The sequence below is a fragment of the Ambystoma mexicanum genome, chromosome 9 (assembly GCF_040938575.1).
Source record: "Ambystoma mexicanum isolate Mex_15411 chromosome 9, UKY_AmexF1_1, whole genome shotgun sequence".
NCBI classification, from domain to species: domain Eukaryota; kingdom Metazoa; phylum Chordata; class Amphibia; order Caudata; family Ambystomatidae; genus Ambystoma; species Ambystoma mexicanum.
In genome coordinates, this window is record NC_090931.1 from 1,317,589,677 (window position 1) to 1,317,661,765 (window position 72,089).

At 46.8% G+C, this 72,089-nt stretch overlaps 1 pseudogene; it reads left to right on the forward strand.

Annotated features, from left to right (window-relative positions):
* Window positions 1-3,038: 3,038 nt before the first annotated feature.
* LOC138487459 (zinc finger protein 84-like) lies at window positions 3,039-57,453 on the forward strand (annotated as a pseudogene).
* The last annotated feature ends 14,636 nt before the right edge of the window (window positions 57,454-72,089 follow it).

The window sequence follows — 72,089 nt, forward strand, 5'->3', positions numbered from 1 at the left end:
CATTTCGGAAATTTGGTCACCTCAGGGAGGTTCTATTGTTCCACTAGAACCCCCTAAAACTCCCATTTTGGAGTATGCTGTGAATTTGGCTGGATCTAGGAGAATTGTTACTATCATCTATCGAATTACCCAAGAGACCGCCCTAGTGGAAGCTTCTTCAAGTAAATTGAAATGGGAAAGGGATCTAGGTATGTAATTGGATGATCAGCTGTGGGCTTCTCTATGCCGTTATACGTGGATGGTCACCTTGAATACCACATTCAAGTTAATACAATACAAGATTCTCCACTAGGCCTACATTCCCCAGCTCGTCAAGTTAAGTTTGATGATACTGTTGTTGAAAAAAGATTCTGAAATGTCAGGGCAAGCAGCAGACTTTATTGATATGATTTGGTCATGCCCTGCTGTAGCACAATTGTGGGTCCATGTTGTTGCTATGGTATCTCAAATACTTACTCTGGATATGCCTAGAGATCTGATATGCTGCTTATTTGGTAGACTGCAAGATCTCTCCGATGATAATCGGAAATTGTTGTCAATGTGTATCATGATTGTTAAACCTTGTATACTGTTGCGATGGATGAATATTGTCCCTCCTACATCTCACCAGTGGCTGAAGGAGCTGATGCGGAGCTGTGATGTGGAACAGAATTACTCACTGATGGTGCAGCCCTGCCTCTGCCCTGGAATATCTGGGACCCATTTCAGCGCTTCCTAGCAGACCATGCCGGAAGGATTGATTATGGAGATTTGTGTTCCGAACCTAGCTGATAGCCCCCCCAAACGCTGAATGGGAAGTTCGGATCTCTGATCCTAGGATGCTAGTGCATCATCAGTAGTGTGCTATACATGGGGTTGCTAGGTTTGGCTCGTTTTCTTGTCATCTTTCCTCTATTGTTTTTTTTACACAGGACAAGGAGGGGCATTGTACTGTTTATTGCTGGCTAATACTATCTATAATATTGTGTTGTAATGGAATGTGAACCAAACTTTAAGTACAAGTTTTAACACATTTACAATACAACCATACATTAGCCATAACAGATATAATCTGTGAACTTTGTATTGCATCTAAGATGGGCCCTCAGGATCCCCATCGACATATTTGCTGCTATTGTCCAACCTGGTTCTTCAGAGACAACCTTTTGATACACATCTCCACCGCCAATTCCACATGCGTCCATGCCATCAGTAAGATTTCAAGACCCCTCCCTGGGAACAAGGTTCTGAGCATCAAAACCACTGTCACTCACATGCTTATTGTCCACTCGACAGTCGCCCATTAACTGTCGTCTTTAGCAGACATTTCCCATTTCCCTTAACAGCTCTCTCTATACTTTGCCACTTAACCTAATTGCACTGCGACTCACTTCCATCACAAACCTTGATTTGCAATTTTGTGGTGCACCCTTATTGACCTTCAATGGTTTGCTTTTGTCCTCCTGATCTCACACCTGAACTTCTTCATTGTTGACCTGTTTTCAATAATCATGGAATACTTGTTTCTTCACTGTGACTGCAGGACTTTGGAACGTATGTTCTTAACGTTCTGTCCAGCACATTGAACCCCGCCAACGGGCCTATCCACCAATGTAGATATTGCCATCCTTCATCTTTAAAACAAACAATTGAAAAGAGATCACTCCTGTTTTGGGATGAGGTCTAGTCCAATAAGACCACAGGATATCTTTGACTGTACTTCGTACCACTCCCCGATAAGTTAGCGCCGGTTGATTGCAATCCATAACTGTTGGCTATATCCACTAACCCATTAGCTTGAAGATGGTAAAGGGCTATCCTTCAGCTCCAAATTTCAATTAAAAAACAATTGCATTTCTCCCAATGTAAACTGGACACCACTGTCCATAGCAAGTTTTTCTGGAACACCCTCATGGAGTGGGACTAGATATGATTTCTCGTCCAACCACCTACAATTGATAGTCAATAACCACCAACGCATAAAACTCTGAGGAGAAAAAAGCATAGACGCTAAAAAATCTATATCGTTTTGTGGCAACACACACTCTGGCCAGTTGATGATCTGCAATGATACATGGCTTGCTGTAAGCCTTTGCCAGATGTGCTAGACTGAGTTGTTACCGCGTGGCAGTCACTACTCACCTCATCTGTGTATTGGAATTGGTCTGCAGTGTAGAGGAAGATTAGGCAGAGAGGACTTTCCCACTGTGATTTAGCAACGTGCCTTAAGAGCCGGCGCGAGGAAAAAACAATCACCGGGGGAACATCTCTTTCCTCAGAAGAAAACAAAGCGCGATGCTGCTGCAGCCGACATTCGACAGGAACCCGAACACGATGACTCTAACAAGGAATTGGTGTGCAGTGTAGAGGAAGATTAGGCAGAGAGGACCTTCCCACTGTGACTTAGCAACGTGCCTTAAGAGGTTACTGAGGCAGGCCAGAAAAGTCAAGGTGATACACGCTAAAATTAACACTCTGAGAAGCCTTCTATGTCTGAAGGGGGAGATGCTTCAGAGCCCTGACAAGACTATGAAAAGCCAGATGTGTTAAGTAAGGAATTAGGAGAGCCAAGAACACTACTGGTTAAAAACGTGATGTCTTCAATCCCGTATAATTTCAATTGTACGTCAGGGCGCACTCAAAGTTCAGCAATTAGACATATGTGCGTCTGGATAATTAGGGGACTGAAAGGTTTCCTAAATGTAAGCAAAGTGCTCTGGTAAACTGCACCTCATGCAAGTACTGATCTTAAGAAGAAACTCAATCTAAGAGGACAGCTCCTTGCCTGCATGAACTGAAACGGTATATGGACTACATGCATGTAAAGTACATAACAGAAATCTGTTCAAATTAAATTTGATGTCCTATGGCAATAGACACATTGGGGGAGAAACGCTGTGGCTTGCTGTCGTCAGAAAAGCTTCTCAGAAAAACCAGACTCACAAAGGGAAAGGACACAAGGGAGGATAATATGACAATTTCAGTGTACTGAATATCATAAAGCATTTATTTAAAAAAGGTGATTTATTACTTATAAGAGAAGACACATGAGTAGAAAAATGTATCAGTGCACTGAATGCCACAAACGATTCAGTCAGAAATTGACTCTTACTATCAATGAGAGAGCACACACAGGAGAAACCCCATATCAGTGCAGTGAATGTCAGAAAAGATTAAGTCACAAAAGTAATCTTACTATCCATGAGAAAAAACACACTGGTGAAAAGCCATATCAGTGCACTGAATGCCAGAAACGCTTCAGTCGTAAACGTAGTCTTACTGTGCATGAGAGAACACACACTTGAGAAAAACCATATCAGTGCAGGGAATGTCAGAAAAGCTTCAGTCAGAAACATGGTCTTACTGTGCATGAGAGAACACACACTGGAGTAAAGCCATATCGGTGCATTGAATGCCAGAAACGTTTCAGTTGTAAACGTAGTCTTACTGTGCATGAGAGAACACACATTGGAGAAAAACCATATCAGTGCAGGGAATGTCAGAAAAGCTTCAGTCAGAAACATAGTCTTACTGTGCATGAGAGAACACACACTGGAGAAAAGCCATATCAGTGCAGTGAATGCCATAAACGATTTAGTAGGAAAGGTCATCTTACTGTGCATCAGCAAACACACACTGGTGAAAAAACCATATCAGTGCAGTGAATAGCCAGAAACAATTTAGTGGGAAAGGTCCTTGTACTCTGCATCAGAGAACACATACTGGAGAAAAGCCATATCAGTGCAGTGAATTCCAGAAAAGCTTCAGTCAGAAACGTGGTCTTACTGTGCATGAGAGAACACACACTGGAGTAAAGCCATATCGGTGCATTGAATGCCAGAAACGCTTCAGTCGTAAACGTAGTCTTACTGTGCATGAGAGAACACACACTGGAGAAAAACCATATCAGCGCAGGGAATGTCAGAAAAGCTTCAGTCAGAAACATAGGGCCTCATTACAACTCAAGCGTTAAGGGTTAACGCCGTCGTTAACCCTTAACGCCTGATTCTAATTTTAACGTCTGCTTTTAGCAGGCGTTAAAATCCATGGCGCTAAACCGCCTTGGTGCTAATTACGGCACCGTAATTTACGGTGCCGTAATTAGCGCCTTCCCCACTCCCATTATGCCCTATGGGGCAAAAATAGGAATGGGGAAGGGTAAATGGGAAATGGGGATTTACCGCACCACTCACCTTGGAATGGGGTGGTAAATCCGCCATCCACCATGGTGTAAACATAGTTTACACCATGGTGGTAAAGTTGGTGTACTTACCGCCTGGGTCGTAATGACCCCACTAGTCTTACTGTGCATGAGAGAACACACACTGGAGAAAAACCATATCAGTGCAGGGAATGTCTGAAAAGCTTCAGTCATAAATGTATCCTTACTCTGCATGAGAGAACACACACTGGAGAAAAGCCATATCAGTGCAGTGAATGCCAGAAACAATTTAGTGGGAATGGTCCTCTTACTCTGCATCAGAGAACACATACTGGAGAAAAGCCATATCAGTGCAGTGAATGCCATAAACGATTTAGTAGGAAAAGTCATTTTACTGTACATCAGCGAACACACACTGGTGTAAAACCATATCAGTGCACGGAATGTCTGAAAAGCTTCAGTCATAAATGTATCCTTACTCTGCATGAGAAAACAACACTGGAGAAAAGCCATATCAGTGCAGTGAATGTCAGAAAAGCTTCAGTCAGAAACGCAGTCTTACTGTGCATGAGAGAACACACACTGGAGTAAAGCCATATCGGTGCAGTGAATGCCACAAACGATTTAGTAGGAAAGGTCATTTTACTGTGCATGAGAGAACACATACTGGAGAAAAGCCATATCAGTGCAGTGAATTTCAGAAACGATTTAGTGTTAAAGGTAACCTTACGCTACATAAGAGGACGCATACTGGAGAAAACACCTTGTAAGTACACCAAATGTCAGAAGAGGTTTAGTATGGAAATAAAGCTCACGTTTCCTAAAACACACACGTTGCAAATTCAGAAAGGGAGACACTAGCCCAAGAAAACAAATATCAGTGCTCTAAAGGGCAGAAATGTTTCAACCATTAAACCCATCTAAATATCAAAAGAAAATGTCAGCGAAAAGCCTCATCATTGCACTCAGTGAAGTCCTCTTACTCAGCATGAGAAAACGTACACTGAATCCTTTCAAAGCACTGAATGCCAGTAACGTTGTAGTAATAAAGGCATTCTTCTGCATCATGAGGGAAAACATACAGGAAAAAAAGCTTATCAGTGCCCTGAATAGCCTAAAACTGCACCTGTAAAATCTAATGAATGAATTAACAAAGAAGAAAATGCAAATATGTACTATTTTGAAGAATAATATGTGAAGAGAATCTGTTTAACGTAATAAACAACATAACATTTGAAAAAAAAAAGATGTGCTAGACTACACACCCTTGCTTCAACACATCTAGCTCCTTGTCCAGTGACAGTGACCAATACTGATCCCTGATCCCTCAAACATCTTTTGGTCATTGTAGCCCCACAGTGTGCCTCAAGTGCAGCGCCTAAGACTGTCCTTCTCACACAAGTGGGTGTCATAAATCTTAGATCATGCATGAACACGCTGTTACAATTCACCCTGCACCTTGATGCATGCATGGTTGCAGCTATTTTTGCAGGCACCTTTCCTTTGGCCACCCTTTCTTCCAATACGACATCACCTCCTCCATGACTGCATCTTCAATCAGTGCCTTATTTACCTCATTAACCCACATGGGTGAATATAGGTTTCTCACAAACACAACCACCTTCCCCTCACTTTCTACACAGGAGTCAGTCTCACTTGGGGAAGCTGGTAACCAGGAAAAGCCATCAGCCCTCAGAGTCTGTGCACTTGGCCCATATTCTAGTTCATACAGACATGTATGGCACCTTTAGCCGAGGATTGTGATCGGTTTGATCATGAGTGCAGTGCCCATGCTCATGACTTCCAATGGTGGATCGCCCACACACATGCCAAAGTTTCTCACTCGATCACTGAATAATGATTCGGCTGAGCGAAAGTGGGGGGAACCAAAAGCTGCAATGTATTTTCTTCCTCCGATCCTCTGAGCAAACACAGCTCCCGACCCATACGTGCTGGCATTGACAGTCACCATGCATGCCTCGCCCTCATGGAGCACTGGCAAAACTGGCAGAGACAGAAGTGCGCTGCAGTAAGGGTAAGTGGGGTGAGGGTTGGAGGTTGGAGGATTGCGGAGAAATGTGATCTAGCTGACCACTGCGGCATTTTCATCGGCGCAGTGAACACATATGATATGATAGGTTATTTATAATGCACTTAATACCTAGAGGTTTCCAATAGATTCCATATCATTTGTGCTCCACATACTTGGGCTAATTGAGCTTGCAATTTTTGCAGAGGATTATAATCCACCAATATAGAGGAATTGAGTCCTCTTCAGTCCACGCATATATTTATATCCCCAATCGTCTCCCTCTCTACCTCAATAAGGAATGACCACATGAGTACTCACTTGGTTCTAATACACTGTAATGTGCATTTGCTCCAACTATGCTGTAAGTTCTTTTTGAAGGCTAAAGGGTGTAGTTCTCACATTCTGGCGCACCGTGGTTGCAACATGTCTTCATTTGATTTGTTGAGCAAAGCCTTTCAAGCCTTGCAGCCTATCACAGAAGACATCTGCGTGGGTTCGAAGCACGTCTTCCAATTCCATATTCGGGTCAATTTCCAGAACGTATTGCTTGCTATGTGGAACCAGTTCAATTCTCCATCTGGCTTGTGTGTTCCAAGGAAATATATCTGTTGTCGTAGGCTAGATTGTATTTCAATTCAAGGCTTTCAATGAAGTACCATAATAATGTTATCTGATTCCTTTTAAAATATCCGACTTGATCTGCAACCTGAATATCATTTGTTGGGCAAGTAGTTGTTTGCAAGTATCCAAGTTGATTATACTGACTGGAGCTCCTGAATCCACATCCTTTCCACAAAATGTCACCCTGCATTTGGGGGACTTCCTACCATATTCACCCAAAAATACCAGCCCCGTGAGTATAATGTTCTCTGATTTGACCTCGTCATTAAAATCTTACTGGACCATTGTACTCACACGATTGGTTCTAAACATGCTGCATGCACCCGTGAAGTGTTCTGTGGGTCTAATTCCTACACTTATTTCCCATAGGCGGGGGGGGGGGGGGCAATGCTTGCTGGTAGGCACGTGTCGCGGTTACTCAATGAGCCACCTCTGATGTCACCGACACCACTTTTGCTTGGAACGTTCTGCGATGCTCTTCACCCACATGTGTACACATGCGTCCATCATGTCCGTGTTTATCCAGAATCTTCATGCTATTTGCTGACTCCTCTATGCTTTTGGCAATGTGGATAGTTTGATCCCGAGCTAGGTTTTTTGCAACTCAAAAGTCTCGCTTGAATTTTGTTGTAATTGTAGTATACCATCACTTGATCCCTGCTGTGCTGCTACGGGTAACCTTTAAATTCGCAATCAGGCATTAATATGCACAAAGAGACCACGTATTCCTCAATTGCCCGGTTTGGGTCTATTGGACCTAATACATTTGACCTAATCACATTTGACCTTTTTTCAGTCTAAAATGCAGGGGGGGACCCCCCACTTCCCCTCAACCTAATCTATACCCTTACCCACCCCCATATATATATTTAATTAAATTTGAGCAAAAAAGAAGTCAATAAAATTCGATCAAATGTTTTAGGTCAAATGTTCTTAGTTCAGTTATGCTAATACCCTCATTCCCATGATGCCAGATGTAAAACTGCTGCCTCTGCACAATCACATTAGACTGCGTGGTAGGCATATGCCCCTCAAATCTTCTAGCAGCCTTTAAGGAACATCCAATTCCTCTTCCTCCGTTCGCACACCCTGCCTTAGTGAAAAGATGGAACACTTTATGAGCCTCCAAATCCAAACACATTGAATAGCAGCAAGGTTTTCTTTTTAGGTTTGTAAGTGTCACCATCCCTGGCAGCCAGCTCTGTATCAAAAGCACTCTTCCAAATTGTCCCCTAACAGGTGGCGTGAAACAGTGTTGGGGGGTGTGGCTGCTCCTACTCAGCCATGACAAATTACACCGTTTGGGGTTTTCCCCCTCAAAGGATATGTGATGCTACAGCTATGCCTAGTGTCCAATGTGACTCATGCTGTGGGTTTACTGTGATTGTTCTCCACCTTCAGCCTCTGTGGCAAAGCTAAGCAGGCCCCTCCTATGGTGTCGCCCATTCTGATGCGTCCAGTTTCCGCAGCGCTGTGTCACCACAACAGGCCACATGTGTATTTTCTACACCACAGCAAGCACAAGTAAGAATACAGTGGCACGGCAGCCTCCAGTCTCTCCACCATGCACGAGGTCTCCAAGACACCAGGAGATCACAATCATCCCTCTGCTCCACAGGACCAGGAGCCTTCCATCGTGTGCCATCCATGACACCAGCAGCAGTCACCCACCCTGAGCCAAACATGAACACTGATCCTGACTCATCACCAATGACACTAAGCCGGGTAGACTATTTATTCGGACCCATGACAAGGGAAGGTAACATACAGGCAGCAGTGTAAACCTCGAATTGCAAATGGGATGTCTGTCTGGCTTTGGCAGTTAAGGCATGCTCCTCTGTACTAATCTCGACATTATGCCGATTCTTGAATGCATCTTTTAGGGGCAGTTGTGTCCCAAGAAGTATTAAGAATTCTTGGATCACACCTTTGTTAAAAAGAAAACTGGTCCCTGTCCAGAAGATCCTTTGAATTATCGTCCTATTTCAAATTCCCCTTTTCTTCTCAAATTCTTAGACCAAGTGGCGAATTGGCAAGTCCGTTCTCCATCTGAGATCAAATAACATTCTGAACCGATGGCAGTCAGAGAAAGTCATGGGACGGAGACAGCGTTGCTGGACTTTAAGTCTAGGCTCCTCCATCACATGGATCAAGGAGAAAAAACGATGCTTATGCTCCTTCATCTGTCTGCCGCCTTCATCCTGGTCGACCATAAATTATTGGTCACCAGGTTGGAGGAGGTGGCAGGATTCTCCACATCAGCAGTGCAGTGGGTAAAATACTCTCTTAGCGAATGCCAGTGTAGGGTGCGCAGTGCTTTTGCAGATGCTAGACCCACTGAGCTTGTGCAAGGAGTGCCACAGGGGGACTGCCTGTCTCTGATGTTTTATAACATCTTTACAGTCCCGTTCCTCGATTTCCTGGATGAGAATAAAATCGAGTTTACCAACTACGCCGACGACATGCAATGTGTCAACCCCCTATCAGGCAATTTTGTAGAGGATGAGCTTAACATCAACAGGATCTACGTTCTAATACAAAGTTGGATGTGCAATAATGGCCTCTCAAGTAACACTAGCAAAACCCAGATGATGCTAGTCAGGACTGAACCTAAAACCCCTAAAACGGAGGTGGAATATTCTCTCCAGATTGATGGTTGTATAATCAAAACTAAAGTCAAGACCCCCTGGGTTTATCTTGATCATAACCTGAACAAGAAAGCCTGAGTCAGCAGCTTGGTCTCTTCAGCCTCTTACTATATCAAGCTGTTGACCCATGCACGCCCATTTATTTCGAAAGAGAATCTTGAAATATTGGCAAGAACGTTGATGGGATCAAGAATTGACTACTGCAGTAGTCTTCTTATTGGCTTACCGAAAATAAAGACTAACAGGCTACAAGTTGTGCAAAATAATACAGTTAGAGTTATTATGGACCGCAAGAAAAGGGACCATATATCTGAGGCCAGAAGAAGCCTACATTGGCTTCCGATCAAAGATAGAATTTTTTTCCGGCTGATGTTGATCACCTATAAATGCTTGAGAAGCACAGCTCCAGCCTAACTGAAGGATGAATTGGTTGTTAAATCCAACTCACACTATTTGAGATCTTACAACTCTGCCCAATTGAAAATCCCTTCTTGCAGACTGTAGCAGGTCAAGAAAGGAGCTTTCTATGCAGCAGATCCGGCTGCCTGGAACAGCCTTCCGCTAGGTCTGAGCTAGGTCTGACCCTTCAATCATGATCTTTAGGAAAAAACTTAAGACATTTCTATTCAACTAATTTCATGCATCCCCTTTAGCACTGCTTTAGCAGATGGGCTTTGCCCACACTTTTTAAAAACTATTTCTTTGTGTTTGTATTCGTCCTTGTCTCCTAGCGCCCTTACACCTTCGGGTCAGTGGCCGCGCTATACAAATCAATAAAGTCAAGTAACTGTCCTGATGTCAAGCTCTGGCCCATTGTGGTCATTTCTTTCTTCTGTTTTTTGAATATTTGTGACATGTATTTTTATTTTCTTGGGTGGAGGAAGGATTATGATGTTGATTAAGTATTGGGGTTTGTAACATATCATGGGGTTTCACGGGTTGGTGGGATGATAACCCACCTGGGTGCTGAATGGGAAGTGGTTATCTGGTGTTGTTTTTTTAAGCATTTTTATTGTTTTGTTCTTTCTGCTTCTATCATAACTAAGTGGTCTACTTTTGGGTTTCATTGATTTTTGTTTCTTGTTTTGATTTTTATCATTTGATCAAAGATAGGCCCCAAAGAAGGACCTGGGATGATCTGAAATGCATTGGCCTTTCATTCGGCTCCTCTTCTACATTTGTAATGCATGTTATTAAAAATACATTTCGTTATGATGTAATCCCATTTTGAGCAGTTATTTGAATGCACGTGTGTTTTGTTTAAACATAGATGGTTCTACGTTTCGCAGCCGACATTTTGTGAGCACGTCATATTATAGCTACCCTTCTATAACCTTCTTGTACCTCTGAACAACACCAACTTTCTATTACGCCAGAGAGAGTTTCATGCATTGTAGCTAGGCAGCTCCTATAAGACTATATGACAGTGTCATGCAACCTTCCTTAGTATGCTGAAGAGCAGGGAGTCCTTTGGCTCTTCTTTCAGTGTACAATGCAACCTTCCCTAGTATGCTGAAGAGCAGGGAGTCCTTCTGATCTTCTTTCAGTGTGCAATGCAACCTTCCTTTGTATGCTGAAGAGCAGGAAGTCCTTTGGATCTTTTTTCAGTGTAATGCAACCTTCCTTGGTATGCTGAAGAGCATGGAGTCCTTCTGATCTTCTTTCAGTGTGCAATGCAACCTTCCTTTGTATGCTGAAGAGCAGGAAGTCATTTGGATCTTTTTTCAGTGTAATGCAACCTTCCTTAGTATGCTGAAGAGCAGGGAGTCCCTCTGATCTTCTTTCAGTGTGCAATGCAACCTCCCTTAGTATGCTGAAGAGCAGGGGGTCCTTTGGATCTTCTTTCAGTGTAATGCAACCTTCCTTGGTATGCTGAAGAGCAGGGGGTCCTTTGGATCTTCTTTCAGTGTACAATGCAACCTCCCTTCTATGCTGGAGAGCAGGGAGTCCTTTGGATCTTCTTTCAGTGTACAATGCAACCTTCCTTAGTATGCTGAAGAGCAGGGGGTCCTTTGGATCTTCTTTCAGTGTACAATGCAACCTTCCTTAGTATGCTGAAGAGCAGGGGGTCCTTTGGATCTTCTTTCAGTGCACAATGCAACCTTCCTTAGTATGCTGAAGAGCAGGGGGTCCTTTGGATCTTCTTTCAGTGTACAATGCAACCTCCCTTAGTATGCTGAAGAGCAGGGGGTCCTTTGGATCTTCTTTCAGTGCACAATGCAACCTTCCTTAGTATGCTGAAGAGCAGGGGGTCCTTTGGATCTTCTTTCAGTGCACAATGCAACCTTCCTTAGTATGCTGAAGAGCAGGGAGTGCTTTGGGTCTTCTTTCCGTGTACAATGCAACCTTCCTTAGTATGCTGAAGAGCAGGGAGTCCTTCTGATCTTCTTTCAGTGTACAATGCAACCTTCCTTAGTATGCTGAAGAGCAGGGAGTCCTTCTGATCTTCTTTCAGTGTACAATGCAACCTTCCTTAGTATGCTGAAGAGCAGGGGGTCCTTCGGATCTTCTTTCAGTGTACAATGCAACCTTCCTTAGTATGCTGAAGAGCAGGGGGTCCTTTGGATCTTCTTCCAGTGTACAATGCAACCTTCCTTAGTATGCTGAAGAGCAGGGGGTCCTTTGGATCTTCTTCCAGTGTACAATGCAACCTTCCTTAGTATGCTGAAGAGCAGGGGGTCCTTCTGATCTTCTTTCAGTGTACAATGCAACCTTCCTTAGTATGCTGAAGAGCAGGGAGTGCTTTGGATCTTCTTTCAGTGTACAATGCAACCTTCCTTAGTATGCTGAAGAGCAGGGGGTCCTTCTGATCTTCTTTCAGTGTACAATGCAACCTTCCTTAGTATGCTGAAGAGCAGGGAGTCCTTTGGATCTTCTTTCAGTGTAAAATGCAACCTTCCTTAGTATGCTGAAGAGCAGGGAGCCCTTTGGATCTTCTTTCAGTGTGCAATGCAGCCTCTCTTAGTATGCTGAAGAGCAGGGGGTCCTTTGGATCTTCTTTCAGTGTACAATGCAACCTCCCTTCTATGCTGAAGAGCAGGGAGCCCTTTGGATCTTCTTTCAGTGTGCAATGCAGCCTCTCTTAGTATGCTGAAGAGCAGGGGGTCCTTTGGATCTTCTTTCAGTGTGCAATGCAACCTTCCTTAGTATGCTGAAGAGCAGGGAGTGCTTTGGATCTTCTTTCAGTGTACAGTACAACTTTCACCTTCCTTGAGCAGTCTTTTTTGAGGATTTCCTGAGTATTTCAGCATTTGAAGTAGATAGCAGAGCTTTTGTATGTTTACAAGTGGCAGTGGGCATGGCCTCAGAGATCTGGCTGCGAGGGGTAACGGCAGGGTCGGGTTCATTCCGCCCGTTACCACTTGAAGCATAGCTTTGAGGCAGGTCTTGAACAAAGATCAGTTAAAGTAAAGACCCTGCTTGCATCAGATCCCCTTCCATCTTTTCCATCTTCACTCCTCACTCACAGTGCCTTATTAAACCCCCGTGGAAGCCCCTAGGCAGTCGAAATTATCTCCAAATACGTTTTTAAAATCCTGCACTGCTTTATTTTGATCTGATGCCGTAGGCCCCTAAAATTAGCGGGGCCCATAGGCTGGGGGCCTACTCGTCAGACCTTCTGGTAAATCAGAGCCCCACCAGCCGACTTGGAGTTGGCCGGTCCGGAGAGGTGCCGGTATACGTTGTTACCGGCACTTTATTTCCGGACCAGCCAACTCGTAATGAGGCAGAGTGTAATTAAAATGGTTTTGTTTTGTGTTTTGTGTTTAAACTTAAAATGAATGAAAAACCTGAACACTCCCCAAACGGCAGCCACGTGAGCCCCTCATTAATAATGTATTGTTTTAAAAAACGAATACAGAGTTTCTACTATTCGGACAATTTCGACCAAATTGGAATGCCTTTTCTTTGCATCACAAAAGGTCATCAAACTGCAGCTGCCTCACTGGCCACATCCAATATAGGGTTATTTAGTTGCAAATTCCAAATGCCCCCTAGAAGCCCAAGGAATAAAGCCTGTTTGGAATCATAAGTCACCCTGTGCAGCACACAATGAAGCAAATATGTTGTAAGTGCATTTTGATTAATTTCATCCTAAAAGTGATACATTGCCATTGTAATCAGATTTATCGGCCATTCAATCAGACAGACTGTATATTAAATTAGTGCCACCTGTGCACCCACTATAAATTAAGCACTTACCCATAGTCAACTCCGCCAGTAAATCACCCGATTGCTGAATTAAATGCATTGTGTGGGAAACACATCCATCAGAGGGGGAATTAAATCTGTAACAAGTGTAAAGCTCTCCCAGCTAGAGAAATGCCCTCCCGTGCTGGGGCAGTGGACAGCACTCAAAGGCGAAAACATCCGCCCATGCAGAATTTCAATGCTGACCATGAGCGGAATTTCATAGATCACAATGGCTGTTAAATTAAGAATTCTGTGCAATAGCCGTGTGCTAAGAGCACGGCGCTACCAGCTGGTCAGAGAGCACAGGGAGTGGAGCGCTCGCTTTGACATCCGTGCAGAGCCTGCAGACGCAGGATCGAAGAATCCTGGCAGGGCCACACTCAGCCTTTCGTCCTTCGAATCCTGGCAGGGCCAAACTCAGCCTTTCGTCCTTCGAATCCCGGCAGGGCCACACTCAGCCTTTCGTCCTTCGAATCCTGGCAGGGCCACACTCAGCCTTTCATCCTTCCGAGGCCGATAAATGAACACCACACGCCGTGGGTAATAATAAGCATTGCTCAGATTCCTAAGGCTTCGTGGCGCTAAATAAAATGTGCATTATTATTTTTCTCCAATAGTACTAAATTGCACAGAGCAATATTGCAAATAATGGTAGTAAATTCCATCAGGTGATTTGTTCCGGCTCTTTATTGCGCTTGGTTCCTTTTTCCATTAAAACATTTTCGAGTTCCCTGAACTTTATAGAGGGGAGACCTGTTACAATTGCACTTTGGCATGCACAGGCCCCCTCCACGTAATTTTCAACATATGCACATCGGAGTGCAAAAGGAGGGGGAAAATTGTGGCGCAATCGCCTGTATGCCACCCTTTGGCACTGTGCCGTGCAAATTGAGCAAATGCTGCCTGACATTTAAGCATACCAGAAGCTGCTTTCAATGATTCCTGTAGAATGTTTGCTGGTGTCAAAATAAGGCGGATTCCATAGGAATCCACAACATTTATGCCTGCATGACAATCTCATGCTTGCGCAATTGCTGGAGTATTTGTAAGGCGGAGAGGAATAGAGCGGTGGATGCATAGCTTACAATCCGTGCCTTCTGTCCACCATACAAATGAATTAAAATGAGGTGTAACGTAAATGTAATGCATAAAAGTCTTCTGCGTGACTCTTATGTATCCAGTGTATGCTATGATTCTACAAACATGGGCTCCATCGTGTATTGTGTGGTCAACTCAAAATGGCCAAACATTTTTAAAAAGAAAAACTCACATGATCGGTGGCACATAGCAAGCTTGGACATTGTCATGCTCAAAATCACACCGAGCAAATGAACCTAGAAATAGAGTTTTTAACAGCAATCAGCACAGTTTTAGCAATGCAGCTCTATGACTCTTTCTAACACCACAATGTTGGCATGTAGCTCATTCCACATCTGATAAAGTTTACTGAAAATGTGAAAAAGAATGCACAACACTAGCTAGAGTTAATCTTCCCACAGAAGGTGTACGCTTTAAAACACCTTTAGAAGTGAACACATGTTCGCACTCAAGGGGAGGGGATGTAGGTTCACTTATTTGCTGTATTACCAGGAGAGTTGCTTTGTAATCTGAGCTTTCCAGTTGACCACTGTAATCCTGTCAAAATCACTGACAAGCCAGTTCTAGGGCAAGGTGGTATCATGTAGGGCAGTGCTGTCCAATGCCAGGCTTTCTAGGGCCAGAACTCTGATGGGGTTTCACGATATGCCTCATTAATATTCATGAGAAGAAATGTGCATAAATTCACATTCATTGTATTTTCTTTTTTTTTTTTAGATTTGTAAAGCGTACAGTCAAGGGGCATCGAGACGCTGTTGCAAGAAAGTGTCTTAGTTACAAGGATGATTGCTTTGCTCAGGGTTACAGAGAGCGTGGGTCCTAGCAGGCAAAGAACGTTACATAGGTGATTGTATGTTACATATAATCATACATTTAGCAGTGAAGGATACATAGCATGAAGAGAAGTAGCATACAGCACTGGCAAAGAAGCGGGGCCAGTCGGCCACCGTTTATACAAACAACAGAGTTTTGATAGCTTCCCGGAAGGCTATGTGCGAGTCAATACTTCTGAGGTGGGGTGGTAAGGAGCTCCAGTGGGTCGCGGCCATGACAGGGAAGCTGCAGCCACCTGCGCGAGTCCTAAGGCTCTTAGGAATGGTGATTCGGTTGATGTATGCGGTTCTGGTGGGCCTGTCTGTGGTCAGTTTGCCAATTTTCTGTGATAAGAACAGGGGTGCAGTGTTATGTATACATTTGTGCGTGAGGTCGAGAGTTTTGAATATGATGCGTTCCTTAATGGGGAGCCAATGGACCAGTTTCCTGGTTGCTGAAATGTGGTCCCTTTTGGATATGCCGGTGGCAGCTCTGAGGGCATTGCTTTGGATAGTCTGCAGTTTTCTGATGTTGTTAGCGGAGGTGCCTGCTAGGAGGGCATTGCAGTAATCAAGCAGAGACCCGATTATTGCTCTCGCTATGGTAATGAAGTTCTGCTCTGACAGGAAAGGTCTAGCTGCATTGAGCAATTTCGAGTGGTAGGCCGCAGCAGATGCTATAGCGTTAACCTGTCTGATCATCGAGAGGTTGGAGTCTAAGTAGACCCCCAAGGTTTTAACTACCTGGGAGATGGTGATTGGAGTGTTGTCGATTGTGAAGGGGCAGTACTGTTCGTTGAGTTTCTTTAGGGTTGCAGGTGATCCAATAAGTAGTAATTCGTTTTTGTCTACGTTAAGGCACAACCAGTTTTCTGCCATCCAGGTTTGAATCGTGGAGTAAATGGAGTTGAGGGTTTCCATGTCGGACACATAGTCGCTGGTGGGTGGGGGATGAAGTTCTGTGTGTCATCATCATAGTTTGTATATGTGATGCCTAGCGCGCCCAGAAAGTTGAATAGTGGCCTCATGACCCTGTTGTAGAGGGTAGGTGAAATGCACGAGCCCTGTGGGACTCTGCATTTGATAGGATTAGGGTGGGCACAAGCTTGGTCAGAGAAAACGTTCATAACTCTTTCTTGGAGAAAGGATGTGATCCAGGCTGTAGCGTTATACCAATGTATGCAAATCTATCTCATGAATAGTTATGGGGTATCCTGAACATCCAACATGGATCTGACCTTGGAGGCCTGGAGTTGGACAACCCTGATATAGGGTATCAGATGTCTCATATCAGTCAAACTGGCAGCATTTAAGGGCCTACCCATATCAAGGGAAGGAAAGGAAAAACAAGGAAAAACGTGACTTTGCCTAGGGCACCAAATATTTTTGCATCGGTTTTGCTGCCTGAAATGACTTTCAACCCTGCATGGCTGAGAGTGGGGTCCTCCTTCCTCCGCCAAAATATATGGATCCGGCATCGCTTGCGCTGTGATGCTGCATCATCCTAGCTGACTGATTGGCCAGTGGGGACACATGGGAGCTGTGTGCTTGCTGCACGGCACATGCTCAGGTTCGCCCAAGCATGCATGCCAGCACACCTATCTCACTTTGGAGGTCCTTATGCTGTCCTTCTTATTTCTTTGCATTCTGGGACTTGCCATTTTGATTTTTCCATGAGAAAGCTGCAACTGTAAATTCTGGTATGCAGAGAGGAAAATATTGCTGGCTTACCATCTCCCAAATGATTAGGGGTTGTCCAAGCTGCCGCAGGGGGCACTAGAGGGACATCCCACATAGCGGGACACCCCTCTGGCCACCCCACCCCTCTACAGGGTCTATACACCCCTCCCGCAGGAAGGGGGGGAAACAGTTCTCAAGACACGAGCTTCCGGCTTGCCCTGGGGACTGCTTATAAGCGGGGAGGGACTGGAGCCCAGTCTCTTTCCAGTACCTCCCCAGCTTGAATTTGTGAATTCAAGGACGCCCGTTTGTGGTCACCCGTGTTGTGGTACCTCTACGCAGTGGGGATCAAATGGTAGGTTACTGAACCGCTGCCGTCATGGCATGCGTATGGAGCGGGACATGCCGGGGGCGGTCTATACGGGCCCAGGGGGAGAGAGGATAAGGGGGAATACACCTGAGCTGTGCTCGGTGCTTGATGTTGATTTTACAGCTGGCGGGTTATTACCGTGGACTGTGAAGGATTATGTGAATAGGCGTACGTACACACATATATGTATACATCCATGGACGGCCGCCATGTTGCATGGGTGGTTGTGTGCAATTTTTAATTTCGGTGCCACAAGGCTTTCAATGGCGCTTGATGTACATGTGGCATTACTTTGTGGAATGGGTATTCAACCATGGACGGCCGCCGTGCCGCATGGGCTGCTGTAATTGGTTTTTGGACAGCCGCCGTGCCGCATGGGTTGCTGGTTTTTTGTTTTTGGATTATGGCGCTGCAAGTCTGAATAGCGCTGCAAGGAGGGGGATCACGCGTTGGATGTATTGCATGGCATGCTTATAAAGGTATTCACCCATGGACGGCCGCCGTGCCGCATGGGTTGCTGTCTGGTTCTTTTGAATGATAGCGCTGCAAGGCTGGGGATCACGCGCGGGATGTATTGCATTGCATGCTTATATAGGTATTCACCCATGGACGGCCGGCGTGCCGCATGGGTTGCTGTCTGGTTCTTTTGAATGATAGCGCTGCAAGGCTGGGGATCACGCGCGGGATGTATTGCATTGCATGCTTATATAGGTATTCACCCATGGACGGCCGGCGTGCCGCATGGGTTGCTGTCTGGTTCTTTTGAATGATAGCGCTGCAAGGCTGGGGATCACGCGCGGGATGTATTGCATTGCATGCTTATATAGGTATTCACCCATGGACGGCCGGCGTGCCGCATGGGTTTCTGTCTGGTTCTTTTGAATGATAGCGCTGCAGGGCTGGGGATCACGCGCGGGATGTATTGCATTGCATGCTTATATAGGTATTCACCCATGGACGGCCGGCGTGCCGCATGGGTTGCTGTCTGGTTCTTTTGAATGATAGCGCTGCAAGGCTGGGGATCACGCGCGGGATGTATTGCATTGCATGCTTATATAGGTATTCACCCATGGACGGCCGGCGTGCCGCATGGGTTGCTGTCTGGTTCTTTTGAATGATAGCGCTGCAAGGCTGGGGATCACGCGCGGGATGTATTGCATTGCATGCTTATATAGGTATTCACCCATGGACGGCCGGCGTGCCGCATGGGTTGCTGTCTGGTTCTTTTGAATGATAGCGCTGCAAGGCTGGGGATCACGCGCGGGATGTATTGCATTGCATGCTTATATAGGTATTCACCCATGGACGGCCGGCGTGCCGCATGGGTTGCTGTCTGGTTCTTTTGAATGATAGCGCTGCAAGGCTGGGGATCACACGCGGGATGTATTGCATTGCATGCTTATCTAGGTATTCACCCATGGACGGCCGGCGTGCCGCATGGGTTGCTGTCTGGTTCTTTTGAATGATAGCGCTGCAAGGCTGGGGATCACGCGTGGGATGTATTGCATTGCATGCTTATATAGGTATTCACCCATGGACGGCCGGCGTGCCGCATGGGTTGCTGTCTGGTTCTTTTGAATGATAGCGCTGCAAGGCTGGGGATCACGCGTGGGATGTATTGCATTGCATGCTTATATAGGTATTCACCCATGGACGGCCGGCGTGCCGCATGGGTTGCTGTCTGGTTCTTTTGAATGATAGCGCTGCAAGGCTGGGGATCACGCGCGGGATGTATTGCATTGCATGCTTATATAGGTATTCACCCATGGACGGCCGGCGTGCCGCATGGGTTGCTGTCTGGTTCTTTTGAATGATAGCGCTGCAAGGCTGGGGATCACGCGTGGGATGTATTGCATTGCATGCTTATATAGGTATTCACCCATGGACGGCCGGCGTGCCGCATGGGTTGCTGTCTGGTTCTTTTGAATGATAGCGCTGCAAGGCTGGGGATCACGCGCGGGATGTATTGCATTGCATGCTTATATAGGTATTCACCCATGGACGGCCGGCGTGCCGCATGGGTTGCTGTCTGGTTCTTTTGAATGATAGCGCTGCAAGGCTGGGGATCACGCGCGGGATGTATTGCATTGCATGCTTATATAGGTATTCACCCATGGACGGCCGGCGTGCCGCATGGGTTGCTGTTTGTGGTCTGTAATGGTAGTATAAAGAGTTTTGATCAAGTCGCTTCGTTACTGAGGTTAAGGCGGTTCTGTCTGCAGGAAATGTCATTGCCCAAGGACGGACAGCGGCCTCATGGGCTGCTTTGTCTTACTTGGATTTACGGGGGTTGCCACATGTTTAAGTCGGGGACCACAACTATGATGGTAGTTTTGAATTAGTTCCCCTCCCCTTTTTGTCCTGCACACGTTGCTCCTCCTTCCTGCGTAGGGTATCAGCAGGGATTAGGCTGAAGGGTAAGGCATGCGCAGGGTTTTGGGGGCCACCGCGATAGTGGCATGTTGAAGTTAATGGAACTGGGGCCTGGCTCACAGCATGGGTCGTTGTAAAAATGTTGCCGGCAATGGCCGCTACGCAACACGTGGTATGTAGCATTTTCACCAGCTCTTGCCCGAAAACGAGTGAATGGGGAAAGGGGGCCTTCTTACTCCATGTATGTCGAATATGTGCCCTATAAAGCGCTTTGGATTAAGGCGCTATATAAATAACAAATCAGTATCCCGGTGCTAGTCTAAACTGTGTGCGAGGGCAATGGTTTGGTGCTAGGTGCCCCCGGGTGCATTTATGATGCCGTTTTTTACTTTCACTGCCTTGTTAAGTGCCACGCAACGCGGGGAACGGAGCAATTTTGTTGTTGTTTTGTTTGTGGAAAGGGAGGATTCTTACTCCATAAACACCGCAAGCATTGTGCACATCACCGTTGTTTGTCCAGAATGTTTGGAAGGGCAGGGATGCAAATGGAATTATTTGGCGCCAGTTGCCCCATGATGGATTGTGGATTATGGCGAGTATATTTGCTATTTCACTAAGTTTACTGCAATACGCATATGGCTGAATTTAACTGAGTGACGGCCAACGGGCCCCCGTGCTTGCATATGTTAGGATGAGTTGGAGACTAGAGTGATTCGCTAGGGCCGCATCGCTCTTGGAAACAAGCAGGGGAGTTGCTAGGTCTGGAAAAGACCCGGGGCTAAGCTGATGTCAGAACTGTTGGGACTGGGGGCTAGCTAGCCTTTTGGCTGTAGCTCCTGAGATTCTATCCGGGGCTACAACCAAAAGATCAGGGGCTATAGCCCCCTTAGCCCCCCCCTAGCAACGCCCCTGGAAACAAGACAGCGCAGATCGGCAAAGGTCAGACAGTGAACAGAACACACTTTTCTGCTTACCAGACAAAAGGAACGTGTCTGATTTAAAGTCCGGGTTTGTTGGGGTGAAGGACGACTAAAAGAAGTACGGGTTGCCGCTATTCGGACGGTTAGCCTGTTTAAATTGATTCGGGGAGTTGGGAGGGGGGCACAGGTGTGAGAAAAAGGAACACCATGGGGAAAGCATTGTTGGACAAAATATGAAGTAACCTGCTTTAATTTTGTGTCAAACAGGTTTAGTCCATCTGGAAAGAGTACTTGTGTACGGTGAAGAGAGCCTATTTATCGGTAAGGTCGATTGTCTTTTACGTAATTGCACTCCCCTTACAACAGCTAAGAAAGGTGGGCAGGGTACATAGCAAACCACAAGGCCTTTTTTGCCCAACTAACAAAGAGGGCTTCGGGTAACGAGGACTGAAGGTCAAGGCTGAACCTTGGTAAGGGGCGGGAAGCAACAGAGCAATATACAATAATTGACGGTTTCCTTTTTCACCCAAGTACAGGTTTATACATGTCTCAGTTAGGGTCACCAGACATGTTTTCATGTGTTGAAATAGTTTTGAACACCTCGGGCGACGAATTGGAGGATGAGGCCAGATTGATTGCGCAGTTCCAAGAACAGATGCGACAGAGGGAGAAGGACTGGGCAGAGAAAATGTTGGAAGGGGGGCAAGGACTGCTCCCTCACCAGCAGATTGTACAGGCACAGGTGTTTGTGGTTCCCGACACACCACCGCCTACCGAGGAACCTGCAGCTTTGACTCTGGAAACTAAGAGGCCGACACGGGGTGCAAGAGGTAAGGCTGTGACAGTGTTGCCTGTTGATGATGTATCGCAACTGCAACCGGGGTGCTGGTTCAGAGGGCACCAACACCAAAGAAACAGCCAGCTAGAAAGAGCAGGGCTAAGCAGCCAGTGGCCAGCCCACGAGGGGATGTTACGCCACAGGCAACCATTGTGGGGGTTAACCTACCACAGAACATACAGGCCCCCCTTTCTCCCCCGGCATGTACTTTATCTCCCCTGGCCCCATCCAGCAATGATTTATTGAGTTCACTTCCGGGTGTTATGGCGGGAATGAGTGAGAAAATGAATGAGACTTTAGGGGAAATGTTGAAATTACTAAGGGCATCGGTTTTACCTGCGCCAACTACACCCAGCACGGTATTGGGGGAAGTGTGGGGAACACCACCACGGCCGCCGGCAGTCATTGGGACCAGTGGGACACCGGCTGGACTCCCCCAACCTAGTCCACTGGCTTTGCAGAACCAAACTATTTTCGGGGGCACAGGGTTACAAGTGCTAGCCGGAAAAAGTGTGGGTGCCTCTGGATCAGAGCTAGGCCAGCAGTCTGGAGGCAGGGCAGGTGACAAAGCTGAGAACAGCACTACAGGTACAGTCATAAGTGGAGTCGCCTTTGTACCGCCAGCAGCAACACCTGCCCCAATGGCTACCCAGTTGCCAGTGGGAGCAGGGGTCCCAACCACCAAGGCGAATGCACCTAGCGGTGGGGGAGCTGAGGGTACTATCCATCGGGTTGCAATCGCGCCCTTAATAACTGACAGTTCTGCATCAGCATGGAATATCCCTTTGGAATTTAAGCAGAGTATTTGGGCAAGGGAGCAATTTGACATTTTTTGCATATTAGAAACTGAAAATGCAGGCCCAGATTTTAACCTTAGCAGGGAGGAGGACAAGAAAAGGCAGAGGAGGGCCAAGCCAGAAGAGAATATACAGAATTGGGAATTAGCTTTTGACCTCTTGTCAGCAGTGTGGCTAGAAAAATTCCCTACCAATGGCCAGGCGTTGATCACATACAAAAGGGGGATTACGATGGAATATAGGCAATATGGGACCACGGGTTGGATCGACTATGATAGAGCATTTAGGAGGAAAATGGCCTTAGTACCAGAAATGACTTGGGATCAGAAGGATATGGAGGCATGGGTAGCCTTCATGGGAGGTAAGAATAGGACCAGCAGGCCTAATGATGAGCTGTATAAAGGATCTAAGAAGCCATGGTATACAAAGGGGAGCACAATAAGAAGAATGAATGGCGGCCCTTTCAATCACCCCCCCAGGACAAAAAGGGGGGGATTGAGCACGCAAGGGCCTATGGCAGGTAAGGCATGTCGATCATTCAACAAAGGGTCCTGCACTTGGGGGCCCAGGTGCAAGTTTCCCCATCAGTGTTTCAAGTGTGGAGGTAGCCACCCTATCACGTCCTACTTTAAGACAGAGGGTGCTCCAAGGGCAGGGGGACAGCATAAAGGGGGCCAGTAACGGGGGGCTGGGGATGTGCCCATGCCCAGTGGACAAAGGGGTGCTCTGGGAATTCTTGCAGGAGTATCCAAGAGGGGGGATGGGGATTTGTTCTGGGAAGGTTTTTCTGAGGGGTTTAAGATCCCCTATGGGGGTCCCTTGACAGGGCGGATAGCAAGGAACCTGCCGTCTGCACTCATCCAACCCCAGGTGGTGACACAAAAAATTGGCAAGGAGTTGGAATTGACCGGGTGGCAGGCCCCTTCCCCAACCCCCCCTTCCTAACTGTATTATCTCACCCCTTGGAATTGTGCCCAAAAAAGAGAAAGGCAAGTTTAGGCTAATCCACCACCTGTCCTACCCAAAAGGAGACTCAGTGAATGACTGGCTGGACCAGGACCGGTGCTTAGTAAACTATGCCTCATTCGATCAGGCCATGCTGATGGTCGCTGCCACAGGGTGGCGGGCACTCCTAGCAAAGGTGGATATTGAGTCCACCTGGATAGCTTTCATTTGTTGGGGTTTCATTGGGAGGGGCAGTTCTATGTGGAGAAATGCATGCCAATGGGTTGCTCAATTTCTTGTGCTTATTTTGAGGCATTTAGCACTTTTCTAGAGTGAGCAGCATGCAAGGTGGAAAGAAGGGGCGGCGACATGATCCATTATCTTGATGACTTCATGTTTATGGGTCAGGAGGGATCCAAGGATTGTGGGCTCGCATTAACTTCATTTCAGAGGTTGATGGGCAGGAGGGTTGTTCCACTGGCACCTGAGAAAACACAGGGACCCACAGAGGTGCTGTGGTGGGGATTGAGATAGATACCAGGAAGGGGTCTTGCAGGCTGCCACTAGAGAAGGTGTCTCAGCTGATTGAGGAAATAGAGTCTGCTTTAGCAAAAGACAGGACCACATTGGTAAGGGTGCAGCAACTGTTGGGAAAGTTGAACTTCGCAGCCAAGGTTATCCCGGCGGGGAGGGTCTTCGCCCGCAGGTTAGCCAGGGCCACAGCGGGGGTAACACTGCCCCACCACCACATCCACCTGGGGGCAGGTTTGAAGGAGGATTTGCGCATGTGGCGGGCATTTCTCACTGATTTCATTTGGGTACTGTTGTGGAGGAGCCCCTGGCAAACCAGCAAGAAACTGCAGCTGTACTCCGATGCTTCAGGAAGTGAAGGTTTCGGGGTTATTCTGGGCCAGGAGTGGTGTGCCCAGAGATGGCCAGGGTAGTGGCACAAGAAGGGCAGGAGTAAGAACATAATGGCTTTGGAGCTATTTCCCATTGTCCTGGCTCTAACGCTGTGGCCCAGGCAACCGGGCAACAGCAGGGTAGGTTTCTGGTGCGATAACAAAGCTGTGGTTCAGGCCATTAACTTGCAGTCTGCCTCTTTCCCGGCGGTGTTGAGCCTACTCAGGAGACTGGTGGAGGCATGTTTAAGAAGGAACATTGAATTCAGGGCACGGCATGTACAGGCTGTTGTAAACGTGGCTGCTGATGCTCTTTCTCGATTTCAGTGGTGCAAGTTCCGGGCAGCACACCCAACTGCAAAGATGGAGGGAGTGGCGTTCAGGGACGAATGGTGGCAGCTAGTGACGTGGACCAGGGGCTCTGGAAATTGGGGGAGCGATCGCTCACACCAGGCGTTAGATCCCGGTACCGGCAGTGCTACGGTAAGTTTATCTGCATGATTGAGGGTCAAGAAATTGCAGGAGTTTCCCTGGAAGAACAAGTACGGGCATTTGTTGTCTGGGCTAATAGTAACGGTAAGAGCAGGTGTTGGGCAACGGGCCACCTAGCGGCCATTGCTTTCCATTGCAAATTGCAAGGGTTGTGTGATCCTACCAAAGGGTTTGTGGTGCGCACAGCCTTGAAGGGATGGGGCAGGGTGGAGGGGCCCAAACAGGACACTCGGAAACCCATTAGCTTTGAATTGCTTGAGAAATTACTGGGTGCACTGCCTGAGATATGTTTTGATGGTTTCAAGGTGGCACTGCTCAGGGCAGCATTTTCACTGGCATTCTTTGGGGCCTTTAGGATCAGTGAACTGGTGGCAGCAGGAAAGGGAGATCTCTCTGGTAGGGCTCTGGCATTGGGTGATGTACAGTTCAGGCCAGAGGAAGACAAGTGGGTCTTAACAATAAAACTGCGCTTCTGTAAGACAGACCAAAGCGGAAGAGGGAAGCTTGTGGTGCTTCGCCAATCCAGCAGCAGCAGCTGTTGCCCAGTCACTTTGTTAAGAACGTAAATGTCGGTGAGAGCCCAGCATCCAGGCCCCCTCCCAATGCACGAGGACGGCACTCCACTCACCAACTATCAGTTTAGGAAGATTTTATCAACCACCTTGGGGGCAGTAGGGGTTAAGGGGCAGGCCTGGTCCTCTCACAGTTTTCGTAAAGGTGCAGCCACTTCTGCCTTTTTACAGGGCATGCCTGGCCCTGCCATTCATAAAATAGGGAGATGGCAGTCAAAGCGCTTCCAGCTTTATGTGAGGCCACCGGAGACCAGGCAATCCGGGTCAGGTGGGACATAAGGGGGACCTGCTGCATCAACAAATGGACAGATTTGAAGTTGTTTTTTCCCGTTTGTTTGCTCTGACCAAATAATAATTTAATAATTTTGTACCCGCAGATGAGAGCGTATGGATAGTAGGCCATTCTTTTATAACACGGGCGGTGGCCGCGGCCCGCCAATGGCACCTGGGCCTCAACCTGGGAATGGAAAGGAACAAGGTGGTCTGGCTAGGCATGTCAGGAATGTGGTGGCACTCATTGTTACCTGAGGTGCACAGACGGTTGCAGTGGAAGCCTGCGCCCAGGGTGCTGGTGGTGCATCTAGGTGGCAATGACCTGGCCATTATGGGAAGAGGGCGATTGTGGGCCCAAATACAGGTCTGCCTCCGTGCCCTGGCACAGGAGTTGCCGGGCACCAAAATCATCTGGTCAGAGGTGGTGCCCAGGCTGCAATGGCAGGGGACGTTCTCGCACAGGGGTATGGAGAAGTCCTGACGCAGGCTCAACAAGGGGATTGAGAGGTTTGCAAAGGCAGAGGGGTTTGGTTTCGTGAGGCACACTTGCCTGAATACGCTTCCTTCCCACTATGCGACGGACGGAGTACATCTGTCGAATAAAGGGAACGATCTGTTCCTCACGGCCATCCTGGGGGCCCTGCTGAAAGCTGGGTGCAGCTAGTAACATGGTAAGTTTGAATGGAGGATGTGGGCATTGTGGGCGGCGGAGGGGCCACCCCCAAACCGTGGCGGAGTTCGGGGCAGTCCTAGCCAGGGAGGAGAGTACGCCGCGGCTTGAACCGTGGGCAGGTTTCCCGAAGGCCGCACGCGAGCCAAAATCGGACGAAGGGCACTGAGTCCCTTAGGGACACTTGAGATTCCTCACCTTCAAGATTCAGTGGCCCAAGGAGGAAGTACTCCATGCAGTACAAAGCTGGAGCCCATGTCCGGTGCCTTGCGGAAACCAGGGGCGGCAAGGGGACACCGAGAACATTCAGCAGTAGAACTTTGCCCTGCTTTGGGGCCACTTCGAAAGTATGGTTGTGAACCATGATGTTTGTGGGCTGGGACTGCCCCTGTGTTGTATGCTCCAATAAATTGTGACCTGTTGTTTCCAAAATGTAAAACCAGTGTCTGTCTTTTGTAGTTAGTATGTAGGTCCCTAGGTATGTTTCTTCCTCACAACAAGAGGGGGGGTGGTCAATGGGGGCTGACACTGCTATGTGCCACGAATGCCTGAGGCCCCAGTGGGGGCGTGTCCAATTTGGGTGAACGTTCCTAATAAGTAACAGTTTGTCATTGCTGGTGTGACTAAGCGGTCGATGGCCGCTTCTGGGACAATGGGATTGGGCCTGTAAAATCCTGCCAATGAGTGAGGGCTCCAAAACCCATCATCGTATACTAATAGTGTCTGAAATGGGAGAAGACTTAGTCAAGTGGTGAAACATTTCCAGAGATTTCAATGAGGTGTACATGTGGCGCTGGTCAGTGCTTCATTTGTGGGGATGTTTGCCGGAGCTCAGCCCTGGCACTTATTGTCTCAGACTCTGATTGATAATGATGTGGTATTTTGGCAACTTTATTATTGTAATTGCTAGTCACATAATAAACATTTATAGAATCAGCAAAATGTAAATAATGATTGTGTTTAAAGATAAACAAACATTTGTCTCATGTTAAGACACAACAAGTATGTTATTTTATGTAGATAAAGTGGGTTTACTCCTGGTTATCTTGCTTGAAATTTCTGAATTTTTTTTTCTAACACGGTAGTTGATGCGATGCAGGTTCGCTTTTATTGGTGGTATTCTGAGTGGTTTTTCTCAATACAATGGTGAGTGTTTGGAAACACTACTTTGGCATTTGTGCGCTAATTCGGTCAGCCAACACGTGTTTCGACCCGGAGGGTCTTTCTCGAGGCATGTGAACAATGCTGTGAGCCCCAAGTGGGGTCCTGGTAACGTTTGTAGTGGCTGTCCTTGGGGTAGTCTTGGCTCCTGTTGGGCCCTATGTGCGAGTCCAGTCTCGTCCTGTGTTGCTACACTGCGGCTCCTGTAAATAATGATTGTGTTTAAAGATAAACAAACATTTGTCTCATGTCAAGACACAACGAGTATGTTATTTTATGTGTATGTTGATTGGTATTTGTAACTCACGCATTTGCCGTAGTGACCGGGTACATCAATCAACCACAATAAGCCGGTGGAAGTGTGTTGACAGCATGGGCAGAAGCCATGAGTGGTGGCAAATTGTGGGTGGGGCAGCTCTGACGTGTCACAGGCGTGTTAGCACATATTTGAACACCAGCACTTATTTTTTTGACAAAGTAAGCACTGGCACTGTTACACTCAATACAATATTGCTGAAATTATTCTGGGGTGCGTCAGGGACAGCAGGTTTCAAGCTATTTCTGGAGAATGAATGGCGTGCGGCTGAATGAGCCTGAGGTTTGAAAAAGTGGATTTGGAATTGCTTTCTCAGAAAATCTGTCAACATTGGCAATAAGCCTCCAGGGCCAAGGAACTCAGCAAAAAGGAAGTGATAGTTAACATTGACAATGAAGCAGCATTAGACACTTACAACAACCAATAAAGAATCCAGGAGCTGTATAATATTAATGACAGTGGCATTTTCGAGTTTAAAATCTATTGTTGTTGCTAAAACAAGACACACTTCTAGCATTGAAATGGAGCATAACAGATGCATTGATTCCTTCAATGGTCTTTCAGATAGGGCCGACTCTGGGCGCTTTATAGCACAGCGGTAAGAGCAGATAAACAAGCTGGGACTGGTTTTGCATAATCAGAAACTAACTATGGGTGAATAACATTCCCACGGTGTCACTTTATGGTGTGATGACATCATCAATATGTCCACAAATGAAATAGTTAAATCTGCTATGTCTTTGGGCCCGGGGGATAGCTCATGGGCAATGCGCTTGTCTTGGAAATAAGACATAGCAACACAGGTTCACATCCCGTGCTTTCGCTTAGAGATTGGTCCTTGCTATTAAGGGTGTTATAAGAGAACAATTACAATTAATTATGGATGCATTTATACATGTAATGTCTCAGATAAAGTATATGTTCAGTCCCTAACAACGTTTATTTGAAGTCAATTGTGTGTCAAAGACTTTGCTATTAATAGGACATAGGTCCAATTACAGCACTAGTGTTATATGTTCAGAACATCATTATTTTTTTATGTTTATTATCTGTTCCAGGTGCAATCATTTGACTGAAGTTGTGAAATGTGCAATATAATTTAGCATTTACGCTACAAACCCTCAGGTATCAGAGCGCTGCTTATTTTTACCCACAGTGTGTGGTGCTCATTTATCGACCTCGGAAGGATGAAAGGCTGATTTTGGTCCTGCCGGGATTCGAACCTGCGTCAGCAGCCTAGGCTCTACTCGCTGTGATATCGGACTGCAATGCAGATAAATCAACCATCATCACCAGACACAAGCGCTAGAGTCCTATAGACTTTCATATGTGTTTGTTGTGTCAACGCCAATAAAAGCAGGCTTTCGTTCACGCGGTATGAATTCCAAATGAGTGTGACTACAGTGATTGTAAACACCTTGCAGAACACTTCCAAAATACAATTGCAGAAGAAATAAACCAATTCAATACAAGGTGGTATCGGTCCTGTTACAAGAAGTGCACACACAAGTTAGAAAAGCAACTGGCAGGACATAAAGATGCAGGCAAGAGATAACTGATCAGGAGTTTCCTTGTACAAGCTTCCAAAGTACTGATGTGCATTTACACAAGAAGCCTTCTTCGTTTGTGATAGAGCTGACACCATCTATTGCACACTGTTTACCCTGAAGATGCAGGTCAGATGATGACTCATGCTGTTCCATTGAGTCAAAATAGCCAAAGGAAACTGAAGTTCAGTGGGTGCCTCAATCCAAAAGATGTTCATGCATATGACTTCGTATAAATGTACACAATATGTTAAACGTGCATACGCTTAAAATTTACAAAATGTGTTACAAGGTGTAGAAAAACCTCCTGCAACAGCACTGACTGTGCCAGAATAAGCAAGTCAACTAGAATTAATTGACTATTAATTAAATGCCCCTTTGAAAAGAAAGGTTGTCACAATAGCAGGTGGCGAGTGACACTTGCAGGAAATCTGTTACACAAAAGGTGTACAAAAGGAAGAAAAAATACTTTTTTGAAACCTCCCTTTCTGAGATGAAAGTAGTATTCATCAATCCTGTCTCCAAGAATCAATCACAGACCTATTTCCTTGAACTCAGTGAGCAATGCTGTGCTTTTACATGCAGAAGCAAGTCCCAACATAAACACAAGGATGTGACATTACTTTGAAAAAACATCTTGGCAGAAGGCAAGTTCCATCATGCAGGACAAAGCTACAAAAGCTACATCACAGGAAATGTTATCGCTTTTCAAATGGTGTATGAGTGAAAAGGAATGTTCGATAGCATGCAGGTTCAAATGACCCATGTGCCGCAAGCTCTCTTGAACAGAAAAGCAGGGCTCCTGTGGTGCCTTAACATCAATAAAGTTAAGACACACTTGCAAACTTTGAGAGATCTGCAACCGTTGGCTATGCAGAGGTTTGGGCCCACAACTACCATCAACCCCAGCCAGATTAGTCAATGGTGAGGGATCGTGGGAGTCGCAGTGCAGAACATCTGGAGAGCTGCAGGATGTCGACTTGTGGATCTCACAGCAGTTTCATGGTGCAGTTTATCCATGGCTTGGGTTCCTCAATCGACTATAATAAAGTTCTCTGACTTGAGGCAACTTTAGCTAATGAGGTTCTCTGCTGCATGGAAGAAAATAGAGAAGTAAATGTACCACTGAAGCTTGTGAAAGAAAGGTTTATGTACTGTGCCGCAGATAACTTGGACTTCCTTGAGGACATACCTGACAGAGAGGGAACCCTTCATGCATCTGTGATAATAGTAGACTGCAAGGCTGCAATGCTCCTCATAGCTATGGTTGTTAGGTATCTAACATCTGTACAAAGGAGTGTGGGATACAGCACGTCTCCAGTGGCATGCAATAATGGAAAAACATTGTCTAGCATCCAAAGAAGGGGGAATGGAAGAGAATGCTGCATTGGTAATTCAATGGATGAAGGGTGCCCAATTGCCCCAGACTTGTTGGCATGCCTTCATTGGAAGATTAACACGTTTTCTCTTTCTTAGGAAGGAAGCATTTCGGAGGAAACCATTTTGGTGAGAGACCTATATGCTGAGGTGGCCATCACATCATCCAATGGCACAAATGGAGATGTCATCTGGAAAGGGTCAGGATTCAATGTAATTAGGTTGGGGTGCACTGATAAGAAAGGGGGATGAGTTGGGGACCCTTGCCTCTGATCCTTTCATAGCTGGGGAGGATTGGGCCTGGGTCAGAATTGTTATTAAGAGTAAAATGTCTTGTTGCACAAGACAAGGCTCAGAAGGTGCACAACATTCATATGTGGGACATACGAAGGCGCTGGCCGGGGACCAGTTTGACTTGGACATGGACATGGCCACTGCAAGATGAGCAGCGAGAGCATGATAAGGATTGTGGGTATAACATGGTGAACAACAAAGTGACCAGAGATTTAGGGAACCTCTGTTTGGTGGAATTATGGGGGTCATATTATGGATGAAGACATTATATTTCAGGTAGGACCAATTTAATGTGTAATTTATAGGAGGAAACACATTCCTGGCAACATTGATTGTGGGGCACAAATATCCTTAACACTTAGGAGGCAACAGGAGAAGCCCATCTTGGAAGGGTTTGCTTGAGTGTCAGTGTATACCGAGATTAGGTGGAGATTCTTTCCAGAAAGATTAGTAAGGGGTTGTTACAACTTGCCTTGTAAGGTGGTTGTGAGTTGCGCTGCATTTGCTTGACATGGATGAGTGATGCCATGTAGAATGTTGGTGAGTGTGGAGGATACGTATATATCTATGGGATGTATAAAGTGTGTGAAAAAAACTGAGCGTGCTAAATGCAGAAGACACCCAGCGGGTTTACAGGTGGGCTGGGAGGTAGCACAGCATTTGAACTAAGTAGAGGGAGCAAGGAAGGACGAAGGCCCAGAGGGCGTGAAGTAGGGTTGAATATAGCGATCAGTGATTGGCAAAATGTTCTTTGAAGAGTTGGGTCCTAAGGAACTCCCAGGAGTGTTTTATTGTGTTATGTTAAATTGACTTATACCGAGCACTGTTACCATTAGCATGGTCTCCAGGCCCTCACATGGTCCTGTAAGGAAGTGAGTTTGGTAGGTTATTGATGGAAGAGGGAATGGGATAGAGGTTGTGCTTTTCTGTTGGTGCTTGTAGAACCAGGAGAAATTGGCATCTGTGCGGGTCTGTTTTCTAGGTGTGTTTGGATTGTGCGCACTGGGGTTATAGTGTCCAGAAGGATAATGTCCAGTGACTGGCATGTTTGTTTGCGGCAGTTAGTTCTGGTGGATGCGTGTGTTGTGTGTTTGTGTGAGGTGAGACTGGCCCGTTAGGTCATGTAAGGTGTGTGTGGTGTATTCTTGAGAGGAGTACGGAGCAGGGATGGTTACTGGTTTGCACTGTGCGTTTGTTTTATTGTTGGTTTCAGAATCTGTACTGTTATTGGATTATCTCGGATCTCTGGTGGTATTTCTGGCAGCGCCCGTTTTATGCTAATCACTGTGAGTTGAATAGCCAGGTTTTCTGTCGTTTTCTGAAGGTGAGGTGGTCTTCTGTTTCTGTTAGCTCATTCGGGATTGGGTTTTAAAGTTCCAGTTGGGAGCAGAGCTGTGTTTGTACTGCTTCTGTTTTTTTGGGGGATTCCATGCTGCATAGGTACATTTTCTGCGTGCAGACTTGGAGCCTCCACCAACAGCAATGAGCACCTAGAGCCATCCACACATTAATATAGTGACACCTCCTGGTAGCTGTCGAGAAGGGGGGGCACAAGTATAGTGCATGCTGGTGATCTTTCTAGGCCTCAGTTTAGGTTTTGTGATGTGTCACTAGGTCCACCAGTCCTGGTCAGGTATGGGGTCACAGTGTAATAATCCCCCTGATCCAGGAAAGGACAAGAGGGGAATGGGGGTGGCACCTTCTGGGTCCCAGTCCTGCTTTGGCTTGCTCCTCCCACCAAATAACCCTACAGAAAAGTATGCTTCCCCTGCCCAGTACACACTGTGGAAGCCCTATAGTTCATGTTTTGGTCCATAGCTCCACCATGGAAGCCAATATATTGGCTTTCCAGGGTGGGAACCTGGTGACCCCTGCCCATTAATTAATTCTTGGTCTTGGCCTAGTCCGTTTATAAATTGAGGAGAGACTGGGGATGGAGAGGGTGTAGACAGGGTGGATGGCTCTAGATCAGGCTGTCAGTTGTCCCAAGTGGGAGGGAGTTTACCTGATGTTATTTTGATGACAATTAGATGCATTTTTGCTCCCAACAACTCAGAGTGATTGGCTAAGACCAACCTAGGGAGGGCGGATGGAGGAAGATTAACCCAGAGAGCACTTTGGAGAGCTGATGACACCTTGAGGGACTTGGGCCTAGCGGCTGCTAGGGCTTGTGAGGAATCTGACCAGAGTCTAGACCCTGACATAGGGAGGGAGGGAGGGAAGGCCTTCCTTTCCCTCTCCAGGTTGTGTGTTTAAGTGCTCGCATCCCCCCACTCGGGAGGATCAAGCCTGGGGACTTGCATGTAGAGAGCAGAGTTTCCAGATGCCTGCCTAGACTAGAAAGAGTGCTATATTTTGGGAGAATCCTGTTAGCCAGCACTTTCTTCCCAGCTCTGCAGCCGTTTTTGTTTTTGGAGCAGAGAGAGTCCCTAAGTGGTTGGTCTTTGCCCTTGACTGTATAGTTGCTGCGAGAGAGTAAGACTTTGCCTGCCCTGCTAGGAATTCTATTGGACTTTATTTGGACATATTTCCAGAGACTAGGAACATTCTGTGGGGACCACACTTCCCCATTTCTGGGCGGTATTAACTGTTCAGGCACTGGGCGGTATTTATGCTTCCCTACCTTTGGATGTTTGCCTATACTGTCAGTATTCTTTGCAGTGGCAGAAATACCCATTTCATTACAAACTCTTTCCTTCTCCATTGGGAAAATCGCCTTGATCACCTTATTTTAATTTGTACATCCCAACTTCCCATTCTTCCGAAATAGTCCGTTTTTCTATTAGTTTTAAAAAGCAATAAGAAAGCATTATTTAAACATGCAGTCCGTCTGGCAGGGATATTTTGACATGTCATGTTGCATGTACATCCTGTGGAGCCCGTTGTGCCTCTTCAGTCAAAGTATATTTCCTGACCTTCAACCCCTGACCCATCTCATTGTCATTTCAGGTTTGGACGGTTTCAGCCAAACTGTTCTGGGGTCTGACCAAGGACAGCTGTATGTATGTATGTATGTATGTATGTATGTATGTATGTATGTATGTATTTTGTATTTTGTGCACATATTAGATCTCATGAAAGCCACATCTGCAGGTCCTTTTAACTCCCCATTCTTCAAAGGCTACTCCCCAATATCTTTGGGGGTTTTCCTCTGCAAGAGCAGGGAATACCAGCATCTGAAGTGTTGCAATTTGCCCAAAATTGGGAACTGAGAGTCCATCCTCTGGGGACAGTGATACCCCTACCCCGACCCCCACACACTATGCTGCAGAAGCTCCACAGTAAAGCCTGGTGAAACAGAGATTTCAGGAGGGGGAGGGGGGTAGCTCAGTGGCAACGCACTCGCCTTGGAAGTAAGAGGATGCAGAGGAACACAGGCATGACTCCCGGGTCAGGCTTAGAAATCTCTGGGTATTAGCCGCATTATAAATAAATAAAAATATGCTGCATGGAAATAAGCATGCAGCAATCCCGAAGTGCACACGTGTTTTCCCTGCGCAGGGCGGGCAGGTGGTCCCATGTTAGAAGTAGACAGTGCACACTATTACATTATGGAGAGGCTCATCTAGCTTGTTCCTTTCTTTGCATTGCTTTCTGGGGCTTGTAGTTTTGCATGTATCATTAATTAAAGTGCAAGGATTACAAGTCAGAGAATGTAAACCTTTGGTCCTTGTTTACAAAACACTGTCTATATTATGGGTGGTTTAAAAACAATGCAAGTGTCCAAATGCAAAAAGTGCGCCTATTGTTGAATGGACACTCTGGGTGAGCTCGTGTCGTTTGTGTGGCACAGAATGACCCCGTCAAAAAGTCCATGAGGGCTTTCAAAGACGGGAGACAATATACAACAATAAATTGTCCATATCAGATTATTTCAACAAGCACAATGAACGTGAGGATAGAGGAACTATCCTCACGATAGAGGAGCACAGGGTGCTCAAGATCACACATGCTCTCACAGGAATCAGCCATTATATGAAAACTTTCGGAATCTCTTGGACGTCATCTGGTCCTGATGTCACACTTACGTTGCTTGCCTGCTTTTCTCTAAGTGATGCTATTGTTTACGTCTGTGCTGTTTAGACATTTTGAATGCTCTTTCATTGTAATACGTGGTGATTTTTATAATGAGTCATACCTGGATGCTTCCAGTTTCCAAGTTCTTCTGTAATCAGTGTCAGTCAATAATTTGAGTACTCACTCGTGGTACTCAATGGGCCTCATTATAAGTCAGGCGGTAAGGGGTTAACGGCGCCGGTAAAGGTGCTGGCGCCGTCAACCCCGTACCGCCTGATTACGAGGTCCCCTCGCGGGACCCGCTCTTGACATCTGGTTTTACCAGACGTTTTACCAGACGTGCAGAGCGGGTCCTGCGAGGGAAAGAGAGGGAGCAAACAACGGGCCGCTCGTAATCGGCCCGTTGTTTGCTCCCTCTCCCATTCCCATTCCCATTCAGCCCTATAGGGGCTGAAATGGGAATGGGAATGTCCGGGCCGTGTTCCTGAAGGGAGGAATTACCGGGCCCTCCAAACTCGGAATGGCCCGGTAATTCCCCATTTTGGGAACCCGGACCCGATTTTGGCGGCAGCCATGCCGCCAATAGCGGCATGGCTACCGCCAAAGTCGTAATGACGGCCAATGTATTGACGTAAGAAGGATAAAGGGCAAAGTCGCCATATTGGCGTGTGGAAACCATGTCACGTGGGTTTGCAAGGGGAGCAAGTTGCACTTGAGCTGTGCGTCCTAAGTACATTATGAGCACTGCGCCCCCTGCCAGTCATTGCGATGATCGTTCTGCCAAACGACAAAGCTGATCTGATATGTTTTGCAGACAAGTGAACTTGATGGCATTGAAAATCGATGCAAGAAATGTACTTAACAGGATAATTCTATTGCGCTGATGTCTCGCTGCAGAGCAGGTTTAATCTAACAAAGCTAGGGACTAATGCAATGACAGCACTGGCACATCAGATGTGTGGTGCTGCTGAAGAAGTGCTGTTGCTTAACCCTCATGTCCCCTGTTCCGGTGCTGGAGAAGACTACCTCGGGCAAGACTGGGGCCAGATTACAGAAACTTTGTACCGGTGCAAGTGCAAGGTTTGCACAGTATTAGCACTGGGGCAAGGACTGCCCTATTTTTAAAAACACTGGGACACATTAAAAAACCATTGCACCTCGACAAGTGCAGTTTGGCCTATTAAAAGCACCAGGGCTAACATTGCCCTAGTGCTAAAAACGATACATTTTTGATGCATTCTTGCATCAGAGCAAAGTTTGCCCTATCGCTAATTCCATTCCGTATTAGCACTAGGGTAAACTGTGCACTGGTGCAAAATGTATCTTTTTTTGCACTAGGACATTTTTAGCCCTGGTGCTTTTAATATGCTAAACTGCACTTGTCGAGGTGCAATGGTTTTTTAATGTGTCCCACTCTTTTAAAAAATAGGGCAGAATTTGCACTAGTGCTAATACCGTGCAAACCTTGCACTTCACCGGTGCAACGTTTCTTTAATCTGTCTCCATAGAGACATCAACGAATGAGCCCATTGCTTTCTGGCTTTAGAAAAGGAGTATTGGGGCAAATCAGTAGGCATAGCCTTCTGAATAAAGAGCAATCATAGAAAATGCAAAACACTATCAATATTATGTTCTTTGTATGCTAGCAAGATAGCTCAGCGGGTTGAGCACTGGCTGATGCGAACTGTGTGTGATCTGTAGGTCACAGGTTCGAATCCTGTCAAGGCTAGCTATGCTTTTCTTCCTACCAATGTCGATAAATGAGTACCAACTTCGGTTGGGTGATATTGTATGTAAATAGGTTCTCTGTAAAGTGCTTTGGCGAACGCGCTATATACATAACACATCATCATTTCTGTTTGAAAAGGCCCTTCTGTCATGCAACGGGAGATTAGATGAGGCCATTTCATTTAACAAGCTATACATTCCACACCACCCGTAGTGGTTCACCTCTAGTTCAGAGCCGCAGATCAATGCGGCTATGTACCCAATTCATGAAATGCTTGCATGTTTCTTCCAAGTGGGACAATAGAGCTGCACTATTTTATGCATAGCTTTATCAGCCCAAGACAACAGCTCAACCACATACACATGTCAATGTCGTGGGGGTTGTGCATATGGTGGAGGCAGCATCGCTGTTATTGGAGCGTTGGGGCTTGTTTACAAAACACTGTCCATATTATGGTGGGTTTGACAAATGCAAGAAAACAAACTTTCTACGAAGAAATGTGAAAGTGTAATTGGCCATTTCAGTTTCCAAGCCGCACATGCACAGCACCACCTTATAGCCCATCCATGAAAGTTCCTGTCCAGTTCGGGAACCACTGAGCAGTGCGCTATTCCGTGGGTCTGCAACCTTTGCCTCCCCAGATGTTTTGGACCACAACGCTCATCATCCATAGACCCCAGGGTCAATGGTGAGTGATCATGGGAGACATAGGAGGTCATTACAAGTTTGTCGGTGCGGTAAAAGTGGAGTTAGGTAATTCTGTTACCGGCACTTGTAATGCAACACCAAACTACAGGTTTGCCGGTGGGGGTCACTCATTTACCTCCAGCAAGGAGCTGGAGGTAAATCAGGCCCCCACCATCAGACAAACGGTGGTATTACCGGCACCGGTATTACCAATGCCGGTAATACCGGCAATCCCCTCCATCGAATCATATGGGACTCCATGGAATGGGGATTTACTGCCCTTTCTGCGACCTCAGGCAGTGGAAATGGTAGGTCAGTTTGCCGGTATCCCGCCAGAATTACCGGCAGGATAGTGGCAACCTTATAATGACCCCCATAGTCCAAACATCTGGAGAGCCATTGATTCTTTTATTTATTTTCGTTTTGAGAGCAATGTCATTACCTCATAGGACAGTGGTACCAAACTTCCAAAGATGGGTACTAGGTGGCATTGTCGCATGAATGTGTTCACCCTCACCATGTCTACTATTAATTCAGAGTATGATTTCAACTTTCTCTACAAACAGAAATATCCACTGTGGGCAATGCAGATTTAATTTCCTGTGTTGTGACCTCTTTCTGAAGTTGCTCACAAAGTACCATTAGGCCTGACTCTGCCCTCTTGTGGTGAGTGCTAGCTGCTGCAGCTACAACTTACCAATGACGCGACCGTGCTTACGCTTTTCCTCTACTTCCTGCTTGCTGCATGCAAAACCGAAAAGCAATGAGAGCGATGCTGTAGAAATCATGGCACCTTGAACGTGGCTGCTGAGACTACCGCAAGTGTTGAGGCATGATGGGTAATGTGTTTCCCATCTTGTGCAGGCCTCTTGCAATTTCTGAAAGTGGCATTTTAAGGCCCCGACAGCACTCAATCGGAGTGTGCCCAAAGATGGTCCATGCGTTTCCATGGGTCAGGATAAAATCTAGATTGCGCCGCAGGCTGAAACTGACCAAAACACATCCAAAGTTAATGAAAATCACCTGGAAGAGATGGAAAATCACACGGAAAACATTTTGAGATGATTAATCAGGAGAGTTGCGCTACAATTAACCCATTTCTGACCAACATTCACAGGTACATGGAACCGGCAAAATTAGTATGAACTTGCAAAGGTGTATAATAGAAGAACAGCTGAGACAAGTATGTAGGAATGTTTTAGGAGCGAAAGATATGGACCCGGATGCTGTTTTATGATATGATATGGTATTTGTAACGCGCCTATACACAAGTGTTTCAAGGCGCGACGAGGCGGGGGGGGGGGGAAACAAGGGAAAGACAGACAAACGATCCTACTAGGCCAGGTGTCATTCAGATCGCGCAAGTGCCGAGGTAAGGGGAAAAAGGAGAAAGTGCAAGGGGAGGAGGTGGGGGGGAAAGTGCAGTACAAGGTAAGTAGCGTAAAATAAATAATGAATAAAAAGGGCCAGCTGGTGGCAAGTGCGAGGTAAGTGCATAGCAAGTGCTGGGAAGGGGGCTGTAGGGATACAGTGACAGTCCCACGGTGCAGGGGGGGCCAAGGGAGGCAGTGCAGGTGGAGAGTGGCTGGGCCCTGGACCGAGGTCGCTGAGAGTGGCCCAGATGCAGGTTAAGTGCAGAATTCAGTGGGGAGTTAAGCAGGTTTGAACCCATTCCTGCCCAGAAATCCTTTTAACAGATAAAAGGGCCAGGAACAGCCATGAGAGGCATGGCCCTTCAAATGCATGTGTTTAAATCTAGCTTAGAGAAATATTAACAATTGAGAAGAATATTTTTAAATACTAATATTACAAACAATATACTTTCGCCTTACCATTCCTGCTCTTAACCGATTTCAAAAGCATAGGTCCCTGGTATGATATGGAATTATAAGCACATACATAAATAAATAAAGGAGATGGCAATTCTACTTCCAGTATGGATGCACAAGGCCTTTCACTTCAGAAGATTAATTTGTAGAAGAAAAAGGTGGAATAATATGCTGACATTAACCTATTCCCCCTAAATCAAACTGAAAGAACACAATTGACAGGGTAATTCATATAATTCAGCGCACAAGTGGCGCACGCGGCTGGCGCACAGTGTGCACATGCGACTTTCTGCACCACGTATTCATGGATTTTAGCCTCCAAAGCCTCCAAAGCCAGCCGTGGTGCAGAGGGGCGGAGCGACCCTGCAGCAGTGCCAGTTACAACCCCAACCCCTCCCCATGCGCCATGCACAGCGCACAAATCCCGTACATGGCGCACAGGCCCCGAACCACGAAAAGCTAGTAAAACTCCCCGCGCACCCCTCCGAATACATGTATACCCCGGCATGGGGAGTTTCACACGCGATTGACCCTGTGCGAGTGGGGTACGTGTGTTACTGGGGTGCGTGGGAACTTTCACATGCGATTGTCCCTGTGCGAGCGGGGTAAGTGTGTTACTGGGGTGCGCGGGAACTTTCACACGCCATTGTACCTGTGCGAGCGGGGTACGTGTGTTACTGGGGTGCATGGAAACTTTCACACGCGATTGGCCCTGTGCGAGCGGCGTACGTGTGTTACTGGGGTACGCGGGTACTTTCACATGTGATTGGCCCTGTGCGAGCGGGGTGCGTGTGTTACTGGAGTGCGTGGGAACTTTCACACGCGATTGGACCTGTGCCAGCGGGGTACTTATGTTACTGGGGTGCGCAGGTACTTTCACACGCGATTGGCCCTGTGCGAGCAGGGTACGTGTATTACTGGGGTGCGTGGGTACTTTCACACGCGATTGGCCCTCTGTGAGCGGGGTACGTGTGTTACTGAGGTGCGCGGGAACTTTCACACGCGATTTTTCCTGTGCGAGCGGGTACGTGTGTTACTGGGGTGCGTGGGTACTTTCACACGCGATTAGCCCTGTGCGAGCGGGGTACGTGTGTTACTGGGGTGCGCAGGTACTTTCACATGCGATTGGCCCTGTGCGAGCGGGGTACGTGTGTTACTGGGGTGCGTTGGAACTTTCACACGTGATTGGCCCTGTGCGAGCGGGATACGTGTGTTACTGGGGTGCGCAGGTACTTTCACACGCGATTGGCCCTGTGCGAGTGGGGTACGTGTGTTACTGGGGTGCGCAGGAATGTTCACACGCGATTGGCCTGTGCGAGTGGGGTACGTGTGTTACTGGGGTGCGCGGGTACTTTCAAATGCGATTGGCCCTGTGCGAGCGGGGTACGTGTGTTACTGGGGTGCGCGGGAACTTTCACACACGATTGGCCCTGTGCGAGTGGGGTACGTGTGTTACTGGGGTGCGCGGGAACTTTCACACGCGATTGGCCCTGTGCGAGTGGGGTACATGTGTTACTGGGGTGCGCGGGAACTTTCACACGCGAATTTGCTGTCTGAGCGGGTTACGTGTATCCAGTGTGGTGCGCAGGGAGTCCTACACGTGAATTGGCCGTGTGGGTCCTCCCAGGTGTCCCCTCTACCCCCTCCACGGCCCCTGCAGGCAGCCCACACCACAGGGGTCTACCCTGCACACCTGGACATGTCCCGCAGGCAGCCCGTCTACCATGGCCATGCCCCCCAGTCCTGGCCACATGTCACGTTGCACTAGTGATCACCAACTCATGTCCCCCAGCACCTCCACCCCCCAGCAGTGAGGGTCACCTGCCATCAGCCCCCACGCATGTCCCCCAGCACCCCCACCCCCCAGCAGTGAGGGGCACCTGCCAGCAGGCCCCCACTCATGTCCCCCAGCACCCCCGCCCCCCAGCAGTGAGGGGCACCTGCCAGCAGGCCCCCACTCATGTCCTCCCCTACATGAAATAAAGATGCACAATCATGGCCCACTTCTACACCAAAATACCACAGCACGCCACCCCATTACTGAGATGCAATAATTTCCCAATCAAACCCACACTGACATGCCCATCTCAAGACACAAACCAAAAGTCAACTATGTTCATCAACACATGTCCGTCACACACACACACTCGTTGGCATTGATTGTGTAAACCCACATTTTCACATGCATTAACCCAATGAGCAAATCCCACACATGGAACTAAAATATGAAAATGTATTATGTACAAAAATAAATCAATAACATGAAAGCATAACAAAATAGCAAACATGAAATGAAAAGTATGTGCAAAAGAAGAGTAAATGAAAAGTATAACCAATACAAAGAAATCCAAAAGAAAAATAGTCCAAACTCTCCCTCCACCAACGCAAATCGAAAGGAAACGTAAAAAAAATCCATTGATCCATGGTGAAATCAAAAGAAAAAGTTCAAAATAATCCATTGTCCAACTATGTACAATCCATTGTCCAAAAGAAAAATCCATTAATCCATGTACAAAATCAAAATCAATCCAACGTCCAACTATGTACAATCAAATTTCCAAGGGTCCATGAGCCCAACGAAACAAATGAAACCTATCTTATAACCTACCTAACAAAAAAACTATTTACAAAAGTGTGGGGCATAGTCCAAAAGCCCCAAAATAAAGAAAAAAAGGAAACCTAACACTATAAACTATTTACAATGGCGACGGGCAAGTCCTGTGGCTCACTCAGTGATGTTTTCGGCCAGGGCATCATCGAACTGCATGTCTATTTGCTGGAGGCGGGCCTCTGTCCTGGCCCCGAGGTCTCGCAGGGAGGCACTCATGGCCTGTTCCAACTCCCTGCGAGCCGCCTCGAGGCACTCTGCCCGCCTCAACGCCCGACGCATGGAGAACTCCGCCCTGACCATGGTGAGCCGCGCCTCTTCCGCCCGCCGCTGCTCCGCACCTATACGCTGGCCAAACCGCAGCCACACAGAAGGCACATCCATTCCAGGGTTCTCCTGCCCTCTGGCCGATGCCTGCCCCCCTGATGTCGATGGCCCCGATCCATCATTGCTCCCACCTAGAGCCTGCTCCTGCTGCTGCTGCTGTCCATGTGCCCTGTCCGATGATGCCTGCACATCCTCCATCAGCTGGTCTCCAGTTGTGGTGTCCACCCCTGCTGGACCGCTGACTCCCGACTGTGGCAGGGATGGGATCTCCACCAAGCTGGCTGTCTTGGTCAGGCCAGGTCCACAGGGGGCCCTGGTGGAATCTGGGCCGGAAGATGGCAGGGAGAACGACTGGCGCATAGTCTCCACAAAGGAGGAGAGGTCCGCCAGAGTGCACGTCACATGTAGGAACCCACCAACCAGGGCCCCTCCCAACAGTGCCACATCGTGACGCTGCTGTTCGTGATGGCGTGCGTTCTCCTCCCAGGAAGAACGCACGTCATCACGAATGTCACGCGTGCGCAACGCGACACCAATCAGGACGGAGCCCATACGTTCATTGGACCCCTCGTCCGCAGGTAGTGGAGAGGCAGATGACATGGCACTCTCCCCTACCTGCGGACGGGCCTGGGACGGGGCATCCCTGCTGGTGCATGGTGGTGCAGTCACAGGGTCAAGGACATGGACATGCACAGGCCCCTCCGTGGTGACCTGTGCTGCCTCCTGACCCTGGCCCTGGACTGCTCCACTTGCACCAGTGGTAATACCCCCACGTGCGGCTCAGTAGCGGGCTCCTCCTTCTCTATAGAGACCACCAACCTGGATGTCTCCGTACCATCTTCCGCCATTGCAAGACCCTGTGGGGGCTCACCCGGCCCTTTCGCCACAGCCGTAGTGGCAGACGCGGCACCAGCCCCCTCGCTCCAGGAGGATGGCAAGTCCTGGGAGGGTGGCTGGGCCTTGCGTCGCCGCCCAGTTGAGGCATTCTCGCTGCTTGGCTCCACAGCGCCGTCTCTGACCTCTTCTTCACTTGACGCTGCGTAGAGGGAGACATAGAACACAAACATCAGGGTACAGTACAATATTCGCCTAGACAGGAAGCAATAACACATGAGTGGCAGTGTCTAACATCACTTCCATCCTGTCCCTCCACAACACATGGGTGAATGCCCGCAACACACATGCATAAACAGGCACGGCGCCTGAAATCAACATCAGCATCCATGTACAAGGGCCTCTATTAATTCAAATGTTGCCTTCAAACTCACATGCATCATGGCTCACACTGATCCCATGCACACACATCACCGGAGGGTCATGCATCATGCCTTGTACACCACAGACACATTGGATAGACACAGTGCATACAACGGTGACCGCACTGCATGAGTGAATGTACACATCATCACGGACATGTGTCATGAATCCATGGCGTATCAAAGTCACAGACATACTTCTCAGACACACACACACATGTGCACCATACATGTACATGACAGTAGCACCCATCCCTCACACCCCCACCATGTGCAAGAACAGACACTGGCATGCTTTCATGTGTGCATTTTCCATACAGCTCCCCATGTTGCATTGGAACTAATGCACCAACCATGTGGTTCGCACATTACCGGTCTCACATCCATGAACATGATGTCCCTGCACACACACATCCATACATGGCCCATGTCACACATACAGGAAAGTATCAGACTACCAGCACACTGCAACATGCCCTGTCTCACACAACAATGCTTGGCCACTTACCGCTCAACTCCAGACGGGTCTTCCTCCGAAGGATTTGGGCGTGGAGCGCTGGGCATACGTGTTCCAGGACCCTCATCTGGATGTCACTCATGCTGACCCGGCCCCCCTCCACGAGGCGCCGGGCCTTGTGGAGGGTCCTGGACCTGAAGTCCTCCCAGTGCTTCTTGACGTGCTTGATGTCGCGGGTTGCCACCCCCTCCGCGTTGATGGCAACCACTACGTCGTCCCAGATCCTCTCCCATCCTTCATTGTTGGCGTGTGATGTTCCGAAGAGGGCATCATACTGCCCCAGGACATGCTCCACCAGGACACCAACTTCCTTCACACTGAAGATGGTGGCCCTCTGCCTCTCTGGCTGGGGGTCGCCAGTGGTCTCAAATGGTGTTTGCCCCGACATGGCGACCCCCGAGGCAGGCGTGGGTGGGCAACTGGGTCCTGGGGCTGGGCTGTGGAGCGATGGAATCCCAGTCGGGAGTCTTCTGTTCCAGTAGGGGTGGACACAGCAACTGGAACCCTGGCTGATGTGCAGGCACCAAATACCAGGGCACGTGGGCAGCAGGCAGGCAGGCAGCAGCAGATGGCAGGTGGGAGCGAGCTCAGGGCTCTGGGGGGCAGTAATTCAGCCTTCTGAGCAGGAGCATGGTCTTCCGTGTGTTGTTGCACGGCCAGCTTGATACGGAGTGATTTGGCACGTGAAAATCTTGCATGTCAGCGTGTAATTCGAGGAAAGGCCCTTCGTGCATAAGCGAGTCAGCACACATACGCGGTTTCATTGGACCAAAGGCCCTTAGCGCGTAAGCACTTCTGTGACGTGACTCACACGGGCGTTTCCCTCGTGACGTGGGCATATTGGTTCAGTGCGCGTGAAAAACTGCACGTCCGCGTGTGAATGCGTGTAATCCGAGGAAAGGGCCTACACGCGTAAGTGACATGACACGCACTGGCGTTTCCATCAACACAGGTGCATGTTCATCGTACATGTCGAAAAACTGCATGTCTGAGTGTCAGCTCGTGTAATTGGAGGAAAGGGCCTTAGCGCGTACACGCGTAAGTGACGCTGTACTTGTGGGCTGCTTTAAAAGGTACGTGTAGGACCCCATTTCCTTGTATGTGCTTTTCGTGGAGAGCGAGTGGGTGAATTCTGTACTTCTTGTCGGTTCACACGCGATTACTTCACAGCGTTTCAAGTTCGTACTCCCTGTTACCTCTGACAGCGTTAATTTTTTTTTTTGGGCCTGTTTCCTCAAACAGCGTTCACTTCTTCTTTGGGCAGGGGTGTTGCACGTTCTTTTTCCAGGCAGACGGTGAGTCATGCACGCATTTACCAACTGTGCTTGCCCCGTGTGTTGGTACCCCTTCAGAGGTCATTGTAGGCTGTGTGTAACATGCGTATGCTTATTTTTGTGTTTCTGGGTGCCACAGCGTTGTGCGGGTTCATTTTTCCACGGACGTGGTCTACCAGGGGTTGCGTGCATGTTACTTTTTGTTTTCGGGGTGCCTGTGCTTTGCATGACCCGTCATCTTCCCCCAGGGGTCACAGACAGCCTTGCTAGAGCACTAGGGTACGAATTCCATCTATAACCCTACCCCTTTCACCCCGAATTGCCCAGGACAATTGTTGACTGCAACTCCCATACACACAGCAACATCAGTGCCATGGTTGGGAGGCGACCAAGTGGTAAGGGAGGCAAAGGTGACGACCTCCAAAAGGTGGGCGTGGTGGGTGCAGTAGGAGACGTGGCCAGGATTTGCAGGGTGCCCCTAAACCCCCATGTGTGGAGGACCAATCAGGGACACCCATGCTCCCCCCCCCCATGGTTGAGGGAAACGTGGCTGACACCATCCCAGCTCAGCCCTTGTTGGACCAGCCCATTGTGGCACCTGACCCGGCACAGGATGACTCCCAGGCTGACTTCCAGGTCAGCAAGTCTAAGCCATGTGTGCCGGTGCAAGTTGGTGTCACCAGGCCACGTGGATCTGGGGCAGCAATGTCATCTGCTGCCCAAGTAGGCAGGGTGGGGAGGCTGCAGGGGCAGCTGCAGCTCTATCCACCCCAGCTCTGAGTCTCCCAGCCGGGACATTGTCGGTCCTGGTCCATCAAACTGACGTTGCCCCTGCCAACATCAAACTTCAGCCAATGCCTGCACCAAGACCTATGGTCATTGTGCCTTCGCACACTCCTACTACCCAGTCCACCTGCGCTTCTGCCCCTACTGACCAGAGTGGCGCAAGCCACTCAGGCTCTGCTCCACCTTTGAAAAAGAGGAAGAAGGGTGCTCTGGCACTACATGCTGAGACCCCAGACACGGCCACACAGTCCGGCACATCAAGGAAGCCTAGTTTTAATGACCCCGAACTTGATGCACTTGTGACCTATGTGTCGGCACATAGCCGCAAAATGGTGGTGACTGCAGGGTGACCACACCTGGTCAACGTAGGGCACACTGGCAGACCATCGTGGACCGCATAAGTGCCCTTGGATTTGTGAGGCGCACAGCTGATGATTGCTACAAGCGGTGGAATGACCTGAAATGCAGAGCAAAGAACAAGCTGGCCTCAAATCATGCCACTACTCTGGTGACTGGTGGTGGGTCTCCACCAGAGGACAACGAACTCACTGAACATGAGTCTTTTGCTGGGACCTTTGTCACAGAGGAACAGATCTAAGGCGTGGGAGAGCTACCTGATTACGAGGCATTGTCCGGTGAGTGCCCATGCATGTGTGTGTAATCCATGTGTATGTTGTTTGGGTGACGGGTTCTGATTGAATGCCAGGTGAGGGTGTGTACTCCTGAGTGTAATGGGTCACCCATGTGCTTCCTCCAATCCATTCATGTGCCTTTGATTTGGGTATGACAGTATCCCTTCTGCCCACAGTAGCCAATTAGCTCCACATTACTGCTGTTGCACTTGAACTATCATCTTGCAACAACATTACTCTGATTTTTTCTGTGTTCATTCAGGCTGATTGTGTAGGTCATCCCATTTTTCATATGCTTTTTTCATCCCTAATGTCACATATGTGACATGCTTCTGTCATTGTTTACACCCCACATTGTGCCACTTTAGTTACCTGGTTATGTGAATGTTTAAACCATTCAGGGCGAGGGAGTATTGGCCTGCTAAAATGTATTTTTAGGGCCTGTTTGCATGTGGAACATGATAGGTGTTTCCTGTCATGTTGAAGTGACCAACCATTGATGTGTACATTTGCCTACAATCACTGTCTAATTGTACACTGGATGTGTTGCAGTGTGCGGCACATGCATATTTTGCAACACTATTCTGCATTAATCTTCTCATCATGTCCATGTGACATGGATGTGTGACAGTACTCATTCACTGACATTCGCTGTAGTTGTCTAATTGGGTGAAAACACTTTGGTACTGCAGACCATACTGTCGAGGGGTGCCTCTGGGTGCAGCTCCCCAGACCTCTATTCAGGTGCTGAGTCGGATGATGAGACTTATGTACTGTCGCAAGTCAGTGCTTCTGGCAGGGATTCTGTTCTGTCCAACCCACCTGGACCAGGGGTAGAACCCTCTATGGGGATGTCAGTGTTGGTAGGTCCGCCTTTGGCGGTTACGGATGCAGGGTCACACTCCACAGCATCTGATCCTGTTCCTGGGCCAGCAGATCAGAGGGGGAATGCAGTCCTGCAGCCTCAGGCAGTGCCAGCACAGCAAGGTGCAGATCGTCTTGCCCCAAACAGGTGTGGTGCCCGCCGACGCGGTGGCCGTGCACCACCAGGCAATACTGTATGGGAAAACTCCATGTACGGTATGGCAACCCAACAGGCAGCATCAGTAGAAATGATGGCTCAGGCAATGGAGAGGGTGGCCACTTCCATTATCCCCCCTGAAAGGCAGATGGAGCAACAACAGCAGGCAACAGACTCCATTTGCCAATCACACAGGGAAGACATGTTGGCGTCCAACAGGGACCAACGGGCAGCACTGGAGACTCTGCGCAAATCCATATCAATAGAGTCACAGGGCCACAGGGAAGCCCTGAGGGTGGAACTCCATAACCTCAGGCAGAGTCTGCTTGAACTTGAGGCTTCCCGAAAAGTTAGGGCAGAACAGCAGCTGGAGCAGCTCATACGTTCGCTCTCAGCTGAGCTGCAGGCAACACGTGAGGAGATCCGGGCATCCCGCGAGGCCATGCGTGCAGAAGTGCAGGCAACCCATGACGTGCTGCATGGGGATCTCCGCTCTTTAATCCTCCAGAGTCAGACATTCCAGACCTGCATGCTTGCTGCCATGGAGGACCATACCAGGGCTTTGCGTGGGCTGCCTCCCATAGTGCCTCCACCTCCTGATGCAGCAGGAGAGGGTAAAGAGACCGACAGCAGTTCTCCCACAATGGCATAGCCGTGCAGGCCATGAGCCCATGGAGGTATTTTTTTTCCTGCAACATCCACGCAGGTGGGTGTTGGTGTGCACCCTGTCCTCGAACCTCCTGGGTGGCCTAACCCCCCCCCGAACCCCACATGGCCATTTCTTTTTTTTTTTTTTACACTGTGTTGCCTTGTGTGGCTCCCGTGGGCCTCCACTGTATTCCGGCTGGGCACATGCAGGCTTGTCCTGAGTTTGCGTTAGATGTGCTTGGGTTCGTGACACACACACCCCTCCTGCTTCCCGTTTCCATGGGCTTGCAAAGGGTGTGACCAAGTGACAGTGACTTACACAGTGACATTGGGTTCCCATGAGCTGTGTGGGCAGTCTGTAGTCAATACTGTGTGTACATCCCTAGTGGGTATTGTTGTTGTATTGTACACTGCATGGTGTATTGATATGTGCTTGTGCATCCATGTTTTCCTCCTAATTTGCAGGTTCCTTCCTCATGTCTTCACAAGGCCGTCTCCTTTGCAGATGGAGTTCATGTTGTATACAGTACACTGACACATTTGCGTGGCAGCAACACTCTACAGTTGGAAGGGGTCGATGTGCTGGCTTCTTCAGGTTGTAACACTACCACTACTTTGACTTAGTACTGTCATGTTTTTGCAATGTTTCATGGTGTGTTGCTGTATTGTGTTGGTGGTAAGTATTTGTTCATGTGTGCTGTTTGTTATTGATTACTTGGAGCATATTGTCTGTGGGCAGTTTCCATTTGGGACAGTGCACTTTGTGACACTTGTGTCATGTCTTATGCATTGCTTTGTTTGCATGACATGCCATGGTGTGTTGGGTGGCGGAGCTGGGGAGGGGTTGGGTGACATGGCGCTATTTTCATGTTGTATTTTGCAAGGGGGTAGTCATTCATGCAGCATAAATGTGTGTTTTTTTTGTGACACAGCATTGGTTGTCTTTTGGCAGGTAGGGATGCACACAATGTAACAATTCCAGGTGACCAATCTCAGGCTGGTATGGTTGTGACAGTTGACTGTCCCTTATGTCATCATCATTGATTGTCAGCTGGTATGTGCCAGGGCTGTGTGCACTCCACAGGGGTGTGATTTTAGGTGAAGTAATTAGCCACCAGCTGCGTACGGGCTGGCTCACCACGTGCCCTTTCCCCTCCCATGCGCAGTGGCCGTGCTTGTGGTTGGGGATGTGGGGGCACCACCATTTCCACGGGCAGGTCCCGGCGTATTGCAATGTTGTGCAGGACACATGCTGCCACTATGATCCTGCACATTACTGGGGGCGCGTATAGCAGCTGCCTACCAGAGCGGTCAAGGGAGCGAAAGTGTGACTTGAGCACTCCGAATGTGCGCTCCACTATGCCCCGGGGTTGCAATATGGGCTGTGCTGTATCTTACCTCGGGTGGTGTGGTTCCGAATTGGCGTCATCATGTGGGTGCTCAGTGGGTAGGCACTTTCCCCTGGAGAGGTGATAATGGGTATCATTAGTGGGGTTGTGACATTACTCAGTATCTGACATGCGTGCATGTGCAGGGGCATTTATACTCACCAAGCAGCCATGTATCGCCATGCCGCCCAGCTTCTAGGTCCCGGTTTATGGTTGACATTCTGTAAATGAAACTGTCATGGGTGGACCCTGGATAGTTGGCATATACTGAGGTGATGATTCCTTTGGCATCACATACTACCTGGATGTTGATGGAATGCCAGTGCTTGCGGTTTCTATAGATGTGCTCAGTTGCCCTGGGGGGACGTAGAGCCACATGGGTGCAATCAATGGCACCTAGCACTTTGGGGAAGTGTGCCACCCCATAAAAATCCTGGACGACAGCCTGCCTTTCTGCAGGTGTTCTGGGCAGGTATATGTGCCTGCGGACTGATGGGCGTGCAGTCATGATTGCCAACACCTGGTGCAGGCAGCGTGACTGCGTGGCCTGTGAGACCTCCCACCCCACTATGGCAGTAGTCCGCTGAAATGAACCAGTGGCCAAGAAGTGCAGTACATTGAGCACCTTTTCCAAGGGGCTCAGTGCTTGGGAGCACAGGGTGGGTTATGTGAGGTCATCTTCCCACTCACTCACCACGTTGAGTATTATGTGAGGTGGAAACCTGTACCTCCCATACACCTGGTCATCAGGCATCCCAAAAAGGCTGGTTCTGGGTGTAAAAATTCTGGGTCTGACTATCCTCCTCCTCCTCCTGCGGTATCCCACGACCACTGCTGCGAGGAACGGTATATTCATCTTGTCGTCTGAGCTTGTTTGTTGTTTGCGTGCACTTTTATGCTGCGCGGGTCCATGTACGTCTGCTTCCTGCTGGCGTACGTGTTTCCGGATTAGTGCGTTTTTTCTGGCACACTCGTTAGCCCCGTTCGATTCCATGAATACGTGTTGTAGGCGCGCGTGTGGGCGTTCCACGCATTTGCCTCCTGTACTTCCCCCGTGACGCCCACATTTTCACGCGTTGTTCCCCATTCCGCGTGTTATGCCCCGTGTTACGCCTACTTTTGTTGTGTGCGCTTCGCTATGTGCGCGTAGCGCACACTGTTTGAAGACGTGTGCACCAGCGTGCGCGACGCAGGATTTTATCGCACATCCATGGATTTACACGCGCACGGACTTCCATGAATCGCTGTGCGCAGGTTTCACTGCGATTTTCGCACTTGCGCTGCGATTCGCACACTTTCGCACGCTTGCGCAGGAATTTTCAGCGCACATTAATTCCATGAATCGGCCTCTGAATGGGAATAAGCCAGGTCAGTATGCCAATTCCAAGTAAAGTGTAGCAATCTATGTGGGAAATGAATTTATGCTTCATAGGGATGCTGTAGTACTTGGAAATGATAAGCTCTTCCTAATCAGCTATTGGCCAAAACCCATTAGAATTAGCCAACAGTGCCTGGACCGCTGTGGGACATTGGCACATGCAATTTAAGCACTCAAATCTAGGCGAACTGGGCATCTGTTGTTTAAAATATGGTTTTATAATAATACAATGTGTGATGGACTTGAATCATTATTGGGTATTGGCCAGAAATCAAGGAATGCATCAAAAAGTGCACATGGAAGTTTGGATTGGATGGTAATCCGAATTGATGCATTGAAATCCAGTTAAGATAAGACGAAATACTTCAGAGGAATACTTTGGGACAGAAAAATGTAAGAAGCAATGCACTCCTTAGCCAGTATTGACAAAAAACTCCTTTGAGACATACAAAAGTACATTTGACATCCCGGAACGGCATATGGTTTAAAATGTGAACTTTCAGATCTAGGGGAAATAGGAATCTGTCCTTTTTAATCTATTATTATGCACCTGTTGAGGCTGGTAACAGTTCTCTAGGCGATGCCATAGTGGGCCCCTAGCAAAGCAAGGGCCCCCGCAATGGCTTTAAGTAGTTAATGGGGCCCCCTTTTTTGCAATGTTACATTTGTGACAGGTGAGAATGCCCCCTGGGTGTCCTTAGTCCCGCCCCTTATGATATGGTTTGATATGGACTTAAAATACATTTAATATAAAATTAATATCAAAGATATCTATTTTATATCAAATGTTTATTTTTTATATAAAGTGTTTTTGTAGTTTCATGTGACTTTGAGATGATTTGATATAAAGTGAATATAAAGTTTATATAAAAATGTGGGCTGGGAGCGCTCGTGTGTGCTGCTGCCTGTTGGAGGTCGAAGTGAGTTGTGAGGAGATAGACTGCGAATGTTAGGGTTTTGTCGTGGTGACGCGTTGATGACGCAGGAGTGGGTTTGTCTTTATATATATTATTGATAAACCCATGATTGGATTATATCTTTCACCTATTGCAGTTGCTTTTTGATTCTTTAATGAACCTCCACAACAGGTGTCTTGGAAATGCCCCGGTTTATGAATGCAGACCCGAGAAACAGCAACGAATCACGTGGTGTGTTGTTACTAGGGATTTATATTTGATTAGTACCCGGCGAGGGCGCAATCAGAATGAGAGAGCCATTCTGATTGGCCCACGCGAGGCATTACCCAGCCGGGAATCCCTCGGCTGGCATTCCACAGCCACTGTTCCTGGCGGGGGGCGTGGCAGCCCCTCAGCCAATGTGGAGGCTCGAAGCGGGGCCATCCCCGCTCTGAGCCTCCACGGCTGAGAAGCTGCCTTCGCTCCCTGCCGGGGACTCAGGTACGTTTTTTTCTTTTGGTTCTCTCCCTCCCCCACCCCCACTTACATTTAGCCCGCTTTGGCCCCGGCAAGGGACAATGGAACCCTCCCACAGCTGGAGGCCGCCATCGTCCCCCGCCGGGGACCCAGGTACATTTCTTTTTTTTTATCCCTTCCCTCCCCTCCGCTCCTCTCCCAACCCCACTGCACTTACCTTCTTGTCTTTTTTTTCGGGAGTAGACGCGCTGGGAACAGAAGTGTTCCCAGTGCGTCCACTTCTGATTGCCGCCATGGAAAGGGAAAACGGACTCCGTTTTCCCTTTCCCAGCGGCTATTTTCTTGGTCTTTTTTTTGTTTTTTTTTCTGTCTTGAAACATTTCGGGGCAGAAAAAAATGCTTTTAGTGCCCCGGTCACGCAGATCTTACGGGCCGGGGTACTAATAGCAATATGACCCTCACGGCGGAGGCATTACTGACTCAGGTAATTATACCTGAGTCAGTAATATGTAATAGACTATAACTATGGGCCCCGGGGCATTACCTGAGTCGGTAATGCCCCCGCCGCTTGGGTCATATTGCTTAAATAACACTCCTGTTAACGCATTAATTATTTTATCACGCCTGTGTCACCCCCAAATACACCAATTTATGAGCCATACACATACGCCCGATCACAAATTTCTATTGAAAATTATGGATAAGGTGGCAGCGCACCAGCTACAATATTTTGTAGAAACCAATGACCTCCTTCATAAACAACAATCGGGTTTCAGATGGTTACATAGCACCAAAACGGCTTTTTTAGACCTTCATTCATACATGCTCAGTATTCTGGAAAAGGGTAAAGTGGGCATGTTGATGTTGTTGATTTCATCAGCCGCTTTCGATCTGCTGGACCATCAACAGCTTCAACGGGTCTTAGAACACTCAGGTAACTGTTCTAAAGAAGCCATCAGCTGCGTGATATCCTTCTTATCGGATCGTAGATCTAAAATCCACTGGGGGAGCAATACTCAGACTCAATTCCCATCAGTTGTGGTGTACCACAACGGGCCAGTTTATCACCCCTGTTGTTCAACCTGTATCTGAGCAGTCTCTGCACAGCGCTTGAGGAATTCGGAGCCTACTTTACCAACTTTGCAGATGACGCTCAGCTGGTAGTAGAGCTGAGTGGGAGTTACAACACTGATAACAACAGGGTGACGAACTTGTATAACATTATAGAGGCCTGGATGAAAGACAACTGGATGTGTCTGAATGGGCGAAAAAAAAAAAAACTGATGATCTTCGGATCATACCAGGCACAAGCTAAGTTAAAGCAGGAATACATATCTTTTAAGATCAAAAACACCCTCATCCAGGTATCAGAAAAAGTCAAAACATTGGGGATTTACTTGGAGGCATCACTTGGTGCAGATGCGCACATTAATAATCTGAATCGAAATTGCCAGCACTATCTGAGGCGGCTAAGGTACATCAGACCGTATCTGAGCGAGATGAACATTCCAAGGGCCACTATTCTCTCCAGGCTAGATTACGGAAATGCCCTCTTGCTAGGAGCAAGCAAAGGCTGCATAAGTAGGTGCCAAACTATCCAAAATAATGTGATAAGAATTGTTAGGCAGAAGGCCCGAAGGGATCATGTTACAGCGGACGGGAAAGGCTTGCACTGGCTAGCAGTAGAAGACAGGATCCCCTTTACAACTATGACCCTGGTACATCTGTGCCTATTTGGACAGGCACCTGCCTACTTGAAGGAACTAATTGTTCCCTATACCCGAGCCAGTCCCTAAGATCAGGGACACAGGGAAAAACTGCATGCAAAACAGCTAAAAGAGCGAATGGATTAGGAAGATCGTCCCCTTTGAGAGCAGCCCAGACTTGCCACGGTCTACCGATTAAACTTAGACTAGAGGAAAACTACATGATTTTCACAAAAAATTAAAAACCACAATTTTTAAATAAAGTCAGTTAGGGGGAACTACTACCAGAAATCCGATGTCCCGTCTAATTTTGTGTGTCTGTGTCTAAATGTATGCACCCCGATTCCTGCGGCCTGTTCAGCTCGATATAAATATATTTAAAAAAATACATTTTGCCCATGTCTGATAAATGTCTACCATTCTCTGTTATCTCACAATAAACAGTATTCTTCAGGACACTTGAACAGCATGCAGTTAAGGCCAACTTTCATGGCTGCAATACTAAAATAAGGGTCATATGTATGTCCAAGTGTTTCCCCAACCTCACATTCAATGGTCTTCAAATTTCATCTTTCACCCATGTGCTAAAAATAATGTCTCTGTCCTATTGTGGCACAGTATGCTCCTACAACACTATAAAGCATCCTTGACCATTTATATTTTACATTTAGCATTTTACAATTCATGCAGAGTAAAAAATGTTGAGTGATAAAACTGGCTCATGCTTTGATTTTGTGCGCATAAGTGTAAACATTGTTGATAGATGTTGTCTTTGAATATTTAGACACTCCCTGTCAAACTATTTCACATTGTTCAGCACCCTCCAGTTAAGAAATAAGTAAGTGTTGTAATTATCAGAAGTATAGCACAGTAAGCCAATGGGTTAATAAACAATATACCCTCTGTATTGTTTGCGAGAAGACCGAGTTTTGGTAAAGATAAAATCCATATTATTAAAAATGCAACTATTGAGTGAATCCCTGTTACAAAGTGAATACCTTTCAATAGCAGTTTCTTCAGAGTTATCTCTGAGAATACAGACACTTTCACACCTTTCAGCAGGCTCACATCTTGATTTGTACATGTTGTTTTCAAAATGTAGTTTTGAAAGCCATCTAATGCTGTTGTGGGCTCTCGGATCGAAACTTATTTTCAATGTACTTTACTATATCCTTTCTTAATATCTACATAGCAGCACACAAATACGTGTTGATTAGAAGGCTTTAAGTGCCAACATGCTAGACATAGTTAACATCCAACCAAACCTAGTACTAGTCATTAAAGCTATAGCCCACCATTTCCAATGTTTGTAATCACACTATACAACTTAAATGTTGTTATTTATTCCTATAGATCTGCTTTGTCATCCAATAATTTCAATGGTTTCATGCCCACTCCGTATTTAGACATGTCCATCCAGGCTCAACCCATTATAAAAAACATTTTTGTACTCACATTTAAACATTTCTTTTCAGCTTTTATTCGCTTTAAAATGCCAAAATTCTCCAAGACCTATTTATAGCTCAAGCATTTTAAAATGATGACAGCATGCCTTAAAAAACACAACCTCCTTTTTACATTAAATCTATATAAAATGATGATGTCAGCCACTCTGCCTAGCTCTATATTTCATGTATATAAAAACTGTTATCAAATATACACCAATTTTATATACAAATAAAAGAAAATGATTCAAATCCATAAAAGTAATATCAAATACTTTAAAGGGCTTATCAATAATATATACAAAGACAAACCCACTCCCGCGTCATCAACGCATAACCATGACAAAAACCTAACATTTGCAGTCTATCTCCTCACAATTTACTTCGACCTCCAACAGGCTGCAGCGCTACAAGCGCTCCCAGCCCACATTTTTATATGAACTTTATATTCATTTATATCAAATCATCTCAACATCATATCAAACTACAAAACACATATACATTTGATATAAAATAGATATCATCTTTGATATTAATTTTATATTAAATTTACATCAAGTCCATATCAAACCATATCAAAAGGGGGCGGGTCTAAGGACACCCAGGCAGCGTTTCCACCTGTCAAAAATGTAACATTGCAAAAAAGGGGGCCCCATAAACTACCGCTTTATGATGTTGCCGGCAAAGCCCAGGCACCTTGTCATGTGCATAACGCTATTAGAAGCCCTATTCTGTGGGGTGCTAATTTTATTTAAGGTAATATGGTGTGAGAGTAGATTGCCAACCGGAAGCCCCTTTTCAAAACAAACAAGATGACGGCCAGGCAACATAGGTAAGGGACAGGAGTGGTGTGCGGTGGGTAGTTAGGGCAAGAAGGGTGGTGGGTGGGAGAATGAGGTAGTGGAGGTTGAAGGGACATGGGCGGAAAAAGGGACGGACCACAGACAAAAAATGGCTGTACCCAGGAAGCGGTATAGGAGGCTAAAATGAAATGTGGGTTTAAGCCTCCTGATTGGCTGGCACCTATCCCGGGGTGCTAATAATGTTTTGTAATAGAAAAAGTGAGATGGGCGTGCGTTCATTTAACGGTATTGGCCAGTGCTCATTCATCCAAACATGTCGGGAACATCCCGGATCATCATGCAACATACAATTGATGCAGTCAAATCTACGTGAACTGTGTATCTATATTTTACCATAATGCTTTGAAATAGAAACATGTCATATGGAAGGCTCTTATAACCAGTCTTGGCAAGCATCAATTCTAGGCATCAACAGTGCCAGAACAGCTCAGAATGGCATAATGATTTCCATTGATGTACTCAAATCTAGATGAGGTGTCAACATGGCAGAAGAATATTTTGAGATAGAAACATGTGAGTTGGGATGCATTCGTTAAACCGTTCCTTTCCAAAATCTGCACTCATTTGATTGACTGTGATAGAATGAAATGTGTCAATTATTTACCTTTACTGATCATCTTTATTACTCTTCATCCTACTCTTCCTCGTCACAGTACGCAGTAAAACGCATCTCTATTTCTTCTTCTGCTCGCAGTCTTGTTGTACACTTAGATTTCTCTCTTTCCTTTTCTCTTCACATCTCTATACTCTTTCTTGCTGGGCCCACCTTTTGAACAATCATAAGGCAAGGCCCTTTCTTACTTTCCCGGTCCGCTAGTTAATCATTTCCTTTCTCTTGTTTTCCCTGGTTTGCTATTGCTCTTCCCTCCTCTTCAGGCTCCCAGTTTCTCATCTGAGTCCTCTCAAATTTATTTTTAATTGTTCCATTTGTCTTCTCTGTTCTCTCTCCCATCGTGATTCAATCTATCTTGCTATGTCTTCTCTTTGCTGGCAATCATTTCACTCCCGTCTTAATAAACGCCTTTATAATCTTGCTCCCCCTTATCTTTCTACCCTGGTGTCCTTTTATTCTCCACCCTGTACTCTTTGTTCACAGTCCTGTTGTCTCTTAACTATTCCTCGCCCACCCAGTGCCCAGACCTGCTTTTGCTCATTCTCTTTACTAGCTCCCTTCCACAGGAACGCAATTCCGCTTTCCCCACACTCTATTTCTTCATACCCTCTTTTTTGCTCTGCTTTCAAAGCTCATTTGGTCTGGTTTCACTTAGTTATTCTTGTCTTTTTTCCCTTTAATTGTACTGTGTTGCGATGTTATGTACTGTACGTTGGCGTAAAGCGCTTAATAAATACAAACTAAATACAACAAACACAAAATAGCTGGACTGTTTTCACTAGCAAGAGTGCTTGTGTTTTTGAAAACAAAACTGTGCATGATTATTGGAAGATATGGATACAATAAAGGGTTTTATTAGCAGCAGGTGCGTACGCTAAAGATGCTATCTATGTTTCTGCTATACCTGATGCCCTTATCTCATCTAAAGAAATTGCTTTTGTAAAATGTATGGCTCACCAATCTTAACATGATGATGTGACAAGTGGAATGGCTTTGGCAGGCATTTCTGCTACAGAAGTAGCTCTTTCCCAATTACAACCTATATCCATGCTCCCACAGATACAGCAGCCTTCATTTACATCCCTAGAGGACCTTGCTATAATACAAGATCATGTGACTCAATTAGACGAGCAATCATAGAATGATGTAGGATGCTTCTCACACCCTGGTCACCTCTGACATCCTTCGGATAGATGCTCGGTTGAACTAAGGGTATTAGGACCTTATTTTGCCTGTGTACATCATGAGATTGCACATGTGGCGAAAGGAGGGATGATCACGGCTGTCAAACACATGGTGCGCTCCATTGTTTCCCAATGTAGGACAGTGTTGTTGTGTGATGTGCACCGTATTTGCCAACAACATAATGTTTGGAACTCTTCAACAAGTATCACTTGAGCTCACCCCTTCCCATGGGGGCTACTTGTGAACATACAGATGGATTTTATACAGAAGACCACATGCTGCGGTCTGTAGTTGGTACTTGTATTGGTTGATATTGTGTCTGGGTCGGTGGAAGCCTATCCTTTTAGGAAGGTAGATGCAAGAATAGTTGTGAAGATACTGTTTAAGGAAGTTGTGCCAATGTTTGAAATACTACAATACCAGTAACTTTAAATAGTGAAAGAGGCACATACCTAGCTGGGCAGGGGGCAAAGAAACTTTGTACAGCATTGCATATCCTGTAAAAGATGTATTCCTTATACCACTCCCAATCTGCAGAGGCAGTAGAATGTTAGAATAGAATTGCCAAATTCTGCCCATAAACAAATATCAAATGGCCAGATGCACTCCTGTTAGCCCTAATGAGTTTCTGAACTATGGTCAATAGAGAAACTGATCTGTTTCTCTATGAGATACTTTTTTTAACCATTTTTTATTTGTAAACGAAACAAATACAACAGATACAACTAAAAGCCTTGCAACATCGTTATTTGTTTGGATGTACTGGCCAATACAGCGTTTAACAAAAAGATCCACCAACCAATGTGACACAATCCTCACACAAGGCAAACCATACTCAACACAAAAGACAACAACAAAGAAACTTACAATAACACCTGTTTATACAGTCTCAGTCCAGAATTACAGCCAATGTATGAGGGGCTCCATGTACATATAGTATCAGAGAGGATAAACATCACCTATGTCAGGGCGTTTCAAGCCTCCCCATCTGCACTCACCTCTTTCATCCCTCTGTATACAGCTCTGTACCAGAATGAGGCCTCAGCAAAAGCCCATCTCTGCAGATCACACAACCACACGTCCACACTGGGTCCCTCTGCCTTGCAGGTCATGGCAATCCTGCATTTAGGAAGCAAGCAAATCTTGCATCCTGGGGAGGTGTGCAGTGTGTTTTTTATTCACTTGAACAACCCCAAGAGGCAGGCCTCTGAGGGCCACGAATGCATTTCAATACCACCATGGTCAACTTTGTCTGCAATTGTCACCCTGAAACTCTGAACCACCGGGAAACTCCAGAACATATGCAACATATCTGCCTACTCAGCAGCACATCTATGACAGACATGTTCCCCTGCCCCTCAAAACTTGGATATATTATGTGGGGTCAGGTATGCCCTATGCGTCACATGCAGTTGTGATAATTTGAATCAGGCATTCCTGGAGACCTTCTTGGCACACATCAGGGTCCGAGCCCATTCTGCATCCATGAAGGACCTGCTAAGGTCTGCCTCCCACTGTGTCCGCACTTTCAGGGTGGGCTCACTTAGCTTGCTCAAGACCAGTTAATATATTCTAGAGACAACATGGCCTCCCTCCAAAACCAGATCGGGCTCTATGCCTTCAGGAAACACAAGCCATCTACTACCAATCTCTTTCAGCAGGCCCAGGTGCAATAGAAATTGGCCCTTGTGTATACCTAAAACCTGAGGCAGGGACTCAAACTCCATCACCTTCCTCTCTAGAAAAAAGTCACCTAACGTGGCACCCCAGTACCCTCCCAGTATCTCCTGACCTCCCGAACCGCCATGAGGAGCTCACCCGACAACACCACCAGAGCCCAATAGCCTCCACACACTCTTCCCAAGTGCCATGAGGTGTGGCAAATGTGCTCTTGTGCACCCACAGTACCTCCTTCAGAAAATAATTTTTGAGAGAAGGTTTCATTAAGCTAGTGTCCAGAGACAGACCATCCGCGAGCCAGCGCATGACAAACTGCAGCTGCCCTGTGAGAAAATACAATCAAAATGGGGGAGTATAATTCCCACACCGCATAGTCCCATTGTAAAGTGCTCAGTGCAATCTGTTTCTCTGGCCCTTCCAAATAAAATCTCTAACAATGGAATGCAATTTCTTGAGGAAATGGTGAGGAATGTTGAAAGGGACATTGACAAAATGGTATAGCAACCAGGGAGAACTACCATTTTCAAGAGCGCTAATCCTCCCACCATTGACAAGGGGAGCCTGTTCCAGAACACCATAGACTTCCTAAAACCATCTGAGACCTTCAGTGTGTCGTGTACATGAATAGCCTGAAAATTGTGCCTAAAGTTTACCCCTAGGTATCTGAAAGTACTTATCTCCCAGATTAAGCCTAAGTCAGCAGCTGACTCCTTCGAAGGCCGTGCAGCCACACCGCGAGCGGCTCAAGGGCCAAAATAAACAGCATCAGGGAAAGCAGACATCCCTGCCGAGTACCTTTCTGCAACAGCCACTCATTAGAAATCTGCCTTCCCATTCTCACCCTAGCTCTCGGTTCAGTATACACCAAGTATACCCACCACAAGAAGCCCTCTCCTATGCCAAAACTCTGCAGGGTCTCACATAACCGGTCTCGCTTGACTGAATCAAATGCCTTGGCAGCATCCAACGAGGCCACCATGCAGTCCAAGTCCGAATCCTTCACACTATCAGTGATATGGTGCAGTCTCCTCCGGTTCCACCTGGTGTTCCTGCACGGAATATACCCAGTCTGGTCTGAGTTAACCAATTCATCTGTCACTTGCTTTAGCCTGGCAGCCAGCAGAGCCGCAAGGATCTTGCAATCCTGGTTAACCATAGAGAGGTGCCTGTAGGAGCTTCATTCTAATGGTGGTTTATTCGGTTTAAGCACTGGGATTATTATTGATTCTCGCAAGCTGCCAGGTAGGATCCCCATCTCATAGCCATCCTTCAAGGTCCCCAGGAGCTCGGGCCCCAGTACCTTAGTGTATTCTTTGTAGAATTCACCCAGCAGTTCATCCGCCCAAGGGGTCTTCCCAGATGGCAATGCGTGCATTGCCACCTCCAGCTCTTCCACAGAGAGCGAGGCATCCAACACTCCCATCTGTTCTGCATCTAGACAAGGCAGTGCTATATGAGACAGAGCCTTTCCTACATCAGATCCACAAGCCCCCAGTTTAAGCGGGTACAGGGTCTCATAATATTTAGAGACCACTGTGTTAATTTCCTCTTGCCCGTGCCTAGTGATTCCCTGGTCCTTCTGTATGGCAATGATCATTTCCCTCCTATCACCTCTGCTGCACAACCATGCCAGCAACCAGCCAGGTTTATACCCCTCCACGTGCAGCTACCTGGTTTATGCCACAAAATCAAATTTTCCCAACTGATCCCAAGCCACGAGGTTAAGTCGGTTAAATCCCTAGACTCCATTCCACTTCCCTCATTCCTGCCTTCCAGAGCTTCAATGTCTGCCCCTATGCTCGTGAGAGATTACAGTAACTCCCTCCAGAGCCCACCCATCCTACCAATCGCTTCTCCTCTCACAACTATTTTGAAAGCTTCCCTCAGGGTGTCTGCCCAATTGATGCTGCCGTGTTAATGTCAAAGAAGTTATCTATCGCATCCCTCAGATATCCTATGGTTGAATCATTCAGTAAAGCCTCTGCCTGCAACCTCTAAGTGGGGATCAGAGGTTTGTCCGACCTCCCCAACTGCGTGATCATTGGCAGGGCATGGTCAGAGAGGACCCTGGCTTGATAGGCAGCATCAGCAAATACCCCTAATACTTAGTGTCCTGTGAAAATATAATCTATGCGGGTGTGCACCCCTTGAAGGGTGGAAAAATGCAAGTAGGAGTGCCCCATTATATCCGTCAACTCAAAGTTCCTCAGCAATTTCCAAAGGCATTCGCTGGAGGAGCTGACTTCTTGTATTTATTATCCAACCTGTCCTCTGTTGGGTCCACAGTACAATTGAAATCACCTCCCCATATCCACGGGCACATCCATACAGGGACAACCTCGAATTAAGTGAAGAAAAAAAGGGTGTGCCAGTATGATTGTGGGTGTAAGTGTTCATGATACACACTTCTCTACCCTTCAGGAGCCCAGGGACCAACACCATCCTACCTCCATCATCACATTTAGTTTCCAGGAGCCGAAAGGGGGTGGCCGGTGCAATCCACACAAGGACAACCCTTGCAAATGCAGAGAAGGGGGAGCCGTACAGCTTCCCTCCCCACTTCCTGGAAAACCTGGTCTGCCTATCTCTTGTAAGGTGTGTCTCCTGCAGCAGGGCGATCCCCACCCCTCCGTGAGATAATTATGGGTCACCTTATATGTCTTCCAGAATCACCACCCTAACCCTAGCACAGACCAGTATACGCCTGACAATTTCATGCTGGACTATTGCAAGGCACTAATGACATCTCTACGGTATATTCACTCACAGGTAAAAAGAAGAGGCGACAAAAGAACCAGAGCAAGCCTGCCATTTCCTCTGATCTGGTGGCTGGGTATAAGTGAAGGTACTCCAATGATGGAACACGGCCCTGGCATAACATTGGAAAAGTACGTATCACGTTCTTTAAACCACTGGTATTTCTGTCAAATTTCAAGGTATGCCTACCTGGAAATGTGCAGGTTATTGTAAAAAGGGGTAAGCCCTTAATGATGTTCCTGATACTGACCATTACCATTTTGCTTGCATCATTAGTCTTTACTGGACTAGCAGAGCTCTTTCAGTGTGGTAATTTAAGTAAATAGTTTCAAATAAAGGTACATGGTTCATAGATTTACCTCAAAGGGTACTGCCGGACTGCAAATGTTACAAACATAAATTGGATGTATGTCCGAACCTCACCCATTCTAGAAAAATGGTGCAGAAGGGCGGCCATCCAAAGGCCGCTCCCCTGCAAAGTCACTCTCTGCCTTCCCCCTTGCCACTGTTGGGTAGACCCCTCACACAGCTGCCATCCCGTTGCACCGCGTGTCCCACTTCCCTGCACCCTGCCTTCCCTGCCCTTATGAGGTCCTGCTGTAGGCCACAGCCTGGTGCTTTTGTGTGCACGCTCTTCTGAGCATTGCGCCTCTCTGTGGTGGCTTCCAGACAGCAATCGGCATATTTACTACAAAGGATGCAAAGAACTGTTCCTGCAGTTGACAATAGCAGTAACTGTGTGGCAAGTAGGCGATTGCGGGAGTGCCTGGTTTTGTATAGTACATTATTATTTCCGTTGGTCATATTCTGGCCAGAATGTTATCTACTACCTTGTTGAGTCTCTGATGAAGAATATCAGAATATGTGATCTGCAACTACACGTAGTCCATGTAAGTCTGCACCACATGCAGTATCTAGTCCTACTGTGCCCCATACTCCCAAGGGATACACAGGCGGGATCAAGTGGCCTAGTAAGCACTCACGCCGATATTTCCTTCCTCCGCTTGAAAGATATGATGTGTGATCGAATGGTTAGAAAATGAGCCGGCATTGACACCATTCACCACAAAACCAATGATCCAAGCCCTGGAAAGGTTTGCTTTCTATCCTTCCTTCCGAAGACAGATAGAGTCTTACTTTTTTAAATAACATATTAAACCACAATCATACCTCTATTAAAGGATATGTGCCTATTATCTCAGAATATCATTTTTTGAAAAGCACCCGCTTACCAATGCATCTTTCTTGCCCTGTACTCCAATATTTTCCCCCTCATGTCCTGAAAGTTACCTACATGCAGGGTCTTCTTCCTGTAGGGGACCAGCAGCCATGGTATGTGAAATATTCAAAGAAGATGCCATTGCACACATGTGGACTACATGACATGCATCTTTAGCACAGTCACGTTTTACCAACCCTTATGAGGATTCCAGATAACCTCCCATTTTCCCAACTGCTCAATAGAGAGCACTGACTTTAACAATGAAGAGAAGAGACTTATAAGGCATGTTTAAGATAAATTCCCCTGTTGTGCCCTGTACAAAGGCCACTTATATGAAGATAAACTGGGCCTGTTCCAAAAGACACATGAAGAGAAACTGGGCCAGTTCCAAAAGACACATGAAGAGAAACTGGGCCAGTTCCAAAAGTCTATCAACCTTATTACTCGGGCACAATTGGCTAATACTGAAGCAGCCTTTGGAGAGTTGCATGTTATCTCTGATTTACGCATGGTGACAATAGACTGTTAACAAACTTGATTTAACTATCACGTCTGCAGGTGTACAGATCAAGTGGGGCATGACATGTGCAGGTGTGCAAGAATTCTTGAATGATCGGCTACAGACAATGTATGATGACATTGAGCCCCAAGCCTGGCTGAATATCCTCTCAAGTGACTCTCAAATACTTCCTGAAATGTGGCCATGGTAAACTCCATGGACATTTTCCAGCTGGCAGTATAAGCGTTCTCAATGATCATTACAATCTCACACATAACAAGTCCTGTTCAAAGAGTTTGAGCTCCCAGCTACTGAAATTGGCTGGGGCCGTACTGGTTCATCCACCATGATGTTTGGAACATAAGGACTTGTGGTGGACCCCACCAAAACATCATAAGTGCTCTAGAAGTGACTCCTGATGTCTGGGTGGGGATTGGAATCCATTAAGGGGTTTTGCCCAATGGAACCTCCACAGCTACAGTGCATTAAGAAATTAAGCCCAGTGCATATAGTAACAGTTGGTGGTAGGGTCTGTTGGGAAGAAGCAGGTCAAGGTCTCTCCCTAGGCAGCAAGAAAATATTGAATGCCAATGATGGCTGAGTAGTGGCTAGGGATATCCATTTGACAATAAATATCAGGGTGTTGTCTATTGACCAGCGGAGAGAACCATTAAAGTATGCATACTTTTGAATTTACATTGTTAACCTGTGTTGCTCTTAGAGTCTTGTTTTTTAGTATAGAAAGCCTGTTTTCTTATCAGCTTTTGAAATTGCATGAGATTTTATGAACTTCACGATATTATGTACTTTTAACTAATTTGTAATCATTTAAAAAAAAAATGGTATTGAATTAACTTGTAGCTTCCTTTGCCTTTTGCTCCCTTGTGACTCTCTCTATGAAACAAGGCTTCCTTACCTCGTTATACAGCTTGTACCGATTGAACATCAGAAACGGTGTTCCCCATGGCAGTATTTTTCATACTCTAAAATAATACGGTGCAAAGTAAATTATGTCTTTGGAACATGGTATCGCGCTTGGTGCTTCTAGAGTCCCAGAAGGTAATCATAATACTGTTAAAATGGGCTTGTTAAACACCAGATCCTTGGATAAACATGCACTAGATGTCAAGTATTATATATTGGATCACCAAATCGACATTATGTGCCTTACAGAAACGTGGCTACAGGACTCCAGTGGTCCAAATATCCACTTGGCCATTCCCCCTGACTATATATTCTTTTCTAAAAATAGGGAGAATGGAGGGGGAGGAGGAGTGGCCTGTATGGTATGCGAAGACTTGCACATTGTTCAAGTACCTATCACTTGTTCAGGTTGTGAAATCATTCTCTTGAAGACCACACCTACCCCAAACAACTGTGTGAATATCGTACTTCTTTACCGCCCACCTTCTGATACACCCCTTTTTTATGAGGACATTTCAAGTATCTTAGCCTCTCTTTATAAACCCAATAACTCCACGTTGGTGTTGGGGGATTTTAATAGGTTGCTGAATAATCCACAAGATGCAGAAGCCTTTCACTTGGAACAGCTTTTCAGGGATAATGATTTTGGGTTTCACAGCAGGGAACCGACTCATAATCTAGGCAATACTTTAGACTGGTTTATAGTTAGGAATTTTATGCTTAGCTCGATATGTGGCAAGCCTTGCATCTGGTCTGACCATTTCATGGCGAGCTTCACCATGACGGATCCATCACTATCTACTCTTGAAACCCAACACCACTAAAAGGATATTGAGCAGAAATTTTAACAAAGTGAGTGTGGCTGGTTTGGAACAGTGCCTTGTAGAGCTCATGATCACCCCCACTGAGGATGACTCCCCTCAGCACTTGGTGGTGGAATATGATAAAGCTCTAATAAAATACCTGGATAGGGTTGAACCAGTCAAATGTAAGTTCATCCGAGAGAAGTCTAATAATAAGAAATGGTTCTCGTCAGCTCTATCTGCCCGTAAACAAGAAAAGAGGAAAGCAGAGAGACTGTAGCATAAAGATCAGTCGAAGAAACATAGGGAGGCTTGGAAGTCCCTGGACAAAATTATATCACCGGGAGGTTCTGCAAGCAAAGAAAAGCTTCTCTGACTCACAGATCCTGGCTGCTAAGAATGACTCCAGGATTGTTTGAAATACTAAGAGACCTAGGAATTCTACATCCTCGCCTCATCAGTTCTCCCCCAGTACTGAGGACTGTGAAGCAGTTCAGAAGGTCTTTGCAGATAAAATCCTGGACGCCCACGCTCAAATTAAAGAAAATGTGGCCAACTCTCCATCTTTTTGGCAGAGATTATAAATGAAATTAATCAGAACCAAAACAGCTTTTTCTTTGTCCAAATGATTTCAGAAGATTCTCTTGCCAGATTACTAAGTGAAATGAAACCTACAACCTCTGAGGGTGAGATTCTCCCCTGTAATATAATTCTGGTGCATCTTAGTATCCTCCTGCTGTTTTTTTTTCGATTTGATACTGTGACCAGTTGTATTCCTGACTCCCTGGAAAATGTGGTAGTCACCCCGTTATTGAAGAAACCAGGGCTCAATCCGGTCCATACTAACTACAGACCCATTCTGAATGTGTTGTTTCTTATGAAGGCGGTTGATAAAGTGGCTACCTTTCAGCTGCAAGAACACTTGGAAAGGTTGCAAGTCTTACACTTTATACAATCAGGGTTCAGATCTCATCATGGCATGGAAAGCGCCCTGTTCGATCTCTAGAGTGAAATGCTCAAAATTGTGGACAATAGCAAGGTCGGGCTGCTGATGTTGTTAGATTGGTCAGCCACCTTCGATCTTGTTGATCACAGAAAGCTTATAGATCGCTTGAAGAATCTTGCTGGTTGTTCAGAGGAGGCAGCCCTTTGGATGGAATACGTTTTGCAATATAGGATGTCTAAAATCATCTGATGCATAGCTCGGTCAAAACCAGAGAGGCTACAGTGCAGTGTGCCACAGGACACCTGCCTCTCACCAGCTCTTTTTAAAATATTCTGTCGTCCGTTATGTGATCTCCTTGACTCATTGGGAGTCAGTTTTTCTAACTACACAGACGATACTCAACTGATTATAAATATCGGTGGTAACTATGAAAAATACTTATGTCTTATCTGTAGGATCTATAATACTATTCAAAGTTGGATGTCCAACAATGGTGTGTGTCTTAATGCAGCCAAAACAGAGCTTCTTATTTTCAGTTTAGTTAAGGCGTGCTCAAAATTGGACAATATATTTTCAAGCTTTGTTTTCCAGAACCATCAAGTAAACACTGTTGCACAGGTTAAGACAAGTGGGGGTTGTATTTGAGGCCTCCCTAAACTCAAATCTAGCACACCACAAATAAGGCTCAATACTTCCTGATATTACTTAGGTTAGTTAAACCTTTTCTTTCAGAGGCCAATTGCACCACCATAGTTCGTGCATTGATTATGCCACGCATTGACTATTGTAGTGCGCTATTGGCCGGTGCCCGTAAGAGCTATATTCAAAGGCTTCAAATTCTACAAAATGATGCTGTGCGCATTGTTAAAGGTGTTTCTAGGAGAGAACACATTACAGAGCATCGTAAAGACTTGCACTGGCTCTCGGTAGAAGCCAGGATTCGATTCAATGTATGCACTGTTGGAGGATAGCTCAGCGGCAACGTGCTCGCCTTGGAAGCAAGACGACACAGAGTAACAAAGGTTCGATCCCCGGGTCCGCGCTTAGAAACCTCTGGGTATTAAGCGCGATATAAATAACCTATCATATCATATCATAAATCCCTTTATGGTCCTCTTTGAATAACCTTCTCTGGCTCTCGGTTGATCTTCCCTCTGCCATTTGCTCCCCGAAACCTGCGGGCTGTCGGCGCATTATAAATATGTAGATCAATAAATACATAAATAAATGCATCATGACATCCCATTTAATTCGACCAACCTACTACATCAGCCTTTCCATAACCTAGTTAATCTCCTACCCTGGAAAGCAAAAATGTTATATTTACATAGAGAGATAAACATAGTACATGTTACATATGACACCAAGAAACATGCTTTGCAGGCAGCAAATGGAGCTGCTATTTCGTGCCCCTCCTCCACCCAGTAATATCGTATGTTTTGCGGTTAAAGTAGCTAGCAATTTATCTGGATAATTCTAGTGATAGCGGTAGTATTTTTGGACCTTTTACTGGACTGTTGTTTCAGACATGGTCCTCATTACAAGTGTGCGGTCTGGAAATAAGGGTGACGGTCGCACCGTACCAGCACCCTTTCCAGACTGCCACACTACAACTCTGCCTTCCTGGGCCGTTGCGCCTGGCAGGTGTGACCTGCCGGGTGCAATGGCCCCAGTAGGCAGAGTTGTCATGGAAGCATGAGCACCGTTAGCAACCGTGCCGATGCTTCCATGTCCCCATTCCCATGGAGTCCTATTGGACTATTGGACTCCATGGGAGTGGAGACGTACACTTTCCGCCGCCTGATATCCCGGGCCGCCGGGCCTTGTAATTTCTTGTAATGTCTCAGTGGCACTGGGATCTCGTAATGAGGCCCATTACAGAGGTCAGTACATGTTAATATGCAGCCACAAATACACAATGTAGAAATTTAAAAAAAAATGTTTAAAACTCGCTCCGAGTCTTGTAGATGAAGTGTACAAAATGATGTCAGAAGAAATTGTTTACGGTTGTATGTTTAGACAACTCATTTTATTCAGGGATGGAAAAATACTGTTCCGTCCACGTTGAACCAGTTAGGCTTAGAGAATAGAATTCTGTAAAAAGATTAAAAAAATGAAGATTGTGTATTTTGAACGGTTGTGCATAATGCACAAAAGGGGGAATTGCAGGCGCAAAAGCACATATGAACTGCTGTGAAAAGAGTTAGAAAAGCAACCGGCCGGTCAAGTGGCACAGCAAGTAGAGCGCTCGCTTTGACATCAGTGCAGAGCCTGCGAACGCAGGTTCGAATCCCGACACACCGTGGGTAATAATAAGCAGCGTCGTAGCGCTATATAAATGCCAAATTATTATTATTATAACCATTAGCTAGCTTGGAATAAAGTGTTAGGGTCTGATCATGTGTTGGCTGGGATGCCGCCCAACTTTATTAGCGTTAGTGCCCACCCGTCCGGCGGTATTCTTGCCGGATCATTGTTGGGCGCTAACTGTTAGTCACCCACTTAGTTTACCCCCAGCTGTAAGCTGGCACTAAACAGGCCAGACTTGAGATTGGGTGGACCCTTAAATGCAGCGGTTACACCATTACCGCCGCATTTAAGGGAAAGGTAGTCCTGATAGCTGGAACAGATAAGCTTAACATCCCATAAGGCATTATAAAGAGAGGAGTAGCAGAACCCAGGAGGTCCTATGGAGTGGAGAGTGCAGGTGGACAGCTAATACGAACCAGTGGGAGCGAGCATGTGTGGCCGAAAGGCTGAAGTGAGGGTGAGGTATTATAACAAGTGATTTAATGGGGCAGGCATGTGCAAGTGAGGAATAGCAAGAGAGATCATCCTTATCAATGTTTATTTCGCCTGGAAGGTCATGGGAACCACTATCTCACTACTTCCTGTTCATTGTGAAGAGTCCTATGCAAGGGATCCATTCTGTATGATCTGGGGACTCATTAGTTCTGATGCAGATGCTCTGTCAGGATTGCAATGAAAATAAACTGACTCTGTTACCTGTTGCTAACCAAAATCGCAGAGTGGAATATTACTTCCACGCCATTCTTCACTCTGCTACTCTTCTCGCCATTGTTACGGGGTCAGGATCAAGACCCTGTCAAAAGGGGTGTGGAGTGACCCATCTCAGGAGCAGGAGGCTCCCTAACAAAACTCAAAACAAGCCCTGCACCAGGTATGTCAAGAGTGAGTTGGGGGGTCAGCGGCTACGAAAAAGAAAAAGTCCCCTAGTCGCCCGTGCCAATTGTGACAAAACAGATGCCACTCATATAATCTCAATGCCTCCTCGTACAGTTGCTGGCCATAGTTTTCTTGTTTTTTTCAGAACCACAACTGCCAGAAGTCCCTTTGAGAACAGCCCTGAAATCCCAGAGTGGATTCAAATGACAGAGAACTAAGAAAAATAACTATCTAGACGAAATATGAACTGGAACCACAACTCAACAGCAACCAACACCCCAGAATGGCAAAATTCTCACCTGCAGCACAGAAGAAAATAATTTCCAGTTCACAGCACAACAGAGAAACACCAGACTGTTTGTAAAACCAAGCTGGAAAAGGAGGAGGTGCTTAGATGGGGTTTAAGATCCTCCCAGCTGGCTAGCCCTCCTCCTGGGGAAAAGGCAGGCACTGATTGGTGCAGGAGATGAACTGAGCGCTGCAAGCAATGGGGAGGTGAACCAGTCACTGCATACACAGCCCTGCGCTATAAAAGCAGACAGCAGCAGAGGCAGAGAGTAGGTTATATGGGTGAGGTCACAGGTGAAGCTGGAGGTGGACCAAGAGACCTCACGGAGGCAGGACAGCAAATCGCAGCATGTGCTTTAGGAATTGAGGAGGTGGTGGATCAAAGTTGTAAGAGAGATAGAGACAGCCTGGGAGATAGCTGCAGAGTAGGGTGCTAGTAATAGCAGTTAGTGTGAGGGGGAGTGAGTGTTAGAGTGTGTTGAGAGGGTTGTAGAAGTGGGGTTTGAAGATTAGGGGTGTAGTAGGAAAGTGGGGGGTGGGTAAGCATAGGGAGAGTGAGTGTAGTGAAGGGGTGAGCAGGGCCAAATATCCCTGGGTTTTGTGGACAGAAGAGTAGTAGTAGTAGTGGTGAGGAAAAGATGGCAGTAGTAAGACAGACATGTTAGTGATATCAGAGGGTGCAGGTGAGGACTAGCAGTGAGAGTAGGAGCGGTGGGGGAAGCAGTCATGAAGGTAGCAGTAGTAAAGGGATAGAGAGAGCTTAGAAGTAGAGAGAGTAGAGGTGGTAAAGACAGTAGAAGTAAAGAGAGAGGTAGTAGTGAGAACGGTAGTAATAGTACAGGGAGTGGTTGTAGTAGTAGTAGTAGTAGGAGAGCAGGGAGAGTAGCAGCAGTATGGAGAAGGCAGGGAGAAGAGGAGAGAGTAGTAGGGTGAAGAGTAGCAGTATTGAATAGTGATGTGGAGAAGTGAGAAGGTGGGTGGAGTTGGTAAGACGGAGGAGGGAGGAGAGTAGGAGTATCATAGTAAAGAGGTAGGGAGGATAAGATCGGAAGGCACAAACCACCCTTTAGAATTAACATCTTTGGTAGTGTAGAGCCGGGTAGGAAGTCCCAGAAGGAGATATGCAGCCAGCATCTCTGGGGTTCCCACTTAAAGCAAGTTAGCGACAGGAGGGATTACCGTGATCCAGATACTAACTGTGGTCAGGGGCATGTGGGCTAGGGTGGAAATACTAGGGGAGGCTAGAGAGAGCAGGACAACCGTAGCATCACTTATGAGACCCCCCTTTCCAGGCAGTACTCCGTTTGTTCTACAACCATTGCCCGTCTGTTCTGCATCCATACAGATTTTTCAAAAAATCGCACCATACTCTACTGTGTGCTTTAATAAAGACCCTTGAAATAAGAGCGAGACTGTACGTCATACGGGC